This window comes from Salminus brasiliensis, chromosome 4 (genome assembly GCF_030463535.1).
Source record: "Salminus brasiliensis chromosome 4, fSalBra1.hap2, whole genome shotgun sequence".
NCBI lineage: Eukaryota > Metazoa > Chordata > Actinopteri > Characiformes > Bryconidae > Salminus > Salminus brasiliensis.
The window spans coordinates 1905878-1976856 of record NC_132881.1 but is presented as its reverse complement, the minus strand read 5'-3'; the positions used below and the strand labels follow the sequence as shown (position 1 = coordinate 1976856).

At 45.2% G+C, this 70979-nt stretch overlaps 3 protein-coding genes across 5 annotated transcripts; 2 read left to right on the top strand and 1 right to left on the bottom strand.

Moving 5' to 3' along the window:
• Positions 1-2102: 2102 nt before the first annotated feature.
• On the top strand, positions 2103-6773 carry cimip5 (ciliary microtubule inner protein 5). 2 transcript variants are annotated; one of them, XR_011979570.1, is made up of 4 exons: positions 2103-2530; positions 3280-3319; positions 4514-6334; positions 6612-6773. XR_011979570.1 is itself a non-coding variant. In XM_072676744.1 (3 exons), exons 1-3 carry the CDS (start codon positions 2298-2300, stop codon positions 4709-4711), a joined length of 471 nt encoding a protein of 156 aa, XP_072532845.1. In that variant the 5' UTR covers positions 2103-2297; the 3' UTR covers positions 4712-6773. The 2 variants fall into 2 exon arrangements, 1 of the variants encoding a protein (XP_072532845.1); XM_072676744.1 differs by having other exon boundaries at positions 4514-6773.
• A 7120-nt stretch (positions 6774-13893) lies between these two features.
• On the top strand, positions 13894-59987 carry rock2a (rho-associated, coiled-coil containing protein kinase 2a). Of its 2 annotated transcripts, none has more exons than XM_072677296.1 (32): positions 13894-14110; positions 31651-31732; positions 33290-33390; positions 34314-34451; positions 34764-35024; positions 37391-37535; positions 37623-37761; positions 37939-38030; positions 38731-38890; positions 39713-39761; positions 40515-40526; positions 41390-41518; positions 41985-42120; positions 42218-42309; positions 42466-42712; positions 43712-43818; positions 44254-44413; positions 44601-44761; positions 45289-45473; positions 45634-45703; positions 46121-46224; positions 46305-46491; positions 47591-47684; positions 47827-47921; positions 48371-48562; positions 49383-49551; positions 50530-50600; positions 50707-50795; positions 51462-51540; positions 52620-52881; positions 53154-53367; positions 57285-59987. In XM_072677296.1, the coding sequence occupies exons 1-32, from the start codon at positions 14012-14014 to the stop codon at positions 57286-57288; spliced, it is 4125 nt and encodes a 1374-aa protein (XP_072533397.1). In that variant the 5' UTR covers positions 13894-14011; the 3' UTR covers positions 57289-59987. The 2 variants fall into 2 exon arrangements, with proteins under 2 accessions (XP_072533397.1, XP_072533398.1); XM_072677297.1 differs by lacking the exon at positions 57285-59987 and adding an exon at positions 53626-57278.
• A 419-nt stretch (positions 59988-60406) lies between these two features.
• Positions 60407-69002, bottom strand: slc66a3 (solute carrier family 66 member 3). The gene is made up of 7 exons (XM_072677295.1): positions 68664-69002; positions 66890-66972; positions 66065-66134; positions 63993-64050; positions 63581-63701; positions 62930-62971; positions 60407-62649 (listed from the first exon to the last, which is right to left on the bottom strand). The coding sequence occupies exons 1-7, from the start codon at positions 68807-68809 to the stop codon at positions 62558-62560; spliced, it is 612 nt and encodes a 203-aa protein (XP_072533396.1). The 5' UTR covers positions 68810-69002; the 3' UTR covers positions 60407-62557.
• Between the last annotated feature and the right edge of the window lie 1977 nt (positions 69003-70979).

Below are 70979 nucleotides of genomic sequence, written 5' to 3'. Positions count from 1 at the left end.
GTTGGTGCTCTCTTCAGTAATGCTGCACTGCGGTCAGGAGAACCGAGACAGCCAGTGACCCAACTGGGCAGAAAATTTGGGCTGAATTATTTAGCGTGGTCACCAGTCAAATCTGACCGCGCAGTTTCAGCAAATGATTCAGCAGCAACACCTGAAACTGCAGAACCGGCTGAAGTGAAGAACTTTACCAAAGAACTTTACAGGAGAAAGGAGAGTTTTCATGCAGTCATCATGAGGCCTTCTCACAGTACACACCAATCTGCCCTAACATTAAAACCACCTACCTGACCCCAGAGCACTGCTGCCCCATCACCAACACTGTTCAACACCCCCCTCACACACACACACAAACACACACTCGCCCGTGTCGCCAAAACATCTCTAATCCGTCAAGGCATGGACTCCACAAGACCTCTGCAGGTGTCCTGTGGTATCTGGCCACCAGACTCACGTTAGCAGCAGATCTTTATGAAGCCCTGTAAGTTGTGAGGTGGTGTCTCCATAAGCATCAATGCAGTTTTAGAAAGTAGTGCTCACAGAACACCCCACAAGACCTGCCTGATGTTTTGGAGATGTTCTGCCCCTTCAAGAACGGACTGCCTAATATTTCTACCCCTCGACAGGTGCCACTGGAACCAGATCATCAATGTTCTTCACTCCAGCTTCACCAGCTGGTCGGGTTATCTAAGAGATGAGCCTCAACCACTGTTCTTTTTAAGAAATTCATTCGTTACCTTCTCCAACACTTTCAGCAGACACGGAAAACAAAGATCCTTTGTCTCTTTCCTTCACACACACACACACACACACACACACACACACACACACTTTCCCATCTGTGTAATCAGCGAAGCTCCCTTACAGTTGAACCTTCTGAAACGTGGACAACACCTCCACCCTGTGGGTAAAACAGAAAGTCATGTATGACTGAAGTACACTGGCAGTCAGGAAGGACTGTGGTGATCGCTGACCAACACCCCAAAAATCAAGTGAGTATCAGTGCTGTGGAGGTCCTCCTCAGGCCTTGAAGGCCACCTCACACCGCTTGGACACATTTTCAGGCCGACATACAGTTCACACACCTCTTACACGGGTTGGGTTCTCCAAACATCTCCCAACAATACAGTCTCTCACGCTGCCAGTGGACTTTGAAATCTGCTGATTGCATCCATAATACCAGCTGAGCGTCCCCACTGAGCGTCCCCACTGAGCGTCCCCACTGAAGGTCTGGACTTGATGTGCGGGGGGGGGGGGCATTGTCTTGCTAGCTGATCAAGTCACTGTTTAAGACCCCAGCTCAGCTTCAGTACTGGTATAAAACGCTCTGGAGATGCCGTCAAAGGGGGTATTCAGCCCCCCTAGAGTCATGTTAAAGAGTCATGTTAAACTAATCATCAGCACTCCTGCTCTCGAGTCTGGATGCAATCAAATCCCCACAGCAATGTAAACTCTACTCTAAGGTGTCTACAAACTTTTATAGTTACATCAAAACAAATCCAAGTCGTCTTCCTGCAGTGCATTATTTCAGTGGGTAATCCATTACTTCATAAATTACATGAAGTGCGCACTACATAGGGAGTAAGTGTGCAGCCGTTCAGCCTTCACCCACGATTCACTTACAGCAGCTCTTACAGCCGGTGAGTGACAGTGATTGCTCCTGATTTGTTAGTTGTAGCTGGCTAATCTTTCCCTCAGTGAAAGGCCCGCTGTCTAACCCGCTCCCACCCACCCCCATCACCCCATTTAACCCGTAAAGTGACCCTTTGTTCCTCCCGGATGTCTCGTTTTCTCGTAAATTAACAAAAGCCAGTGTTTCTGAAACGGCCCGACCGAGTAAACAAGAGAAGGGAGCAGGTCTCCACGGCAACCGCGTGCCGACGCTCGCTCGGTATTTTTTTTCCCGCCCGTATCCGGGACAAACCCTCACTCTGATTGGTTAGCAGCATCCTCAGTCCTGCGCTTGGATTGTTTAGCCAATCATAACGCAAAAAGCGGCACACTTCTAGCCAATCCCAGTGCAAGGTAGGCGGGACGTGCCGGAATACAGGTGGAAATGAAACAAACACGCCAACAACAAAAAAAAAGAAGCTCGGTCGCGTGTAGTGATTGCTGTGATAGCAACCGCGCGTGAGAGCAAGCTAGCTACCTAGCTAGCTAACATGCGAATACTGAGGCTGTGACAGTTTAAGAGATTTTACTCATTAAAACAGAGAGAAAAGTGATTTTATGTGTATTTAATATTTTATTATATTACTAAAATATAATTGTAGTTATTCACTGAAGGCTGTGAGTTGAAGATGGACAGGAAAGTGAACGTCAGGCGAGCCACTTCGGCAGGTTATCGTTTGCCGGAGCGACCGAGCGTCGCCCTCGCCTCCCAGTCCTCCGTGTCCGTGGTGAGACCCTCGCAGGGCAGGACCAGAAGCACCGGCGAGCCGCCGGAGCGAGACATCGACACCCGAGACCCGGTCAAGCAGGACCAGGTTTGGCGCGAGTTCGTGCTGACCGAGCGAACCGGAGTGAAGGAATGGTAACCAGCGTTAAACCATAACTTGGCGCCAGGCTTCATGTTGATGAAACCGGTCAAAGACACCGTTTTAGCCGCCGACTTTCTCCCGTGTCAGACTGATAATCATTTAAAGTGAGCTTTTGTTTCGCCGTTATCTGATACGGAAAGATTTGCGGTTGACCGGGTGCCCTCTCCGCGGTGTGCTTTACATTAGCGACCAAGAGTTCGGTTCATTTGAACAGATTCTTTTCAACGAATCGATGGAACCGATTTATTGAAGTAAAGTTATCGAGTGACTCTTTTCGAAGAACATTACGTCTAAGAATAGTCAGGTTTGTTTTCTGTGTGTTTAATCGTCGTTAAGGCTAAAAATTCATGGTTTATTTTGATGTTCGATTCATTGAACCGACACTTATAAAGAGTCGATTCATGAATCAAATGAATCAAACTTTCCGTCGCTAACTTGGAGGACAAAGTCCGGATTATTTACGTATGGGTTACTGTACACCAGAACACGCTCAGATCTAAGGCAGCACTGCTCAGGCTTATTAGTAGAGTTGGGTAATGATGATGATGATAATAATAATAATAATAATAATAATGGTAGTTATTGGTAACAGTTTAAGTTATGTTCTAACTGGTGAAACATCATTATATTTGTATGTAATTTATTGAATATTAATATATACAGTATTTATTGCTATATTGCCCTCCTGTATTTGGCTGTCAGTTGTCATTCTCATTCTTAATACCTTAATGTTTCTTTGCAGGGAGAAGAACTGGAGCTTTCTGAAAGACTTCGACCAGCTGGTAAGAAACGTCACACCTTGCAAAACTATTCGACTATGCTTTGAAACGAGCTTATTACTATCGTCATCACTCCTGTCTACTAAGCACAGAAGGCAGGTTTAAGTGTTTAACACTTTCATTTAGATAATCGTCTGCCTCAAGCTATGGATGGGCGAACTAGAGGTGGGCAGTGTGACTGCTTTATCATATTTGTGATCATCAATACGTTTCCTGAACGTATTTTAAACAGCAGCCGTGCTTAAACAACTCTCACCAACTACTGGTTTCAATCCAAAGAGTGCTTAGTAATTAGTCATGTTTAATTGATTGGAGTGCCTGGGTAATTGTGGGACAGTGGGACAGATTGAATAGTTTTAAGGACTATGTCTTATCTTATTTATACCTTGAGGGACATAAATGTACCTGTACAGTAGGGTAGATTCAGCCCATTTGGGGAACATCAGTAAGCTCCCATTTATTTACAGTATAGCTAACACTTTCAAAATGATAATACCTCCCATTGAAGGCCTTAAATCTGTAGTAGGGGTGTAGCAGTATCCAAAAGTCACGGTCCTGTTCGGTTCGCACCGCCGTTTGGACCTTATGGTTCGGTATGAGTACAGTCCAAAAGAAAATTCTTAAAGAATGTGTGCTTGTGAAATTACCGTATTTACCCTAATAGCACATACTGCTGTTTCTCTATGCATCTGCATTCACAGAACCTTGAACCCCCCCCGATATCCCTGTGATGGTTCAGTACAAATGTATGTACTAGGGGATGTATTGTTACATCCCCTAGTGCCTAGTTTAAAATAACAGACTGTTAAATTCTACTTGAGCACAACCAACCTTATTATCTGACAGTGTGTCATAAATTAAGAAAGCCCAACTGTCTGCATATTAAAATATAAAACCTAAAAAAAAGAAAAGCAGCTTTCAAAAATTCACTGATTATGGTATATTCGTTATAGTGACAGTGGGTGTTCCCGCTAGAGGTGTGCCAAACGGTGAAAATATTAAATCAGGATATTTAAAAAGCACCTGTGGTTTAAGATAAAAATATAAAAGCTGAAGGTACAGAAGAGGCACCCTCGAGGCCTCCTCCCCAGTGAGGGTGTGGTGCTGTTTTTCCGGAGTGTACTCTGGAGGTGTAGGAGAGAGAAACTGAAAACTAAGGAAACTCAACCCCACTCACTCTTAATCTGTCTTTTTCAGGGTCGTCCCAGGACAGAGCCCCCTCTCCCCACCTACGTGCCTCTGTACTCCGACACGCTCCCCAACACCACCAACCAGACGTTTGGCAGCCGGATGTGTACGGAACTGGGTAAAGAGCTGATGCGGATGGACAAGCTGCTGATGCTAACGGCGCCGCACCGGAAAAACAAGCAGAGTCCCGACATGCAGCCCTGCTGACGGTCTGCCACTCTGACAGAGGGAGCAGACGAGGCCAGGTCTCGGCTGTTCTCTGTATGTTCAACTAGAGAACAGCTAAAACAGCTCCCAACAGAAGTGCGTTCACACTGATAACATTGCTGCGCTGAACTGACTCACTGCTTCAAATGTGTGCATCATTCATCTCCTCATGAATGAAATCAAAGGATTACATCAGCGCAGTTATTGCCAAAGGGAAGAGAGCTGAAATACCAAATTGTGGATGTAATTATTGATAGAATAATAGATGAATAGATGAATATCTGAGTAGAATAAATTCAGCGCAGAGCTCGGACTTCAGTGTGGACGCAGAAAGGTTTCTGTGGTAGCAGAAATGCTGTAGTTATGAAATTAAGCTTTTTAGGTCCGTAAATGAGTCTGTATTTTTCTATATTTGATATTTACAGGGTTTTTCTGGTGTCTTTCCCAGCGCACGTGCCTTAAAGCAGCAGTATGTTTTGTTCCAGGGCTCCCCCTACAGTCGGGGAGTGTAATTCACTTTTACACCACTGCCGTAAATTCAAACCATGCTTTGACTGCCCCCTAATGATGTACACATGCAAATGTTGACAAGCTGAGAGACACAGGAATTTACATAAATACCTCAAATTACATATCTTAGATAGCTTTGGCAAGTGAATGTGCATATACACCAACCAATCAGCCATGACATTAACACGACTCAGAATCAGGGACTGATCCAAACAGATTAAATTGGCTGGGTTTCAGCTTTTAAGGCCCAAAACGCTTGACCCTTGGTTTTGCTGTAGCAGAGCACCCTCTGGCTTCATTTGAACTGGTCAGTGCGGAGATGTTACCAGCAGCCAAAACAAGGCTGAAGTGTCCTCTTACTCAAACTTTTCATTCCACCTTAAATGTACACATCAACTGCTGCACTAGTTAAGGTGGAATGGAGAGTTTGCATTAGAAGCCTTGTCTTGGCTGCTAACTGGTAAGGGTGCCGCACACATCGGTTCAAATAAGGCTCTTTATGAAGCTCACAAATGAACCATGTTTAGGTTTTTAAAAAATGACAGGAGGCGAGGTGGAGCTCGAAGACCTGTGTAGGCAGTGGTCAGTACCTTCCAAAAGTGCTCCTCGGATGTACAGCCTTGGGTCATGGGCACCTAAGGCGCAATGATGTGATCCATGGAAGTCCCACCTCACACCTGGATCTGCTGCTGAAGTTAACCTTGGTGTTCCAGATACCACAGGACACCTTCAGACATCTTGTGGAGTCCATGCCTTGACTGGCCAGATCTGTTGTGGCGGCACAAGGGGGACCTACTCAATATCAGATCAGGCAGGCGGTGTTATTGTTATGGCTGACTGGTGTATTTAAATACTGTTTATTAGACACAGATCTACGAGTCTGTCGTAAATCTTCAGTTGTCTTTTAATGTGAGCCGTACAATCAGTGCACACCTGTGCCAAATGCTTTAAAGTCAGCCTGAAATCTAAACTGACCTTTATGAGCTTTTTTGTTCCTGTAAGTTCTAAGTACAGTTTATTATATCAGATAATTTAAAATATCAATCAAATATGAATCTGGACATTTCAGAAGATTTTGCCACCTCAAAAACATCTTCAGATTCTTTGGCAATGGCACCATGCACCGGTGGGCGGGGCAAAATAATGATAACCACTAATATCATGTTCCATCTCCCCTTCCACCAATCACTCAAAGCTCAGAGACCCTCCCTGATGCCTTGGTTTACCTGCAAGTACTACGAAAGGAACATGTGGTACAATTTTCCCTTCACTCAGACCTGCCGTTCAGTCCTAACGTTACGAATGACTTGATTTATTCTAAAACTCTTAACAGTGCAATGTTCTAGTGTCTACACTATGGTCTAGAACCTCCATGGTTTATTATTTATAGGTTTATTTGCATGGGGTTAAGGTAACACTGAACATCTAGAACCATCACAATATTTCGGAGCAAGCCTGTTCCACTAAAAGCTATTCTGTTAACAACCCTGAGGCATTTCGGTATACTGCACTCTGTGTTTATATATGCTGACAATAAACTCGAGTTTAATCAGATGAATGTATTCTCATGTATACAACCCTGTGTGTTGCTGACACATAGCGTTGAGTTCTCCTCAGAAGATACTTTTACTATAGGTTTACTGTGTATACGGTACTTTACAACTGTGAAACACTCTGCAGAACCCAGCACTGGTGTTGAGTTGGTACTCTAGTAGTTCAGAGTTCAGATATGGGCTTTATTACAAGGTTTTGTCCAGGGGTTTTGACAAACAGTAATTAGTGAAATCTGACTTATTATTCAGTATCTACTATTAAAAATGTAATCAGTGGTATTAATTAGCAATGTTCAGTACAATGACTTATTCAGTGTCCACTATGAATTACTTAGTATTAAGGATATTAGTAATTAGTACTTAAGTATTCAGTATCGACTACAAAGTGTTCAGTACCTATTATGAATTATTCAGTAAATTTTATTAATTATTTAGTAAAAACTTTACATTTTCCAATTATGTACTATGAACTGTTCAGTATCCGCTATGTATTATTTAGTGTTAATTTATAATTACTATACATAATTCAGTACCTACTATGAAATATTTAGTATGAATTATTCAGAAATTACTTTAAATGATCAGTAACAATTATATATTTTTCAATATTATTCATGAATTACTTTTAATTACTCAGTATCTACTATGAATAATTCAGCATCCACTTTTAATTACTCATGAATTACTTTTAATTACTCAGTATCTACTATAAATCATTCAGTATCTGCTATTAATTATTCAGTACCTTTCAATTATTCAGTATCTACTATGAATCATTCCGTGACTAATATGAATGATTCAGTATCTACTATGAATGATTAGGTATTATTTTATGATGAACTACTATGCATTACTAAGTATCTACAATTTATTATTCAGTATCTAATTGAAATGTTCTGTCTGAATTTTTCAGTAACTGCTTTGAAATCAGTACTAATTATTCAGTGATTACTTATAAATATTTAGTATTGCCTATTAATTATTTCATATTAATTATGTAGTAATTACTTTAAATGATTCAGTTACTGTAAATTACACTGTGTTTTATTCAGTAAATACTATGAATTCTTTAGTATGCACTGTGAATAATTCAGTATCTCCTGTGAATCTAGTGTATAAAATGCCAAAGCTCCAGAGCTTTGGTTGGAGGGGACATGCCTTCAGACAGTTTGTGCTCCTCGTTTTTATAGAACAAATAACAGGTGGAGGGCTTTTTTTTTGTTTGTTTGCGGCTCCTCCAGGGCCTGCTGCCATCCTCCGAACACTCTGATGTGTGTAGGAGTTTGCTTTGGCAGTGTGTTGAGGTGGGCGGAGGGTTTGTGGTCACGTTGAGCTTCATGTTGGCATTAGAGCGGGTCTGGCATATTAATGGTACAAATGCTCCAATAACATCAGGAAAAGCATTCTGATGACTCATTTCTGTTTCAGCTTTATTGATTCATCAGCTGCTGAGTCACACTTTAGCGACAAAACAGGTGCAGTTGGGCTTTAAGCAGTTCCTTATTAATTCCTGTGTTCGATTCTCCATCAAACTGATTCTCAAAATAATCTGTTTTTAGCTTCTTACAATAGAGAAGAGGGTCGTGTTTAACTGAAGTCTCAGTAAATGACCCTGTTTGTCCTTAATATGTTGATTAGTGTTATTGTTTGCCTCTTACAGGCACAGGCTCACCTCCCCTATTATTAATATTTCCTAACAGGGCTGAACTCAGGAGCAGCAAAAGAGAGGAGGACAGGAAAGGGACCTGGAGAGTCCGTCATGGAGAGAGAGAGAGAGAGAGAGAGAGAGATATAGAAAAGGTATATAGAAGACACAAATTACCTTACACTATACAGAGTAGTTAGGGACGCCTGCTATGAAATCATTATAGGGTATTAAAAGAGTTAATTCTGCTTTTGTTGAAGTAACTGTCTCAGAGAAGAAGACTTTCTACCAGATTTTGCAGAGGAACATTGCGGTGAGGATTTGATTGAATGCATTCAGCGACAAGAGCTTGTTAATGAGGTCAGGATTTTGGATGGATGATCAACACCCCATCTCACCTCATCATCCCCAACTCCACATACTCATCCCAAAGGTACTGGATGAAGCTCCACCACCATCATTCCAGAGAACACAGTTCTTCCACTGCTCCACAGCTCCTCAATGCTGGGGGGCTTTATACCCCTCTACTATCCCACACCTGGCATTAGGCAGCATGGTGCCAATAGGTTCATCAGTGTTTATCTGCTTCAGAGGCATCCTATTCTATTGGCAGTACTTCTCTACAGTGACTAGACAAGATACGCGTGTGTGCATTTGCACATCTGTGTCAGCAACGTAAAAAAGTAGCTAATTGCATTTAATCTGACCTCCAATCTGTGGGAATTCACAGACCTGAGAGTCATTTATCTCTTCAGTGAAGCTACTCTGGTAATGTCTCTCCTGCCCACCAGGTGGCGACATTGCTCTAATCTATGACCCTTATGGTGTGTTGGGGTGTTGTGGGAATGCTATGATTACATACAAAAACAAACATGATTAGACTGGCTTAAACAATACTCAAGTCTGAGTGATGTTGCTTCAGTCAAGCAATGACCTAATTAGTACAGTCCAGCACTATCACACTGTCCAAAAGTATCTAGACACCCCTTCTAATGAGTAAGTTGAGTAAGTAACTACTTTGTGCACCCATTGCTTGTATAATCTCCATAAAAAACATTGCCAAGAGGTCAGCCTAAGGTTACTGTGCCCAAAACCAAGCAGAGAAGAGAGCTGTGGGGTTCTCTGGAGTAATGGAGTGTTGTCCAATCCCTTTGGGATTAGTTGGAGGGGTAAGACAACTCATCCAACATCAGCACCTGACCTCACAGATGATCTTGTTAGGCTGAATGCAACCAAATCCTGAGCTGGGACTGTTACTGTAGCAAAGGGGAACAAACTCCCTGTTTATTTACATTACATATATTTTTTATTGATGAGATTTAAAACAGGTCAGTTGTCTAAGAACCAACCAAGTAGAGGTAAGTCGAGGCCTAGCAGGGTCAGTCAAGACCTAGCAGGGTCAGACAAGGCCTAGAAAGGTTAGTCAAAGCCTAGCAGGGTCAGTCAAGACCTAGCAGGGTCAGTCAAGACCTAGAAAGGTCAGTCAAGGCCTAGCAGGGTCAGACAAGGCCTAGAAAGGTTAGTCAAGGCCTAGCAGGGTCAGTCAAGACCTAGCAGGGTCAGACAAGGCCTAGAAAGGTTAGTCAAAGCCTAGCAGGGTCAGTCAAGACCTAGCAGGGTCAGTCAAGACCTAGCAGGGTCAGACAAGGCCTAGAAAGGTTAGTCAAGGCCTAGCAGGGTCAGTCAAGACCTAGCAGGGTCAGTCAAGGCCTAGAAATGTTAGTCAAGACCTAGCAGGGTCAGACAAGGCCTAGAAAGGTCAGTCAAGGCCTAGCAGGGTCAGACAAGGCCTAGAAAGGTTAATCAAGGCCTAGCAGGGTCAGTCAAGGCCTAGCAGGGTCAGTCAAGGCCTAGCAGGGTCAGACAAGGCCTAGAAAGGTTAGTCAAGGCCTAGCAGGGTCAGTCAAGACCTAGCAGGGTCAGTCAAGACCTAGCAGGGTCAGACAAGGCCTAGAAAGGTTAGTCAAAGCCTAGCAGGGTCAGTCAAGACCTAGCAGGGTCAGTCAAGACCTAGAAAGGTCAGTCAAGGCCTAGCAGGGTCAGACAAGGCCTAGAAAGGTTAGTCAAGGCCTAGCAGGGTCAGTCAAGACCTAGCAGGGTCAGTCAAGGCCTAGAAATGTTAGTCAAGACCTAGCAGGGTCAGTCAAGACCTAGAAAGGTCAGTCAAGTCTTAGCTATCACCTTCACGGCCTAGCAGGGTCAGTCAAGGCATAGCAGGGTCAGTCAAGTCTTAGCAGGGTCAGTCAAGGCATAGCAGGGTCAGTCAAGTCTTAGCTATCACCTTCACGGCCTAGCAGGCTTCGCCAAGGCCTACAAAGCTCCTTCAAGGCCCAGCAGTCTCAGTGGAGGCCTGCTTCAAGCTCTTCATTCAGAGTTTTGGTCCTCAGAGATTTATTTGTGTCTGCAGTTGGGAAATGGTTAAGTGTGGAGGGAGGGAGGACTAGGCCATAAAAAGTGCAACGCTTACGTTTTTTTGCAAGGAGTGAACAGAGAACACTGGTTGCAAAACCAAGTCCATTCATGTCATTAATGATCAAACAGTGAAAACTGAATCCAACATGCTCTGCCATGCTCAGCAGAAATCACCAGCACCAGATATGAAGCTGGTATTTTATTGGTGTGAGGCTAAATAAGACAGTTTAGAACTAAAAATACGTAATTTGCTTAACCGTCAACTGTAATAATATTTGGATAGAAGATGGGGAGAGAGGTTTCAGCAGCGTTCAGGACGAGGAGAATAAAAAAAAAATATTTAAGCTCAGAGACACAGAGGCTTTGGTAATGGCTTTGATAGTTTGGGTGCCAGTAAAACATCTGCCCTCTGTGGAGACCAGTCCAGGGTCAGAAGACCTCGGTGTACAGGAGTTCAGATAAGTAGGGGTAGGGGCTGCGAGGCTATGCAGAGGTTTGAGCTTTAACTGAATGCGTAGTGGGACGGGTAGCCAGGCTATGGCAGTATGGGGGGGTTATGGGGCAGATTTCTTAGAATGCAGAATTCTGAATGCCCTGGATCAGTGACCCTGGAATATCAGTCTGGACATCAGACTGATCCGTCTGTAGTCTGGCGTCTGGAGTATTTCCGGTGAAATCCTTCTCCAGACACTGACTGGACGTATGGTTTATATGTGTGATATTTAATGAAGCCCCTGCTTCCAGATTGACCAATTAGACCACCATGACCAGCATGACCATGCTGGTGGCCTGATCAGTGTGACCACACTTCTCCACCAGCGGAAACAAGCTCAGTCTGAGTCACGCTGGTCCACCACTGGTTAACCATTATGATCAGAATAACCATGCTTGTCTACCAGCCTGACCAGGATGACCACGATGCTCAACCAAGCTAGCCAACCAGCACAACAAGCATGGCCAGGCTGACCTTATGCTGGCCCACCAGTATGACCAGCTAAACCATGAGCCTCAAATGTAAACATACGCTATGCTGGTCAGGAGCTAAACTGCTAAAACCCTATCCAGCTAGTTTACCAGTGTAGCACCATCTGAGACCAGGGGAGACCATCTGGAACCATCTACCAGCAGAGACGGGTCTTAAACTGGAGTCTTCAGCGGAATGATCGATAACCTAATATTCAGATTTCTTTATTAACTTTGTTTAACTTATAACTTTGAACTAATAAGCCGCAGACACGCAGTCGATCAGCTGTACTGAACAGCAGCGTGTTCCTGGTTCTTCTTCTTCTTCTTCTTCTAAACTGTAATTTGGTTGCTTGGTTACCTTCGCTGCCTCCCGCGCGCCTCCGTTCGTGGGCGCGAGCCGGGAAGTACAGAGGCTCATGGGTAAAGAATGCTGTCGTCGTCGGGGTTACGTCACAGGGAAGAGCTCGACTCTCTCGCTCCCCACCTGTTTTCCGGCAGCCTCCGCCCGCCACGCTGTGATTGGCTGGGTTTTCAAACTCAGCTGCCCGCTGATTGGACGGTGAGGCAGCGAAAACGGTCGAGGGCGAAGAAACGAAATAAATAAAAAATAATAACTTAAATATTATTAATGAAAGATTTCTGCGTCGTTTGCACGCTTTTATCTATTAATAAATTCTATAAATGCGTATTGTGTTCACACTGTTAATGTTTTAACTGTGATTTTGGGGCTTGTTCTGCCTTCAGGACCTGCTCGTAATTTCTGAGCCCATTATTCCGACGTTAATGTGTTAATACTAGCGTTTATATAATAATAATAATAATATTAATAACAATAACAACAGTGTTTTCTGCCGTCTTGATGGCAACATTACTAACATAAGATGTTAAAACTATTTGTTTTAACATCTTAAAGCCTTAATATGATCCCCTTAGCATTGTGCACTACCTAGTGCACTAGAATAAATAGTGCAAATACAATAAACATTTTTGCGTTTTCATATTTTATAATCTTATAGACTTTGCATCGTTCTCTTACTAGTGTTCACTACCTAGTGTACTATAATCAAGGGTGCTCATACACTAAAACCTGTGATTCTCAATTTGATCGTGACGTCATTGTCTCATTCACTTACTAGTGTGCACTAGATATTGCACTAGGGTTCAGCAGATGCTAGCTAAATGCTAAATGAAGTGGACTGTTCGTCTAGACTTAATGCATTAGTTTAGTTTTAGCATGATTTTAACCCTCTTCGGTCATGTTTTAATGCTGTACAGTGAGGAATTAGCGCTGTGCTCGAAGACTGTTTTGGAAACGGCTCAGGAAGCACAGCAGCTCCGCTGTGAGACAAGACCGACTCTTCTGCTGTCCAATCAGCGTGAGCGCCTGTGAGTGCGCGCTGACAGCCAATCACCGCGCAGGGAGGGCGGGACGTGGCCGAAAACGGGTGGGAAACGAAGGGGGCGAAAAAACTGTCGAGGAGGGAACTGGTGGAGGAGCGAGGAATAGTTATGGAGAAGGAGGCGGAGGGAAGCGGAGGAGCTCCAGAACTGAGAAACGCGCTCGGTTAATTAATCCACACGGCCGCGGTTCTCTTTTCGGAGGAGGAGGAGGAGGAGACTACAGCCTGCGAGCCAACCTAGGTGGGGTTTGGAGTTTACGGCGAGAGGAGCGGAGGAGCAGAGGAGCGGAGGAGCAGAGGAGCGCTCCGAGAGGGAGAAAAATAAACCGGAGTGAGGGGGGCGAACAGCAGGACGTTTTGAGGGGAGAGGGAGCCTGGGAGAGAGAAGCGAAGCGGAGGGGAGGGGAGAGGAGAAAACGCCCTGCTGAGGGATCCATCCAAACTTTGGAAGCCTTGGCCAACGAGCTGCTACCAAACATGGGGCCTGAAGTTGACCCTTCATAGTTCTTAGTCCTGCAACTAAGTTCTGCAGTGCTGGATTGCTCAGATTGCTCAGTTTTTGGTCGTTTTCAAGACCCTGGATCGTGCCAGAGACTTTGGGAGGGAGGGTGGTGAGGAGGAGGAGGAGGTGGAGGAGGTGGAGGAGGTGCAGGTGGAGGTGGTGGAGGAGGAGGTGGAGGTGGTGGAGGAGGAGGAGGAGGCTGCTGCTGCTGCTCCTCGGCACCTCTAGGCCCCAGCAGCCGAGAGTAAGCAAACACTCTACTATATATTATTTAATGCAAAGTGCTGGACGTTGGCCAGAGAGGATTGCAGGATGTCTCCTGGAGCAGAAAGGAGGATGGAAAACAGGCTGAAGAAGCTGCAGGCCATGATCAGGGACCCCAGGTCTGCCATCAACTTGGAAAGTTTGCTGGTGAGTGTTTATGGTCATTAATGTTTAATGCACGAGCCTGAGCAGTATGCAACTGTGCAACAGCAGCCGAGACGACAACAACAACAACAACAACAACAACAGCAACAACAGCCACCCAGTCAACCAGTTGCATGCAGCTCCGTGCACCATGAGTTGCACTGGTGTTTTGGAGAAGGGCTGGCCGTGCGTGGTGGTGCAGGAGGTTTATGTTTATGGTTGCTTTTCTTTCTTTTTCACCTTCCTGTGAGCCAAAACTGCCCACAGGTCCACTTTCTTCCCCGCTGATCTGCCCTCTTGCCATATTTGAATGGCTGCAACCTCCTCAACCTGTGACTTCATCCCCTGCTCACACCAAATATAGTCATATTGTTGGCCTGCAACATGACAAATTTCGTAATTTGCTGCTTCCTGCAGCCTGTGGCTTGTGCGGTGGTGGAGACCCAAAGCCGCCGCCGCCGCCGCTGCTGGTTTGGTATTTTTTGGCATGTTCCTGCAGGTTAGGGGAGGTTTCCTAAGGTGAAGCATATGGATACACATGAGCTAGCCCGTGTCTTTTGGGGGGCTTGGACAGAGCCACTGCATAATGTTTTGGAAAAGTTTGTGAAAATATGAGTTTGATGTGTGTGAGAGAGAGAGAGAGAGAGAGAGAGAGAGCGGCCGAGCAGAGGGAAAGGTTTCACTGGTGAATTTGACCCAGAAATGAAAAGAACTGAATGGTTAAACCCAGTGAAGCCTGCTGATACGAGGACGTCAAGGTTGAGGGTAGGCCTTGTTGGGTTATCGTGGCTCTAGCATGTCCAGTACTTCAGATATGCTCCAGAAAGAAAACAGCTGATAGTAGTTTGGTTTATTAACAGTAAATGAGCCTGTGTGTGTTTTCCTCCACTGTTGGGATCGTTAGCATGTTTACATTTATACACTGATCAGCCAGAAGATTAAGACCAGAGAATAACACTGATGATCTGGCTCCAGTGGCTGCTCAAGGGGCCTAAGTAGAGGCAGAGTATTTACTGCCGTTCCAGGGTGGAACCCCGGGTGGTCCAGTGCACTGAGGCACTATAATCAGGGTATTGCTGGTTCGAATCCCGGTCACACTGCTGGCCATCGGCAGCCTAGGCTACTACTTGGCCACCGCTGGCGTCTGCAGGCTGGTGCGTTGGAGCCGGGGACACAGCAGTTAAAAATGAGCGGCTTGACTGCTAGTCACGGGTGTCGGGGCATCGTGTGAGATTGTGTGTGTGTGTGTGGGGGGGGGGTACGTAAGGGTCTTTGATCAAATATATGATTAAATATTGTTGTATTGCCCTAAACCGATAGACTGTTTGCTAGCTTTTAGCCTTGTTAGCCTGGCTGCTATAACCTCCCGCAGTAGGTGTTGCGTTCAGCCTTGAAAGGCTTTCTGTAGTGGGCGGGGTTTATGTTAATGTTGTGATGTAAATATGAGGAGTCAAGACTGTGATGTCACAGTTTTGGGGTTTTGGAATTGGCCCGTTTTCCAGCTCTGTTTTGGTTCTGCTGGAAGTTCCTGTGAAGATGAACACAGTTCTGCACTCCGGAGCCCTTTAATGGCCGGATATGTGATCTGCAGCACATCATGTAGTGTGTCGGAGGTTGTCAGGGATTCTGAGGGATCTTAACACACAGAAGTATCGGCCCAAAGCGACGCGTTGGCGTTAGCGGTGGTTCTTTACAGTGACAGACAGCAGAGTTCAGAATTGGCCTCTTCAGGCTGCAGACTGACGGCGAGTCTCTGCAGATTGTTGATCAGGACTTTATTAATTAATGGCGACGGCTCTGATCCACAAGCCTCCTTCAAACACAGCTGCACTTCTTAGGAAGTGTTGATGTTCTGCCTAGGGGTGTGTGTGTGTGTGTGTGTGTTTGTGTGTTTGTGTGTGTGTGTGTGTGTGTGTGTGTGTGTGTGTGTGTGTTTGTGTTACTGTTACTGTGTTGGAGAGGTGATCTAACACGCGTGCGGTCCTCCACAGTTGAAGGATGTGTGTTTTGTTTCCCGAAGAGGAGGAGAGCGAGACTGTCGATGAAGAGATGAGCAGAGGAGACGAAATATGGGCAACAATGTGTGGGAGTGAAGCTCTCTCTCTCACTCGCTCGCTCTCACTCTCTCTCTCTCTCTCGCTCACTTTTGCTCTATATATATATATATATATATATGATTTTCTCATCTAATCTTTCTCCCTCTCTGTCTCTCTCTCTCTCTCTCTCTCTCTCTCTCTCTCTCTCTGTCTGTCTCTCTCTCTCTCTCTCTCTCTGTCTCTCTCTCTCTCTCTCTCTCTCTCTCTCTCTCTCTCCCTCTCTGTCTCTCTCTCTCTCTCTCTCTCTCTCTCTCTCTCTCTCTCTCTCTCTCTCTCTCTGAGCCATTTATAGCTGTAGTCTGTTTCTGCTTTAACTCAGGCCAGGAGATATCAGTGAGAGCTGTGTGTGTGTGTGTGTGTGTGTGTGTGTGTGTGTGTGTGTGTGTGTGTGTGTGTTTGTGAAAATTTGAAGATTTTCGTGTCATTTTCCTTTTCTTGGAATTGTGGCACGGATGTATGAAGCAATCTGACTAACTCACAGCTGTGTGTGTGTGTGTGTGTGTGTGTGCGCGCGTGTGTGTGCGCGTGCATATATGTGTTCAACACAGATTTATAATAATTCATTACTCCTGTTACAGATTTCGAGCCGTCACACACACACACACATACACACTCTCTTGTGCCTACACCACACACACACACACACACTCATTTACACTTCTTCAGCTGGTCGTTAACTCCAGCTGAAGCTACTGACAGTTAGCCACTATAATGCGCTTGTTTGCAGAACATTAGACTAACAGGTCTCACTCACTCTGAGAGCCCTGGGTGTCTGTCTGTCTGTCTGTCTGTCTGTCTGTCTGTCTGAGAGAGGGCCTGAGTGGGATGTTTGTATGTATCTCTTTGTTTATTTCTGTGGCAACAAACCAGAGCATGTGATCCTTTCAGCTGCAGCGAGTGATGTAGGTAGTTGAGTAGTTGGTTTGGTAAGTAGCTGGATACTTAAGGAGGTAGTTTGGTAGTTGGGTGGGTATATAGGACTGGAATATATATATATATATATATATATATATATATATATATATATATATATATATATATATATATATATATATATATAACTGGAAGCTGAGAAGGTATGTAGTTGAATGCTTGGGCAGGTTTGTAGTGAAGTAGTTAGGTACTTAGTTGGATACTTGGACAGGTATGTAGTGGAGTAGTGGAGTAGGTATGTAGTTAGGTACGTAGTTGGATACTTGCTTCACATATTGTATATAATAATATAATAATATATATAATAATATACAATTACAGAAGCCTCATTAATTACTAATAGCTACTTCCATCACCAGTGCAACTCCATGTCTGTGCACTCTAAGGCTGATAAAGTCTGTCAGCATTCTGTGAGCAGCTTTTACTGAACAGGCTGTTTAAAGTTTCTATTGATTTTCTGCTTTTCTCAGGAAACAAACGTAACTCTGCCGTCCGTCTGCGATTATTAGAGCATGCTACCCCTAATATCTTTGATCCAGTGAATAAACACTCAATTTTTTGTCTGAAAATGTACAGAAGTGTCTGTAGAGGACGTGACGTGTTTAAACTCGTAGAACAAATATTTGCATATGGCCTTATTTAATTCCTCAGAAACCTCCTAATGGAGGTGAAGGCTGGCACTGACCGTAGCCACTATGGCTTCACACGTTGAGCACACAGTTGTGGTGTTAGGAGTGTTTTACAGGTTAGTCCAGTGCTCACCTCTACAGGTGAATAGGTTGTTCACTGTGTGGACAGAAATATTCGGGACACCTGCTCATTCATCATTGTTTCTTCTGAAATCAAGAGTATTTGATCCTGCTTTAATTGGAATAACGGTCTCTACTGTCCAGGATTTGATTGCGTCAGGATGTTGGCTGATCACCACCCCACCTCATTCTTAACTGTGTTCCACTGCTCCACAGCTCAAAGCTGGGGGGCTTTATACCCCTCTAGCCCACACCTGGCATTATTAGGCAGCATGGGGTCGATAGGGTTATTATGTTTATCTGCTCCAGAGAGTCCTATTCTATTGGCAGTACTTCTTCCTTACAGGGACTAGACAACCTGTGTGCATGTATGCGTGTCAGACATGGGCGCAAGTTAAAGTAGCCGAATGCATTCAGTAGCAGGGGTGTCCACAAATATTTGGACATATATTGTGTGGTGTTAGTTGAGTAGTTGTCTGGGGATGTATTTGGGTAGTCAGGCAGGTGGGTAGTTAGGTGTTGGTTCGGTAGGCAGCTGGATATTTGGGCGTGTTTGTAGTGGAGTAGATAAGTAGGTAGCTGGTAGTGGAGTAGCTATTCACATGGGTAGGTGTGTAGTTGAGCCTGGTCCACGAGGTACTTCACCTCTAATAAATACAGAATTACAGAAGTAATAGCTACTCACACCAGTACTGTATTACTGCCCCTTCAATTCGGCTTCCTCTCAGTCTGCAGTGGGACCTCCCCGTCTTAAAAGTGGCGGCAAATCAAAGCACAGCTCAAATCCAGAGTAAGCACAGGAAGGAAGGAGGTGCACCTACCTACAGATGTGAGCTTCAAGTGCGTCCCTTTCAAAGCACTTGTTGTGTTACGGGGCTGTAAATCACTTTCCTAAGTGCCGTTTAAAGAGGATTGTTCAGTAAACGGTTTAAGGACTTGGACAAATGAGCCTTTAAAAGGTTTGGTGGATTATATTCAAAGTAGTACTTTGTAGAAACTAGACTACTACGCTAGTGGTGGGCTGATCCACGTCTCCTTCAGTTCGGATCCGATTCCGGTTCCGATGCAGAACCGCTGAAGCTGGCACAGATTCTGCTGCACAGATGCTCTATTACTTCAGTATTATCATTATTATCATTCCAGCTGTTGCTGGTATTGTGTTTAAAGTTACATGGCGAAGCCAGGGGAAGCTCCGGTGGAGGCCTGTAGCGGCCCAGACGTGCAAATCATAGCTAATGTAGCTAACTAGAAATGCAAGTAAAGGAAGCTTATGTACACGAATTAGCATTGTGCTAACTGCATGCCCGAATGGCCACACACTCTCCTCCGAGACCATGTTCAGTAATCTTTAGTACTCTTCATTATGTGTGTTTTCTGTACCACTGCATAACTCTTGTTATCTAGAACATGGCCTGCAGTGATGAGGCCCGACTTTTGTCCATGTTTGTAGATAACTGCATGCCACGCTGCGCTCTAAAGGGGAGGCGACCCAGGAAGACGGTAGGCGACCTCGAGGCCGGCTTGCCTTGGGGCAAAGGTTACGCTCAGGAGGGAGTTGATGAGTAACCAGCCTGTCTGTCATTTCTGGAGAGACTGTGCTGCAGATAATGCAGAGATGGGGTGTTCCCCAAACAACGGCCGAGACCAAACTGTGGCAAACCACTTCCCTCAACAGCTGTTAAGGCTAAGAAGGCTCAAAATAAGAAGCGCTCACCTCCAGAGCTCGGTGAAGTGGCCTTATAAGTCTATAGAAATCTGCAGGATGGATATATACACTGCATGGACAAAAGTATTGGGACACCTGCTCATTTCATGCTTGTTTTGAAATCAAGGGTGTTTGAGTAACTATCTCTACTGTCCAGGGAAGAAGGCTTTTAACAAGGTTTTGGAGGAGCATTGCTGTGAGGATTTGATTGCGTTCAGCAACAAGAGCATTCCTTTGATGTTGCATCATCCTCAGCTCCCCAACTCATCCCATCTGAAAGTACTGGATGGAGCTCCACCACCACCATCATTCAAGAGAACACAGTTCCTCCACTGCTCCACAGCTCCTCAATGCTGGAGGGCTTTATACCCCTCTAGCCCACGCCTGGCATTAATAGGCAGCATGGTGCCAATAGGTTCATGATGCTGATCTGCTCCAGAGAGTCCTATTCTTTTGGCAGTTCTTCTTCTCTACAGGGAGTAGATAAGCTCTGTGTGTGTGTGTCTGTGTGTCTGTGTGTGTGTGTGTGTGTGTGTGTGTGTGTGTGTGTGTGTGCGCATTTGCACATCTGTGTCAGCAATGAGTGCAGCTTAAAGTAGCTGAATGGTTTCATGGCCTGTGGTTCTAACAGGGTTCTTCCCGTGCTGAGGTGTTGTTGGTCTAGAAGCCTTAACTGGACTAGCTGAGATAACGGGCAGTCACGCTGCTGCTGGAATGTTGATGGCTTCTTATCTCTGTTCCCTTGCTCTGCTCCCATCTTCCCTTGAGGTGTGTGTGTGTGTGTGTGTGTGTGTGTGTGTGTGTTCTTCGTTCTGGGAATACTCATGGCTTTTGTGCTTGGAACGAAGAGGGTGGCCAAACACCCGTACAACATCTTACAGCTCCAATCTCCGGGAACTCCAGACCGGGGCCTCCAGGCCTCCGTCAGGACCCGTCAGCCCTGAAGACAGCTGGCTAAAGCTAAGGACGTCTGCACCCACACTAATGCTGTTGTTTGCGCTTTCTCCAGCCGTTCGTCCTCTCCGCTCAGAGGCTTATCTGATGTTATGATGCGATAGTGGAGTGAACCTCCCCCTTCACCCTAAACGTAGACACTAGGAGCGTAATGCCACTTTTACTGCAGTGCTGCAGCATGACAGAACATCATCGCCACACCAGTCAGCAAAATAATCCATATATCAAAATATTACAGTTAGAGCTGCTGTCTCTTGATTATCCATTAAAACGACAAATCAATGATTCAGATCTTCAGTAGTAGCTACCAGCTATTATATGTAGTTCATGTTGTTTTATGTGTTTGAGAACTAAGAACAAAGAAGTTTTTTGTAACATTTTCCTGATAATTTGATTAAATAATGTAAATATTTTTCGCCTGTCATTCGAAGCAGGAAAAATTAATTACAAAGCTAAATCAGTTTTTCCTTAAACAATATCCCATAATATATAAATAGATATAGATCGATACTTTATTGATCCCGAAGAAAATTTAGCAGCCAGTAGCCGCACTGCAATATAATACAGTAATAAGGGTGGTATAAAAGTATAAAAAAGAAGTATGAATTATATTAACGAGAGAAGATACCATCAACTATAGATACATATATCTCCCTTATTACAATAAGACATGAATTAACTATGATCTATTATTAAGTTATTAAATATAAGTTAAAATGATCGAATATTCACTACATACAGTGAGTCAGGAAACTTCTGGACCAGCAAAAAAAGGCTGCATTTGGCACTACATCTTTAAAAATGGCCTCCCTGGAGTGCATGCACGGTGCTAACAGATGAACTACGGCTTCTGTGAGTTAGCTAGCATTAGCTTGTACGTTAGCCTTGTAGTTGTCGCAGTTAAGGGCAGGTCTCACAAGAAACAAAGCAATGATTAGGACCCGTCCCAGGACCACCTAAAACAAAGACATTGGTGATCAGGACCAATCAGAGGCAGGGGGAGGTAAAGTTGATGGTTAAGAGTTCTGTTCAGCAGCCGGCTCGCACTTTTTGACTCCTTGTTTTGGCAAAAAGACGCCATAATAAAGCGATTTAAAAAAAAAAAACTACCACTAGATAAAACGCACTGTAAACACCACAACTCGGATGGCTAACCAGTAGCATGCAAGCTAATGCAATCGAGGGGGGATCAGCTCGACTGGCATGACAGCTTATCCAGTCAAGGGGGTGGACTAGCTCTGCTGCATGTTAGCTACATCGTCTGGCTAATGTTTTGGGTCCTAAGTGGTCCTTCTGTAAGGTGACGTCAGAGGGGATAGGATGTGTCCGGGGGGGACAGGATGGGTCACAACACCAGCTTCAGTCTGGGAGGGCGAGGGTTGAACAGGTTTCTTCAGTGACGGCTACTGCATCTTCTCCAAAGTGCTGACCAGTCTGCAGGCTGAACACTGCTTCACTTTGCGGATGAGCCGAAGTGTCCTGATGCCCAGTTCCTTCGTCCTGGGAGAGTCGCCAAGTGCTTGGACTCCTGGCCCTTTGGCACATCCGGGATTCGAGCCCAGCCGCAGTGCGCTCCGCTGCATTGTGAGCTGTGGCTTAATGGATCCATTTGGCCAAACCTCAGATGTAATCGATCGGTCGAGGCGTGTTTAACCTTTGCTTCTTCGGTTTTATACTGGAGCTGACGGGCGGTGGAGGCTAATACCCCACCGATTACCATAGTGCTAACTGCAGGCCTACATTTTCACACTGTTTTAGTTTGGCTTATGTGGTTTCTGTGTGCTAGCACGTGCTGCTGGGGCTTTTTATACATGACCATCTGCTCTTCTGAGGGTCAGGGGTGCGGTCAGGGGACATATAACTCAGTTAATGCAGTAGTGGCTAATAATGGTGTCTGCCTCCCTGGAAGGCCAGGGTTCCATTCCCTGGCTGTGCAAGCCCACCATACCACACCAGTCACTCAATCAGTCGATCAATCAGACTTTATTCATATAGCACTTTATCAAACGGCATTGAAATTCAGGGCTTTTTTTAACACAAGTCCGCCCCCAGGACCCAACACGTGGGTTGGGTGATTGGCGGTGAAAATAGATCTGATAATAAATAAAAAAAAAAGAAAGAAATAAAAACATTTAAAAATCGAATTTTTAATATCGATATCGTTGTGCCTCACTATTGTGTTGTTAATATATATATATATATAAAATAAAAATTAAGCCGTTTAGACACAGTAACACAGACTGCCGTTTAACCGAGTTCCCTCTGGAGGCCGTATTTGAACGGTTTGCCTGCTGTAGCCACTGTGGATTACTGTAATCCTCACAGAATCAATGTGTCTGTCTGTCTGCCTGTGTGTGTGTGTGTGTGTGTGTGTGTGTGTGTGTGTGTGTGTTTACTGGAGGATAATCCTAAGAACAGTTGCAGCATCATTAAATTAGATTAATTAAAGTCTCAGACTAATTAAACTGGGCTCTGTTCAGACTGGGTGGTGCTGTGGAGGTGAAGGCGGCGATTGTAGGGTCATTAATGATGGATGGCGGCAGGAACAGCACCTGTGCTCTCCAGCTGAAGGCCAGCAGATGCAGTATGGGAACGCGTGTAAAGCTAAGGATGGCGCGGGTGTGTTAAATGTCACCTTGTGTTTTCGGTTTGGTCTGCTGGGGTGTGTGCAGGTGTGTGTTCACAGGCTGCAGTGCCTGCTGGAGGATAGTTATCTCGATAGTTCTGGTCTCTGGTCAGAAAAGCCCAATTCATCATGTTCAAAATAAATAAATATATGAAAGTGGAGGTGGTTCTCCATCACTGTGTTCATCATTAGAACATCTCCAAAGTTCTCCTCTCTCATGGAGTCTAGTATTATTTAGAGTTCTCCTCCTATCAACACCTGGTTTGGTGGTAAATCAGGGCTTAATGATGGTAAATCAGGTGAGCTGCTGCTGCTGCTGATGGAGTTGATTGAACACATCCTCCACGCTGTGCTGGCTGGACTGGGGGGCATCCAGGAGAACCCTGGAGGAACCGAGCTCTGTTCTTCAGACTAGCTCACCGAGAAGATCTCACTACTTTCTTTCTTCAGATTGAGAAGCTCTTGTTTCTCTTTTTACTGGATTCATGTTCAGCTGCTTTATCTGTTCTGATCAGATCTGGAGCTTCTACAGTAAAACTCTCTCACTGCTGAGAGACGGGGGTTCATGGTAATGGGATTAGGGCCTAAAACCTCAGTAATGTGTATATACTAATGTAAACGGGAAGGATGGGCGGAGCTAAACTGCTGTAGGGTGAGTTTCAGGTTTATTGATCTAGGCCTGTTAAAACTGCGTCATCTTTTTGGAAGCTACTGAGTGCAGCCAATCAGTGTAAAGTGAGCTGAGCGGGGCGGGGCTTAGGCTCTGTACACCTCCACTCTGAAGTGACTGGGTTTTTACTCCTGATGAGTTGGTGGATGATGGGGGTTGTGGTGTTTGCTGATTATTTGGCTGAACGCTGGCAAAGTTGGAGGACTTCAGTTGAGCTGAGCTGAACGGATGTGTAATCTGCAGTTATTGAAAGTTCAGGAGGTTAATAATGGGATGAGGAACGGAATCAATCACTGTATTGACAGTGTTGCGCATGCATTATTTATATCGGCGCAATGCTTTTTGATTACGGTGATGTTTGCTTAAATGTCCAGGCCTGGATGCACCATCGACCGGTGAGCCCTGAGGACTCTTTCAGCTTTGACAGACGAGCCCTGAGCCCTGAACTCCGAACAAGCCAAAGTGCTCCAGTCGAGCCTGTGCGGGGATTTGGCAGCCTCGCTTTTTAATCCATTAAAGGACCTGCGCAGGATGGATGAATGGACAGATTGATGGTCAGATCGATGGATAAGTGATCGGTGCAGCGTCTCCATTACAAACCATTACATTACACATCCGATCACTCTGGAATGAAGCCAGGGTGGACGATATGGTACTGTGTTATTGTTATTGTGAGCAATGGCCGGTGTGTAATAGCTGGTTTATAGTGGGTAAATGTGCTGTGTGTGTGATTGAGGTTTCTATAGCATGTGTGTGTGTTAGCATTAGCGTTAGCCTTCACTCTGTTCTGAATGGGCTCTTTAGTGCTGGTTTAAGAACAGAGAAAGGCGAGTGAGCGGTTGTGCGGTTCTCCCGCTGGTAAAACGGTCAGAGCGTTTCAGTGAGAGTTTTATAAAGGGCCAGATATTATGGTCTGTTTTCAAGTTCCACTGTAAAATAGCTCCACACTGCAGAACCTAAACTCCTTTATTTACCTTCTGAGATTGTCAGAGCGCACCCGTCTTCTGTCTCTCAAAGGTTATACACTGTATAATTCACACTTTCGCTTTAGCGAAGCTGAGACTCGGGTGAACCCGATACAAGCACTGAAACAATTCGGCCACGTCAGTAAAGGGACGCTTTCACAGGAAATATGAAGAATTTCTCAGCTTTTCAGGTTTCGGGTCAGATTCCTCCTCTCACAGTGATCTGAGACTGTTCTGTACGCTAATACCTGACATTCATGTGCCTTTACGGGCGAATTTAAGAAGCTATGCAGCAGTCGAGAACATTCCCTTACAGGCTCCAGAGGGGTAAAGAAGGACGCGGGCTTGTGAAGGAGGAACAGCCAATCACGCAACAGTACTTTCCCGTTTTTTGGGTTAGCGGCATTAGCACTGAACGCTAACGCCAACACTACCACTCAGCTGGTCTTTTTGCCACTCGGTGGGCGTGGCCACTGCTTGTGCACGTTCTCTGTTGCAAGAGGTGGGACCTTTCCGTGTGACGTCACCACGCAGCCTGGTCAGGCTGTTCCGTTTGTGTGACCAATAGGCTTCCAATAAGGAGTTTTCATAGGACGGTCTTTGGAGTCTAGGCCTTTTATGGCTTTGCTAAGTTTATGGCTATATTGCTAAATCTGATTTTGTTTTTTGGGGCCAAATTTAGTCCCACCTAGCTTAAACCGAACTACTTATAAAAGACCAACATCATTTTTTTCCTCTCTCTGCCAGTTCAGAGTACGTTCATCACAACAAGTACAGATAGAGGAGAATCATGGAAGTGAGTAGACCGCGGCTGTAAAGCCTTCTTTCTTTTAGTGGCTGCGTCCATTTTTAACCAGCAGAGAGAGAGAGAGAGAGAGAGAGAGAGAATCCAAAGCCACTTAAATAATTCTAATAATTGCTTCCTCCTATTTTTCCAGTGCTTATTCCCACCCATCTCTCTCTCTCTCTCTCTCTCTCTCTCTCTCTCTCTCTCTCTCTCTGCGAGTAGAAACACTGCCTTATAAGGTGGTGTGATAGTGGCCTTGTCCATTTTTACACAGAAAGCAGCCGCTGCCTGCTGGCCCGTTCCTCTGCTTTCGCCCCCTCAGCCTCCTCCTCCTAGAAAAGCAGCACCAAACCTTCCCCAAACGTTCGCCCAACGGTGTGCTAACGTTGCTGTGGGTGACGTTCTCCCTGAGCTTCCAAAGAGGAAAAAAACGGCTCCTAGAAACGTTCCTGAAGCATTCCCGTAACGTTCAGGTCGGCTCCAGTGACGTGCTCTGGCCCTCAGGGAGAAACCACTGAACGAGAAACATTCTCCACATGCTCGCCTATTTTGTGTGTGTGTGTGTGTGTGTGTGTGTGTGTGTGTGTGTGTGTGTGTGTGTGTGTGTGTACAATGATGTGTAAATCGCTTAGTTGTGCGGTTTCTCCCGGCCTGCTGGAGGCATGAGCTGGTGACGTTTTTATGGAGTGGTAATCGTGGTGTAAAATACCCCTCTTTACGCTGTTGTCGCGCAAAAGCATGATCGAAATTTCCGCACCGCGCGTGGTTCAGGGCCTAGAAAGCCTGGAGTTGTACATGTGAAGTGAACAGAGTGGGTCAGGGTTGTGTAGGAGGCACTTTATATGCAGCCAGATACTCACAACTGGTGCTAGAGATAACATCATAGAGATCATCATCATCATCATCATCATCCTCATACTCGACCATCCCTACCCGTCCCGTTCCCATCCATTCCCAAATATACCCATCCCCACCATAACCGTCTATATCAACCGTATCCCAACCCCCCACCCATACCCAACTATATCCCAACCTAACCGTTTCCATCCATTACCACACCAAATCCATACCAGCCATATCTGCATCCTTAGCCAACCATACCCATACCCAGCCATATCCATACTCCTCCCCAAACATAACCAACCATTCACATCCCATTCTGTACCCAGACATGCCCATCCCCATCCCCATTCAGAGCCAACCATATTCATACACGGACATACCCATATTCATACCTGCCTGTTTATCCCCATATACATCCATACCCTATATCCGCCCTTACCTGTCAATATTTATCTATACCTATACCCCCCCTCATACCCAACATTATATCCATCCTATCTATACCCGTACTCCCCCATACCTATCCATATCAATACCTGCCCTTACCCATCAATATTTATCTAAACCCATACTCCCCCACACCCATCCATATCCAATACCCGCTCTTACCCGTTAATATTTATCTATACCCATACCCCTCCCAATACCCATCCATACTCAATACCCGCCCTTACCCGTCAATATTTATCTATACCCATACTCCCTCTCACACCATCCCTGCCCAATACTCGCCCTTACCTATCAATATTTATCTATACCCATACCCCTCCCAATACCCATCCATACTCAGTCCCCACCCTTACCCGTCAATATGTAATAATACCCATACCCCATACCCATCCATATAAGTACCCACCCTTACCTGTCAATATTACCTGTTAAGTACCCATACAACTCCCATACCCCTCCATATTCAATACCCGCCCTTACTCATCAATATTTATCTATACCCATACCCATTCATACCCAATACCATCCATGCCAGTCCATGCTCATACCATGCCTCTCTACACTTCCCCACACCAGTCTATACCTGAATCCTGCACGGTAAACATTGTGTGTTGTGGGTGGAGTCCGGTTCGAGTCGGGAGCATGAAGACTCCTAAGTGAAAACTGATGCTGTAGCTCTAAAATTCAGCTCTGCTCGGCCTTTATTAAGCCTCGTGCGTCCTGACCAATCAGTAACAAACTTCTTTACTGGACACCAGGCCAAAGATCTGCCAAACTGCTGCACTGTAAAACGGCAGGGTGTTAAATGGCGTGAAAGAGGATGATGACAGTAATGACACACATCCATGCTAATTACACCTCTGTCTGAGTGCTGAACAGTGTAGCGCATTGCACAGTGAATGACTCATGCAGTATGTAGAAGTGTGTTGTGCTGTGTGCAGGTGAGGAGTGTTCTGGCATTGTTCCCTCTCTTGTTTGTCTGTCCGTACCTCCATCCAGCCATTTTTCATATTTTATTGCACAACAAAATATCATAGCTTCCCGGCATTCCTGGCATTCCTTGTTTTATTTTTGTTCTTGGTCGATGTTTTACGACCAGATTTATATATACTGTTACTTACAACTAGGAGTGATTTTATTCAAATTAAAGATCAGACCAGTAACATATATATTATTAATAATAATAATAATAATAATAATAGACTTGTGCAGTTTATAAGCCTTTCAGAATAAAAGAGTCTGGCTGTGTCTGCAGCTAAAGCCTAAACATTAGGGTACTTGGATTGGTATTAGCATTAAGGTACTCTGCATTAAGGTACTCTGCATTAAGGTACTCTGCATTAAAGTACTCTGCATTAAAGTACTCTGCATTAAAGTACTCTGCATTAAAGTACTCTGCATTAAGGTACTCTGCATTAAAGTACTCTGCATTAAAGTACTCTGCATTAAGGTACTCTGCATTAAAGTACTCTGCATTAAGGTACTCTGCATTAAGGTACTCTGCATTAAGGTACTCTGCATTAAGGTACTCTGCATTAAGGTACTCTGCATTAAAGTACTCTGCATTAAGGTACTCTGCATTAAAGTACTCTGCATTAAGGTACTCTGCATTAAGGTACTCTGCATTAAGGTACTCTGCAATAAAGTACTCTGCATTAAGGTACTCTGCATTCAGGTACTCTGCATTCAGGTACTTTGCATTCAGGTACTCTGCATTCAGGTACTCTGCATTCAGGTACTCTCCATGAAGGTACTCTGATCGATAAAAGCCGAAACTCAGATCTACTTAAACTACTCAGATCAGATCGGTATCATCCAATACTTATTATTAAGGTGCTTATAATCGGGTCAGCATGGTCCTCGGATTGTTATCTGCTGATACTCTGCTGCTGTACTGTACACGGGGGGTTCAGCTGGAGGGGTTTTGGATCTTCTGGCAGTTTTCAGATGAACTCAGACGTGCTACAAACTCAGAAGAGCCTGTTTTAATATCAGTGTCTGTTTAGTTTAGTTTTTTTTTAATCCAGTCTAAAGTAGCGTCTCTGTGGGAGCTCTTTCTGGCAGCTCCATTAGATAACGACATGACGAGACTCCGATAAGGAATGTTGCCATGCCAACCAGCGGGGTTAAGGGGTTGCGCTGCTTGGAGGCGCTGCGCTTGTTTTAGCATCTACAGATGGGTTTCTCAGTAGGACCATCGCAGAGAAACCACAGTCGGAACGGCCAGAGCGCCGGCTCAGTGGGGGGTGTTTCAGACAGCAGGATTTGTTTGCTCAGGTAGTTTAAGCCTAAGATCACGTCTGTACAGTTGACGAAGAGCTTCAGAAATTCCCTGATGCCCATTGATTGAGTGATTGATTGATTGATTTAAACAGTATTGACCAATTTGCCGCATTAAGGTACTCTGATCAGATGGGTATTGTCCGATACTCTGCATTAAGGTACTCTGATCAGATGGGTATTGTCCGATACTCGGCAGTAAGGTACTCTGATCAGATGGGTATCGTCCGATACTCGGCATTAAGGTACTCTGATCAGATGGGTATCGTCCGATACTCGGCAGTAAGGTACTCTGATCAGATGGGTATTGTTCGATACTCAGCATTAAGGTACTCTGATCAGATGGGTATCGTCCGATACTCGGCAGTAAGGTACTCTGATCAGATGGGTATCGTCCGATACTCGGCATTAAGGTATTCTGATCAGATGGGTATTGTTCGATACTCAGCATTAAGGTACTCTGATCAGATGGGTATTGTCCGATACTCAGCATTAAGGTACTCTGATCAGATGGGTATCGTCCGATACTCTGCAGTAAGGTACTCTGATCAGATGGGTATCGTCCGATACTCGGCAGTAAGGTACTCTGATCAGATGGGTATCGTCCGATACTCGGCAGTAAGGTACTCTGATCAGATGGGTATCGTCCGATACTCTGCAGTAAGGTACTCTGATCAGATGGGTATCGTCCGATACTCGGCAGTAAGGTACTCTGATCAGATGGGTATCGTCCGATACTCGGCAGTAAGGTATTCTGATCAGATGGGTATCGTCCGATACTCGGCAGTAAGGTACTCTGATCAGATGGGTGCACTTCATATCAGCTGATACTCAGCATGAAGGTATGCCCATCAGATCAGTGTCGTCCCATACTCTACATTAGGGTACTCTGATCAGATTGGTATCAGTAGATACGCAGCATTACAGTACTCAGCATTAAGGTGCTCTGATCAGATAAGGGGGCATTAAATAGGGATCAGACTGTCCTCAGTGATATATTAGCTAAGTAGTTCTAAAGCGAAGTAAAAAAGCAGCCAACCAGAGCAAGGGACCTGGTTCATTTGGATTCTTCTGACCGATGTAGAACCAGCTGCCCACATTGACTCTGTGCCCTGACCGTTACAGTTCAGCTTTCTGTCCAATCCCCCTCCTCTCTTCAGACCCCGGTTTCTCGCTAACCGTTCCAGCAGCTATTTTTAAGAGTGGTAAAAGTGTTTAGTTTGGGTCCTGCCTTTTACAGCCGTAGTGGGGTGTTGTGTTGTGTGCCCGTAGCTGGAGCAGCGCTTTATTAGTGTGGGCTGTGTAGATTGCCAGTAAAGGCTCCAGGCAGCCAGGGGATGGTCAGATGATGGTACTTGTTGTACTTTCAGGAGTAGTTTTGCTGATGTTTTTTGACATTGTCTGACTCCCTGTTCTCTAGAAACATGGACTGAAGCCAGAGTCAGAGTGTGCCTCTATTCATTGTTCTAGATAATGGGACCTCCTATGATGCAGGTATGCAGGATTTTTTAAGAAACACTGGAGGAGCAGGTGTCCTCACTGTAAATGTTATTATAGCATGAAAGTGAAGTAACGCTTGTACTGTGTGTGTGTGTGTGTGTGTGTGTGTGTGTGTGTGTGCGCGCGCGAAGTGTGGTTTGAGAAAGGATAGCGAAAGAGGAAATGATGTCATCGCTAAGCTGCACCCCTTCACAACAGTGCTCCATCTCTGGAGTCTCGAGTGGAATGTGTCATTTCCTGTGTGTGTGTGTGTGTGTGTGTGTGTGTGTGTGTGTGTGTGTGTGTGTGTGCGTGTGTGTGTGTGTGTGTGCGCGCTTATAATAGTATGTTAAACATGCAGGATTTGGACAGAAATTACACTACATTTATTGAAGTCATAAGCAGTGTTCATCTCTCTCTCAAACGCACACACACGCACACACAGGCACACACACACACAGAAGGGAGAGAATTCATATTTCGTATGACTCCAAATGAAGGAGAGAGAGAGAGAGAGAGAGAGAGAGAGACAGGTTCTGTCTGGTATGTCAAACCACAGCAGGCCTGGTCTCTATTCTTTACCACTTTAACACCACAGCCCCTCTGTCACACTCCGACCACCCTGGTGGACCCACACACACACACACACACACGTGTACACTTCTGGAGATTTTTGGTTAATTGTTTTAAGTGCGTTTCCGTTCATTCTGTGGTTCGGTCTCTCGGGAGGAGCTGATTGGTCCTCCAGATTCTCGCAGCTGCTCTGTCTCAGGCCTAATGCCAGGCCTAGACTAGAGGGGAATAAAGCTCCCCAAGCAGGAGGAGTGGGGTGGTGATCTTGTCGCTGAATACAATCAAATCCTCACAGCAATGCTCCTTCAAAATCTAATAGAAAGTCTTCTCTGGACTGTAGAGTTTACATTCACTCCAACAAAAGCAGGATCAGCTCAGACCTTTTGATCTTTGAATTCTGAGCTAAATTGTGTTTTTCTTCTTTGCCTTTCAGGACGCCATGAATGCCCTGGTCCTGGATCTGGACTTTCCAGCCTTGCGCAAAAACAAGAACATAGAAAACTTCCTGAACAGATGTGAGTATTAAAATACTGTCCCTTGTGGTTGGGGCTGGTCGAGTTCACAGCCTTTGCTCAGCCGTTCATCAAGGAATGTGATACCAGATTTTTAAGGATCTGCCGATACCGAGTACCGATACCAACTCGCTGGTTCGAATCCCAGTCGTCTGCAGGCTGGTGCGTCCCTCCGGGTGCGTTGGGTGGTTGCCCAGTGGTGTTGCATCTTGAATGAATAAACCATATATATCTGACCATGTGGGAGAGACTTAAGGCATCAGGATTGACTTAATCATTCCTAGCAGATATAAATGAACCCAATTTCTATTTATTAAAATGTCTATATCTAAAATTAATAATTGAACTCAGGACTTTTATTTTGACTTTTGAAGTCTGTAAAACCTAAAAGGAGCAAGCAGCTCCTCCCTTCTTGGTTGTCCTTATATGGAAGACCAGCTGTGTGGCAGTGATGTCATTGCCCCCCTGCTCTCGGCTGTTCTCCGTTATAGGTGCAAGCCTCCAACCCAGCAGTCCAGCTCTGGTCAAAGCTGTGGCTTTTAAAAACAACGGCAGGGGATTTAAATCGGCAGTTTATTGATATTTTGGACACTTCTGGGACTCTAAACAGTGTTCGGTGTGTGTGTGTGTGTGTGTGTGTGTGTGTGTGTGTGTGAGAGAGACCCCCCGCCACTCCTTTCCTGCGATGCTCTTGAGTAAACGGAGCAGGCTGCTGAAGGCCGTGTGTGTATTTTGCGCCTTGTTGTTTGCTATGATCCGTGTATCACATCTGTAGGTTCCTTCCTCTGATCCGGAGTTGTAGTGCGGGAATCGGGTTTAGTGAATAGATCAGTTCCGTGAATCGGTCAGTATCGGGACCGATATTTGGTCCTAGTATCGGAACGGTGCATCCCTAATGCTAACTGTCCTCCTGCTGGCTGTGCTGAAGCCCGATGAAGGTATTTGAGGGAGTCTGGAAATCGGCGAGCGCTCTGTTAATCGGTGCAGGAGGAAGTTCGATGGCGCTGCCATTCAGAGCCGGACGCGACGCCGCAGCGACCGTGATGGAGGTCTGTTGACCGCATGTCGATGCTCTGCAGCTTTCTGAATGACTCTGTGCAGCTCGGCCTGCTGGCGATGTTGCTGATTCTGTCCGTCTCCGCCCGCCTCCCCTTTCCAGATTTGACAAATGATCTCCTTCCACTCTGCCGACGCATCCTAATTTTCCCCCCTCATTTCCATGGCAACCATAGTGCAGTCTGTTGTGCGTGACAGCGGGAGGATGAGTCAACGCCTGGGCGATGAGTCAAACTCGGCCGGCCGGGCGAGTGAGCGAGCCCTGTGTGAACACACTGATAAACGGTGCCCTGGAACCTGTCAGCTTTTTCCCAGCACTGTCCTGGAGACCGGCCAGTATTCCCAGTTCCCATCTCCCAACTCCTAGTGCATCTAATCAGTCCTACCTGCGCCCCTCTCCCTGCGCCCCTCTCCCTGCAAGGGAGAAGCGAAGGTGGTTGCTCCAGGTTCAGAAGCGAAGGTGGTTGGATTGGCTTGTCTGATTGCTTTTGTGTTTCTCCACAGATGAGAAGGTTATGGACCACATTAGAGAACTGCAGATGAAACCGGAGGATTTTGACAGAGTGAAGGTGATTGGACGAGGAGCGTTTGGAGAAGTGCAACTGGTGAGAGGAGTGTGTGAGTGTGTGAGTGTGTGAGTGTGTGAGTGTGTGAGTGTGTGAGTGTGTGAGTGTGTGAGTGTGTGGGATGATTCCTGCCAGCTTTATCTTCAGTTTTTGTTGCTTTACGTTTTCACTAGTAACATAAGATCTCTCCACCAATCACAGCTCTCTATCTGGTGTTGATATGCTAACAGCCACCTGTGACTACTAGGACTTTTAATGGGAGGATTAACTCCCTGTATATCCTCCTCACCTGTAGAGGGAGCTGTGCCTCCAACACCTGTTCAGAAACGGTTCAGACTTTGCTAATGTGTGTCCGAGCTGTGTGTCCGAGCTGTGTGTCCGAGCTGTGTGTCCGAGCTGTGTGTCCGAGCTGTGTGTCCGGGCTGCGTGTCCGGGCTGCGTGTCCGGGCTGCGTGTCCGGGCTGCGTGTCCGAGCTGCGTGTCCGAGCTGCGTGTCCGAGCTGCGTGTCCGAGCTGTGTCCGAGCTCTCCTAAAGTTCCATCTGTATAAAAGCTTCTGTGAAAGTGTCAGAGTTTATCGGAGACATGTAGAGAAAATATAGTTCATTTTTAACATTATTTTTATTATTTTATAATGTAAATGTGTTACATTTTCCTTTTTTACTCAGTCATAACTGAGCTTGCCTGACTGGGGAATCAAACCCTGTCGTCCTGTGTTTTGAGGTGGTGTTAATTATCTCATATCTATATAATATTATCTATCCATCTGTTTTTTTATTATTTAATTTCTTTATTATGATTATTATTATTATTATTATTATTTAACTCTTTTTGACCAATTTCCAGCCCCTCCCCCCACAATTTTAGTTCTGCCAATTAACCTACCTCTGGGTGAATGTGTGTTTATGGATCTGTATATGTGTGTGTGTGTGTGTGTGTGTGTGTGTGTGTGTGTGTGTGTAGGTGAGGCACAGGGCGTCTCAGAAGGTGTACGCAATGAAGCTTCTGAGTAAGTTTGAGATGATCAAGCGCTCGGACTCTGCTTTCTTCTGGGAGGAGCGAGACATCATGGCCTTCGCGGACAGCCCCTGGGTCGTACAGGTGAGTCACAAACACACGTATTTATACCCTGTTGTCCTGTGTTTTGAGGTGGGGTTATCCAGTATGTATGATTGTATGTTTTTTGAAGTTATTGATTGATCGATTACTTAATTTATGTATTAATTTATTGATTTATTTGTTATTTTAAACAATTATTTATAAAATGTATTATTACATTGTTATTTATTTATATATACCTTTGTTTCATTTAATTTATTTGGCGAATTTTCTCATATATTCATTTATCTCTCTCTCTCTCTCTCGCTTGCTCCCTCACGCTCCCTCTCCCTCCCCCTGCTGCTCCCCCTCCAGCTGTGCTGTGCCTTTCAGGATGACCGTTATCTCTATATGGTGATGGAGTACATGCCAGGCGGAGACCTGGTGAACCTGACCAGTACGTACGACGTCCCAGAGAAGTGGGCGAAGTTCTACACGGCCGAGGTGGTCATGGCCCTGGACGCCATCCACTCTATGGGCTTCATCCACCGCGATGTTAAACCGGACAACATGCTGCTGGACCGCAATGGCCACCTCAAACTCGCCGACTTCGGCACCTGCATGAAGATGAACTCGGTAATGGGTGCCACTTTCATAAGCAATTAAGCTTTTGACTGTTACTGTATTAATTAATCGACTTTGGGTAACATTATAGAGCATTATAGAGCACCCCCTATGCTTCCTGTAGTGTATTACAGTCTGTCAGAACAGGTGTGTGGATTATATAAACATTATAGAGCGCCCCCTACACTTCCTGTAGTGTATTACAGCCTGCAGCACGAGTGTGTGTATCAATTAAACATTATAGAGCACTTTTGAAATGAACCAGTAGGAGGTGTATCACCCCCTACGGTTCTAGTAGAGTATTACAATTTTTCAGAACACCCATATGGATTGTATGAACACTATTGACCGAAGTAAACAACATGACCTCTTCCCTATTATTGACAACCCGTTCGCTGATCATTTGAAGCCTAATAAGTAAAGGAGCTCTCTGACCCAAATGCAGTGCTGCAGCTGCTCCACAGGGGCTGTGTTCCAATTCAGAGTTGATCACAGTGGTCATGACTGGCACAGTGGTCAGGGAACAAACCCTTTTTAGCTCAGTTATATGGTGCAGCGGAAGAGTAAATAAGCTAGATGTAGGCTGGGGTATTTGTGGCCGTTTGTATAATTAATGCAGTCATAAAAAAGTCTGAGAGATCATGGTTTTGTCCTATTTTCAGAAAGCGAGTCTTCCACAAAGACCAAATGATCAGATTGTACTGAAAAACAGCCACATTTAAGTTTATTAGTAGAAGTAGGTCGTTTAATTAAGGTTTGAGTTTGAGAAAGTTACTGTTGTTCAGTTTTGGTTTCTGTCCGATCTCAGCATCAGAACAATATGAAAACCTGCAAACTCGAACCTTCCTCAAATGTCATTTCTGGTGTCGGTCTGGCACTCATTTACACTCTTGTCTTACTTTCCTTTGGGCTCTGACGAGCTCTTAATTAGACCTGGCCAAGACTTTGTCCAGCTCCTGTTGGACTTGTTGTCACTCTGATTCAGAAGCCCCTGTAAAGTTGCTGTTTTGGAATTATGAGGTTTACCTTCTCCTGTAAAGTTGCAATTTTGGAGATACAAGGTTTTTCTTCCCCTGTAAAATTACTGTTTTGGAGATACGAGGTTTACCTTCTTCTGTAAAGTTGCTGTTTTAAAGATCCAGTGCTTTCATGCCCCTGGAAAGTTACAATTTGGGAAATTAAAGGTTTTCCTTCTCTTGTAAAGTTGCAGTTTTGGAAATACAAGGTCTTTCTTCACCTGTAAAGTTACTGTTTTGGAGATACAAGTTTTTCCTACCCTGTAAAGTTACTGTAATGGAGATACAAGGTTTCCCTCCCCTGTACAGTAGCTGTTTGAAGGGGTTGTGTCTGACGGGTCAGTATGGAGATGAAGAGAAGCTCATGCTTCCCGCTGCTTGATCTGGACGCTCCCCCCGAGCTGGAAGATCATTCCCAGCTCTCCCACAGGCCGCATTCCTGAACATGCACCCTAAATAGCGCGCACGCATCACCCAGCGCTTCCGGATTATTCCTGCCTCTCTTGTTTTCTCTGTATCAGTGCTGAGCGAGTCAGGCGTGGGGTCAGTGAGTTTAGCCGTGATTGACCTTGAGTGACCTCATCGGCAAGAAGGCCGCAGGCGTTAATAGGCCACGGTGTCCGAGTCCAGATGTGTCGTGGAGCTGGAGCTTTGGGGACGGGCTGGATTAGATTAACTGGAGCCTGATTAACTAAGCCGGCTATAGGGCGTGTGGGGGCAACAGCCCATTCAGCGCGCACACTGTACGGTGCTGGTGAACGGACCATGCACCGGTCGTCATGACTACAACTTAGATACAGCCCATAATTTATCTCCTATCCAAACCCACCAGTGCAGCTAGACGAGTCTTCTGAGTTTTATATGGCATGATGATGATGATGATGATGATGATGAAGGTAAACAGCAGGTTCTAGAGCCGAACTCTTCTCAGAACTCTGGTAGAACAGCGTCTGAGGCATCAGGCAGCGTCTTCATCACCATTAGCTTTTATTAGAGGTTCTAGACGTCCGCTTCCCTTCACCTCCACTGTAGAACTCCAGCTCTGACTAATACCAAACTACTGTGATCTTGTTAATTATTTAATTCTGCAGACCCCCACACACACACCCACACACACACACACCCACATACACACTACTGTGGTTACTGATGACCTCTGATTTTCTCATAGGGAGTCAGTAGGGTGTGCACTGTCGCCACCTAGTGCTCCGCTATGGCATCACACCTTTCAAACCTAATTAAAACCTGTTGTTTTCCTCCAAACGAACGAGGCTAGCGTAGCTAACAAACACACTTCCCTCAAACTGCGCATCATGACTGAAGTGTAAAGTTGACTCTGTAAACCCAACTGTGTGATTGCAGACGGGGATGGTACACTGCGACACGGCTGTGGGAACGCCCGACTACATCTCGCCCGAGGTGCTGAAGTCGCAGGGAGGAGACGGCTACTACGGCCGAGAGTGCGACTGGTGGTCTGTAGGAGTGTTCATCTTCGAGATGCTAGTGGGTGAGTGGTGGTGATCTTCGGGAATTAGGGTTGGGTTTATTGAATATAGCTACATGTGCAAGACCCTCTTTTATATGTGTTCAACAGGCGATACCCCATTTTATGCTGACTCACTGGTGGGGACCTACAGTAAGATCATGGACCATAAGAACTCTCTGAACTTCCCTGATGATGTGGAGATCTCGAAAGAGGCCAAAAACATCATCTGCGCCTTCCTGACGGACAGGTCAGCTTTTCTCATTTCTCCAGCAGAGCAGAACAACAAGCGGGGGGGTGGGGGGCTGCCCCATGTGTCGCTGGTTAATGGTTGTTGTGGTGTTACTCTTTGCCCAGTAAGCAATCACACACAGTGCTGTTTAGTTTAGTTGTGTTGTGTGTGTGTGTGTGTGTGTTGTGTTTCTAGGGAGGTTCGTTTGGGTCGCAATGGAGTGGGAGAGATTAAGAGCCACCCTTTCTTCAAAAATGACCAGTGGACCTTTGACACGATCAGAGACAGTGAGTCCCACACACTACAGCAAGGAAGTGTTTCAAATGTCGTGTCCAAATATTTGTGGACACCCCTTCTAATGAATGCATTTAGCTGCTTTAAGTTGCACCCATGTGCAAATGCACACAAACACACCCACAGCGTGTCTCGTCCCTGTAGAGAAGTACTGCCAATAGAATAGGACTCTCTGGAGCAGATCAACATCATGAACCTATCACCATGCTGCCTAATAATGCCAGGCGTGGACTAGTAGGAGTGAGGAGCTGTGGAGCAGTGGAAGAGCTGTGCAAGAGCTGTGCTCTCTGGAATGATGGTGGTGGAGATCCATCCTGTACTTTTTGGCACAAGGTGGGGTGGTGATCATCCAGCATCCTGACCTTACTAATGCTCAGAATGCAATCAAATCCTCACAGCAATGCTCCAGCCTCCAAAATCTAGTAGAAAATCTTCTTCCCTGGACAGTAGAGACAGTTACTCTAATTAAAGCAGGAGAAACTCTTTTTAATACTTTTGATTTCAGAAGAAACAATGCAACAACAACAAGCAGGTGTCCCAATACTTTTGACCATTTATTTGATCTTATTTATTTTTATCATATTTTAAACATCTCTCTGTTTGGTCTTGTCCCTTGTTGTTGTTGTTGTTGAAGCATTTCCCTGGTAGCTGTGCTGTGTATGACTGACAGTTTGTCTCCCTGTCTTGCTGCAGCGGCGGCTCCGGTGGTGCCAGAGTTGAGCAGCGACATCGACACCAGTAATTTTGACGAGATCGAAGAGGATAAAGGCGACTCTGAGACGTTTCCCACGCCCAAAGCTTTCGTAGGGAACCAGCTCCCCTTCGTCGGCTTCACCTACTTTAAAGAAGACCAGTAAGAACACCAGCCGTGCGTTTACTGTCGACCCGGGTGACCAAACAAGCTGCATATCTACATTACCTTACAAATCAAGAATGAGGTGCCTTAGAAGAACCACCTTTGGGTCAATAAGGAACCATGTGTGTAACAGAGATACAGTTAAATTAAACATTTAGATCAAGTGAAAGTTCTTTAGGCCTTTATGAGGTTTGCATCACACTCACAGACATGGTTCTCTATTGGACCAAAAGTGGTTCTTCTAGTGGATCGCCTCCTAGAACCCTATTTAAGAGTCTAGACAGGGAGAAAGAACTGTCCCAGAACCGCGGGACAGTTAGCAGCTGTCTCTACAGTCCGCTCCAGTCAGGGTATCCACCTTCATCTTGAACCTATCCATGCAGTGAATATACACACACACACACACACACACACAGTGGAAAGTAAACACACATGACCGTGAGCGGTGGGCAGCCTTCGCCACAGCAATGTTCTTTCTCAAGGGCCCAACAGTGGCAGCTTAGCAAACCCAGGTATCAAGCAGGACCCCAGCCCCGATTTCAATAACCCAGTGCTCCACCACTGAGCCACCACGTCCCCCAGTGGTGACCCCCTTCCTCTACAGTTTCTGATCTTAGTGATGTTCACGAACGCAAAGACAGTGTAAGAAAACCAGCCCCAAACTTGGATGCCTCCACCTTTTGTGCTTTACACTACTCCTACTTCATCATGGTGGGGATTCCTCTGCACACAGAGAGAAGTTTAATGGTTAAAATGTCCAAATACTTTTTAAACTGCTGTAATTGAAGCGTCACTCATGGCAGTCTTGCTCTTTTCCAGGTTATTGAGCGCTTCCAACAGTTCAGCAGAGCATCCCACAAAGGGGGAGGTGAGACCTCACTTCTACACAGCCTGGGTCAGATGCACAGCAGGACAAATGTGGCTATACAGCTCTAAAAAAAAAAGAGACCTCTTACATTTTATTTTTTCTTAATTTTGCGTCTGATTGGCACTCCAGGTTATTCCACCAAACTGGTTTCTGAATGCTCTCAAAGTTCAGATATTAGGACTGTGTTTAAATTTCAATAATAACATTATAATTATTATAATAATTTATTTGCATTACTTGAGCAGCTGTTTTTGAGCAGTTCTCATTTCCGCAAATAAATAAATAAATAAATGCTCTAAATAGTAATATTTTTATTTGGAATTTAGGGAAATGTTGTCCATGGTTTATGAAATACAACGCTAATGTTCATTTCCCTAAACACACTGCCTGTAACTAGTAAAACCACTGATCATGTAGGGGGTCTCTTCATTTTTTCCAGAGCTCTATTAAACCCCTTGAACTCATAAACCATTCCTTAAGAAGCTATTAAACATACAGCTTTTATTTATTATAGCTCAGATATTTGATTATTGACACTTCAGTATTCTGTACTCTAACACTAGACCTAAAATATTTCCACTCATGTCAGATGGCTAATTCATCTGAAATCACAACCAACTTTGGTTGTCGCCACACCGCCGTGCCTTCATATGGCAAAACAAACGCAAACTGGGCATGTTGTGTCAGTGCCGTTAGTAATGCTGCAAGGTATTCTAACCATTTCCTTCTGTTTTCTGGCCTTTTGTCTTGCAGGACAGCGCTGCAGTGAGTATACGCTTTCCTCTTCCACGTCCTTCCTGCAGAACAGGGCAGCTCGAGCTGTTTTGGTTGTTGTTGATGATTGTCGATGATTGTCATCCTCACTGTTCTGCTCTGTTGAGTGCACACAGCTCAGTTTACAACAATCTTTAACCAAGTGTGATTTCAGAGAAGACGAGGAGAACGCCCTCTAGCTGTGGCGGAGAGTGGGTTTCACACTCCTGAGACTGAGGCAGGATTACAGTTGATCCTTTTGACATTTTTACATTTACATTTAAGGCATTTAGAAGACGCTCTTATCCAGAGCGGCTTACAAAAGAGCTTCACTATTTACCCAAGAAAAACCTCAGCTAGTTTGAATAGACTAATAATTTAAAGATACCTCTAAGTTACACAAGTCAGTAAGGTGACCACTCTACTATACGCCCAAGTATTCCCAGAAGAGGTGGATCTTCAGTCTGGGATTGAAGACCGCGAGCGCCTCTGCCGTTCGGACCACCAGGGGAAGTTTGTTCCACCACTTTGGTGCCAGGACAGAAAAAAGCCTGGACGCTCGTCTTCTGTGGATTTATAAGTCCTGTAGCATCAGGAGACACATAAGCTAGTCTATTAGTGTCTATTAGAGGTTCCTGAACACCTGCGTGTGACGATTTAGGCCTGCAGTTATTGCAGTTGCTTGCGTAAGCTTCCTTTGTTTATGAGCTACATTAGCATTGTAGCTCCAGAAGGGAACTTCAGACACTGAACATGTTGACTACATAATAAACCAAGTAAGTTGTGTCCAACGTGTTGGACAGGAGGTAATCCTGTGATCCTTATGCGCCGCTGGTCTTGTTCTAATGCTGTGCTAATGCTGTGATTTGCTGCAGATCCAGAAGAAGCTCCACTGCCTGGAGGAGCAGCTCAATAACGAGATGCAGGCCAAAGATGAACTGGAGCACAAGTACAGGACAGCCAGCGGACGACTGGACAAAATCACCAAAGAGCTCGAAGAAGAGGTGTGTGAATTCGGGGTTTCTTCAGCACCTCGCGACCTCCCGTCAGTCCTGCCTCCCTCTCCGAGGGAGAGGCGGCGAGCGCCTGATGTGAGGGATATCAGGGCTCATGGGGCAGTGGCTCAAGCTTCAGCTCACCAGGTTTAGCGTAAAGAGAGGGTGGAGCCTGACCTGACCTGGAGCGCCCATTCCACATGGAGAGGAGGGCAGTACTTTGTAGATTTACACTGGGGGCCCTGAGGAGCCCGATTAGCTTCATTGGATAGAAACACTCAGATTTAGGTTCTCAGGAGCTTGAAGAAGGTGTGACTTTGTTAAAATAAGAGAAACCGTGAAGCATGGTGGTGGATGCATCGTTATTTGCACAAGCCACATTAATATTAAATTTTTAAATTATATTTATTATATATATTTTGTAATAGTTTGTTCATCTTCTGACTGACTGGTGTGTGTTTGTCTTTGTGAGTAGATGAACAGTAGGAAGGCTCTGGAGTCTACTCTGCGGCAGCTGGAGCGAGAGAAGGCTCTGCTGCAGCACAAGAGTGTGGAGAGCCACAGAAAGGCAGAGAGTGAGGCAGATCGCAAACGCTGCCTCGAAAACGAAGGTAAAGGTCTCCCACACGCTTCATTTCATTTTTTTTATCACCTTTACACACACGTCACACTCACACATCGCACACACTGAGTGTTTTTGCTTTGCAGTGAACAGTTTGAGGGACCAGCTGGAAGAGATGAAGAAGAGAAACCAGAATTCTCACATTTCCAACGAGAAGAACATCCACCTGCAGAGACAGGTATGTGCACACCTGTCCGGGCCTGTAGGGACTCGCAGCAGCTGAACGGACTTTTTTGTAATCTTTTCTGCTGAAATCATGCTGATATATAAGTCCGAACATCTGACCCACCTACACTGCCTTTTCACTGAGCATGTCCCGTGCTGTCCTCTGCAGCTGGACGAAGCGAACGCTCTGTTACGGGCCGAATCGGACGCGGCGACGCGGCTGCGGAAGGCGCAGGGCGACTCCAGTAAGCAGCTGCAGCAGCTGGAGACGCACGTGAGGGAGCTGCAGGACAAGTGCTGTCTGCTGGAGAGCAGCAAACTGGCACTGGAGAAAGACTACATCAGTCTGCAGGCTGCACTGGACACAGAGACACGCGAGCACACGCAGCGCTCCGAGACTATCTCCGACCTGCAGGGTAAAACCACACCACGAACCTAGAGCCACGCCTCCTTACCTAATAGACATGGAACCGGGGAACTGGCGTGGGTGGGAACGGGTCCTCTGTTCAGGTGCAGTTCGCAGGGGCTTGTCATATTAGCTGTAGGTTGGGGTCGTGTGGTAAGAATCTGGAGAAGCTGGAAAAGTATACTTCAGGTCACTGTGAACAGCCGTCCAGTGACTTCTAAAAGCATGTGGCCGAATCTGAGCGGCCAGTATAGCCCTATGATTTGTTCGGTCAGCAGTTACATGATGAGTAAATGGAACCAGTTCCTTTTATCATTGACACTGCCTCCACCATGCTTGACGGATCAGGTTGTAGGCTCAAAGATCAGTGTAAAAAGTTGTTCTATCCGTCCGTCTGTCTGTGTATCTATATGTCTGTCCTTCTATCTGTACATTCCTTTGCCCATCCACCTGCCTGCCTTCCTGTCTTATCTATCCATCTATCTATCTATCTGTCTGTCTGTCCATCTATCTGTCCATTCTTTTGCACATCCATCCATCCACCCATCCTCTGTCTGTCTGTCTGTCTGTCTGTACATCCATCTGCCTATCCATTCATCCCTCTGTCTGCCTGCCTGCCTGTCTGTCTTTGTCTGTCTGTCTGCCTAGCCACCCATCCTCTGTCTATCTGTCTGTACATCCATCCGCCTATCCATTCATCCCTCTATCTATCTATACCTCCACCTGTCTGTCTGTCTGTCTATCTATCTATCTATCGGACGCTCTTATCTGTCTGTCTGTATGTCCGTCCATTTGTCTGCCTATCGACGTGTCTATCCCTTTGCCATCCATCTGTCTGTCCCTCTACCTGTCTGCCTGTCTGTCAATCCGCCTGTCCAGCCATCCATCTGCCTATCTGTCCCTCTACCTGTCTTGTCTGTCTGTCTGTCTCTGTCCGCCCACTCATCCATCTGTCTACCCTTCTGTCTGTCTATTAATCTATCTGTTCTTTTTTTTTTTCTGTCTCTAGTGCGTCTCTCCGGTCTGGAGGATGAGGTGAAGCAGGCAAGGCAGGCTCTGTCCAAAGCTGAGAGTGAGAAGAGGCAGCTACAGGAGAAACTCACCGACCTGGAGAAGGTTTCTGGCTTCGTTCTCTCTCACACCACACACACACACTTCACTCAGACCAGTTACTGGGAAAATACCAGTTAGAATAAACAGCTGATAGGGATAAGTGTGATTATTCAAATATGCTGAACTCTTGAGTCATTCTAGTGTTTGTTTACGTAATGAAGTGTGTTTGGATTTTCAGTGGAATGAGTCTGTTTAAATAAATGAAGGGATGTTTGTACCTGAGTGGGTGTGGATTGTGAATCTGGACACATCTAAGGTGCAGCTGTATATGGATACATTTGCCACCCAAAATGACGAATTCATGCTGTCTGCTTTAAAACCAGCAGAACTGTAAAGCCTGTTCTTAATATCTGACAAATCGCTGCATGTGTTCCATCTGCCTTCTTTCTGCCACCCGTCATTCTGACATCCCTCCCTCACGGTCTGTTTGTCCAATAGGAGAAGAGCAATAAGGAGATCGATATGACATATAAGCTGAAGGTGCTACAGCAGAGCCTGGAGCAGGAAGAGGGGGCCCATAAGGCTACGAAAGCCCGCCTGGCCGACAAGAGCAAAATCAGCGAGTCCATCGAGGGAGCAAAGTCAGAGGCCATGAAAGGTACTTGAAATTATTGTGTAAAGGGTGAGACCATGAGCGTAGTTTGCTGTGAAGGCTATGAGGAGTTTACATGCTAGGGTAGGTACCAGTGGCTAGTGTGGTAAAGTGGTAAAGTGGCAAAGTGATCTAACAAGGGTAGTGTGCTACAAAGGGTGCTATGGAGGTAACCGCAGTGTGCTGTTGTCAGAATTGGAGTGGAAGCTGCAGGAGGAGCATTCCTCCAAGTTGCGTGTGGAAAACCGGCTGCTGGAGCTGGAGAAGCAGAACTCCATGCTGGACTGCGACTACAAGCAGGCCCTGCAGAAGCTCGACGAGCTGCGCAGACACAAGGATAGGCTCACTGAAGAGGTGAGTGTGTGTGTGTGTGTGTGTGCTTTCATTTGCTGATATGTGTGTAATTTCTAGACGCCGAGGGTCTGGACCACAGGGGGGCGACTGATCTGGTGGGTAGGTTGGGCAGGAGAGGTCCAGGAGTGCTTTATAAAATGTGCAGTAGACACGCAGCTCTGCAGAAGATTTCCTGATAAGGTTGGATCTCAGGATTACGAAGTGTGTTCGAGGTTCCCAAGCAACAAACACTCACTTGTTTGTGGAACTCTTAAGAAGAACTCAGCAGTGTCAGTTAGTCAGTGTCAGAGAACATCCTCAGTGCATCTATCCGTCCATCCATCCTTCAGCTGATCAAGAAGCTCATACACAGAAAAGCAAGCAGAAAATCAAACTGCAGAATCCACCTGCAGACCTCACTCCTGTATTTAAAGGAGGGACCTTATAAACATCTCTTCAGTACCCCACTCACCAGCAGAGCGGTCTGCCTTCTCTCCACAGTGAGGTTTCTTCACTGTTCTTCCATGTTCTCTCCTCCTGTGTCCCAGGTGAAGAACCTGTCTCTGAGGATCGAGCAGGAGGTGCAGAAGCGCAGCCTGACCCAGAACGACCTGAAGGTCCAGAACCAGCAGCTGAGCACGCTGCGGACGTCAGAGAAGCAGCTCAAGCAGGAGATCAACCACCTCTTGGACATCAAGCGCAGCCTGGAGAAGCAGAACACAGAGCTGCGCAAGTAGGCGGTCCCACAGTGCACCAGGACATGGGTTTAACCGATGTTTCAGAGAGCATTTCTGATTCTTGTTCTTCCTCTGTTCGTCTTCATCTCAACCAACCCCCCCCCCCCCCCCCCGTCTCTCTCTCTCTCTCTCTCTCGCTCTCTCTGGCTCTTTCAGGGAACGCCATGATTCGGACGGTCAGATGAAGGAGCTGCAGGATCAGTTGGAGGCTGAGCAGTATTTCTCAGTATGATTTTTATTATATGATTTTTTTTCCATTTTTAATTATTAATATTTTTTTTAATTAACACGCCCCCACAGCCCCCCCCCCCACACACACACCTTTCAACTCCTCCTAGCACTATGCCCCAACACTAGGAGGGTAAGGACTTTACACATGTCTCCTCCATCACATGTAAAGCCAGCCACCACCTCTTCGGGTCCCCAGCTCCACTGCACCAGCTAACACCTGTTAACCTTTCAAACAGCGCCCTCTATTGACCGGAACCCTCTTGCCAAATACATGTTTATTACACTCTTCTGTACGTTCAGAATCAGCCTGCTGGGGACAGAAAACTGAACTTTAGAGTACATCATTTGTTGGCATCATGTTTAATTTGATTTGTGTGTGTGTGTGTGTGTGTGTGTGTGTGTGTGTGTGTAGACACTGTACAAGACCCAGGTGCGGGAGCTGAAGGAAGAGTGTGAGGAGAGAAATAAGCTATATAAAGACATGCAGCAGAATCTGCAGGAGCTACAAGAGGAGAGGTGAGCCCTGTGTGTGTGTGTGTATAATTGGACTTACGGTCCGGGACTTCTGTTTACTCGTGTGCATCTCCATCTCTCAGGGACTCTCTGGCCGCTCAGCTGGAGATCACCTTGACAAAGGCAGACTCTGAGCAGCTGGCGCGCTCCATCGCTGAGGAGCAGTACTCCGACCTGGAGAAGGAAAAGATCATGAAGGAGCTGGAGATCAAGGAGATGATGGCCAGACATAGGCAAGAACTGGCCGAGAAGGACACCACCATCAGCTCTGTGAGTCACACACACACACTTTCATCCCGTCTGCCAGCTCTGTTCTCGGTACATCAGCAGCTCTCTGTTTAGCTTCTCTGGGTGATCTACACTTTAAGATTGTTAACAGACTGTCTATGGAAACAGTTGTTGTTCCACAATAGGGTTAGGATTAAGATTGGGACCAGGTCTTTGGTTGAGGTTAAAGTTGGGGTTAGGGGAAATGAAAGTGAAAAAAGTTAAAGACAAGTTAAGTACATGTTCCTTTATCTTTTAAGGTAAAGGTAAAGGTTCCTTTATCTTTTAAGGTAAAGGTAAAGGTTCCTTTATCTTTTAAGGTAAAGGTGCACTGTACAGCGAAATGGGTCTTCCGCATTTAACCCATCTGTGGTAGTGAACACACTCACACACACACACACACACACACACACACACACTAGTGAGCTAGGGGCAGTGAGTACACACACACACCCAGAGCGGTGGGCAGCCAACTCCAGCGCCCGGGGGGCAGAGAGGGTAAAGGGCCTTGCTCAAGGGCCCAACAGTGGCAGCTTGCCAAGCCCGGGAATCGAACCCACAACCCTGTTATCGATAACCCGGCGCTCTAACCGCTGAGCCACCACTGCCCAACACTATTATTATTATTATTGTAGTTTTAAGCATATAATGCATTAATGATATATACATGTATTATAAGCTATTTATTTATTATCTTTAACTATGTATAGTTTTTTTTTTTTAATGTATCTGTATTTTTTAACCCATCTTGTGATTTTTCTTGTTTTTATGTGACGCACGTCGTTGTTCAAGAATGTTACTATTAGTTGTATGACTGTGTGTGTGTGATGAACCTCAGATTTGATTGGATTCAATTTGTGGTATCTATAAAGCATCTAATGTGTCTATTCCAAAAACTTTTCTTCATTGTGGATGTTATGGTTTAGCTTTTGTATATTTAAAAACTAGAAATATATAATATATTGTGGCTCATTCCAGACCTGATCATTTGACTTGTTTCCCCATTAAGAATAATCGAGTTATTATAGTGACAACACTGAAACCCCCGCAGAGACATGCTCAACACTGAATCCTCTGTATTGCTTTTTTTCTCCCCCTGCAGTTAGAGGAGGCTAACCGCACGCTGACAAGCGATGTAGCGAACCTGGCCAACGAGAAGGAAGAACTGAACAACAAGCTAAAGGAGGCACAGGATGGTGAGCAGTTTATTTGGGGATTTCCCTGTCGGTGGTTTCCACTGTAACGTCTCATAACCATGTTGAGGGCCTTATTAAGCTCCAGGCTTTTTCTTCAGGCCTTGTGTTGATGCTTGAATGTGATTTGTTTTTGTTTTTTTAGACCTGCAGAAGCTGAAGGATGATGAGCAGTCCATCACTCAGATGAAGCTGGCCTACGACAAGCAGCTGCAGTCAGAGCGGACCCTCAAAACACAGGTGGTCCACAGCAAGCGTAGACGAACTCTCCCAATGAGATAACGTGCAAGAGGTAGTGTAGTGTAGTGGACAACACTGCCCGTCCTGTGGAAGACTAGCATATAAAAAATATTACATTTACAAAACATTATGACCGCCTCGGATCCCACCAGGAAGACGTTGTGGGATGTTTACTATAGAGCTTAGCTGTTCCACAGTGGAACGTTGATTGCTCTGTACCACTCGCCGGAGTCATCATCAATGGCCTGTTATGCTGTCGGGAGTCTGTTCTCGGTACACCATCACTAAGACTGCTCTAGAACATCCCGAGAAGTCGGTTTCTGAGATGTTCCACCCTTGGCCCACTGTCACGGTCATATCAGAATGAACACCTCTATAACGAATATTCACCAACAACCTATTCATGTCCTGTTTGTGTGTCTGTTTTTATTTATTATTTTTTTAATCAGGCTGTGAACAAGCTGGCCGAGATCATGAACAGGAAGGAGGTGCGTGGTGGTGGCAGTCGCCGTGGAAACGACACAGACGTCAAGAGGAAGGAGAAAGAGAACAGGAAGCTGCAGCTGGAGTTGCGCTCCGAAAAGGAGAAACTCAACAGCTCCATCATCAAATACCAGCGGGAGATCAACGACATGCAGGCGGTACTGACCAGAGCCTCGCGCTGACCAGCACACACTCATCAGTATACGGGGGTTCTGTACAGTAAAACAGCGCCACGCTGACCCCCTACCACAACGTCCTCACGTCACATCCACCTGTACTTAGGGTCGACAGTGTAGCAGAACAAGTCCTCACGCTCAGGGAATGGGTTAAGTCAGGGATACCCAAAAACAGTTGTCTTTGATAGTGATATTAATATTAATAATAGTGTTCTGTATTCTACACAATTATTTAAATTCTATATTTTATGCATTTAATGGTATCATTCTTAGTGCTGTCAGTGCTGACACACACAATTAATCTGCAAACTTTAACCTTAACCTTTTTTGAATTAAATTAATCCTCTTACCAAGTTTGACTCAAAATTTCTCCGGTACTTTCCTCTCTATACAGAGATTTTATTTAGCGCTGTAAACACAGCGTCACCACTGTTGAGCTCAGAGATCTCAAAACTACACTATAGAGATGTACCAAAAATTCAAGGATAGGTTATATTATAATGTAATATTTGTAAAAAAAAAAAAAATTATATATATATATATTGTTTTTTTGTTTTTTTTTACTTTTTTGTTTTGTTTGTATTAACTCATTTAATAACTTTTGCTAACGGATCTCACTCTGCCACTGTAACGTTAACATTTGTATACTGAAACACTTTGAATATGTCGCAGTACAGAGTGTAAGGTATGTACGGTAATAGTAAAAACACCAGAGTAAAATCCACAAGGAGAAATTCACACTCATGTTTTCCTTGCTGTTGGTTTACAGTAACTTATTGGCTGCCTCTTTCTTTTTCTGCAGCAACTGGCGGATGAGTCAGTGATGCGGGTGGAGCTGCAGATGGCTCTGGACAGTAAGGACAGCGATATCGAGCAGCTCCGCGGCCTCTTAAACTCCCTTAACGTTCACTCCCTCGACTCGGCCAGCATGAGCAGCGGCCCCGATTTCGAGACGGATGAGTCACTGCCAGGTCTGCTTCAACACCCTCGCTCTGCCTTCTGTTACCGTTACATGAGCTGGCTTTGTTTTTGTTTGTTTGTTTATTTGTTTGTTTATTACATTTAAATTGATTTATTATATATCTTAGTTACGGTTACGTTTATAAAAAAAAAAAAAAAAAATCAAATTTTATATGCATTAATAATTTTATTAATGAATAATTAGTTGATTGACGTTTAAACTGGACTAATGACTAAACTAATTTGTTATATTAAATTTCACATTTTTAGCAACTTTCTTAAATAATTAAATTGTTAAATAATATACTTTAATAAGTTTCTGTTCAGTTACTAATTATATTCCTATACAATATTTTTTATGTAATGTAATTTTTAAATTTATTTAAAATTATTTATTTAACATTTATTTATGTAAATTTATTTATTTATTCACTTTTTTTTTTTAGACCAATTATGACATTTTCTATAGCTCTGCACAAATCACAAATTCATATTTTCATTCAACTACCTAAAAACTTAACTAAAAAGCAGTTTTATTTGAATAATAAAATATTATTAAAAACTAAATGTAAAACATTATGTAGTGTACGCTCAGATGGGTTTATGTGGCTTTATTTCTATTCAGTCTCCTCACTTTCTTTCACTGTCCTTTTTCTTATTAGCTGATTTTTCCTGGGTTCTGCTTTCTCCCTCTCTCCACCACAGATCAGTTCTTTCTGTCCTTCCCCTCCCTCCTGTTTCTGACCCTCCTCCTTTACCCGAAAAGCTGTCTTCCTCACCCCCTTCCTCACCTTACTTCAGCAAGCGTCCCACTGTTGACCTTTTCAGCACCCTTCACTGCTCTGCAGGTCCAGTGTGTGTTCCTCAGAGACTTGTTTGCTTCTGAATTAGCATGGCGTGAGGTGCTGCTCGTGGTGTTCTGTGTTTTGGAGAGCAGTTGAAGTTGTAGTAGCCTAACGTTCAATGATCGATCACGTTTCTCTGCACAGAGACCAGACTGGAGGGCTGGCTGTCTCTACCTGTGAGGAACAACACCAAACGCTTCGGCTGGGAGAGAAAGGTGCAGTGAACTGCAGTCTGATTATTTATTTATTTATTTTTGGAAAGCTGTGAGTGCAGGTATCATCAGGCTTGAACTGGATTTCACATCTTCCTCCTTCCTGCAGTACGTTGTGGTGAGCAGTAAGAAGATTCTCTTCTACAACAGCGAGCAGGATAAGGAACACTCCAATCCATACATGGTCCTGGATATTGAGTGAGTGTTGTCTACGGTAGAGCTCTACACTTTCTGAAGCAGTGGAGATGAAGGAGTTCCCCCTTAAAATAATAATGTCAGAAGTAATGAGCTTATTGAGTCTGAATGCTTTACCAAAAGATCAGCTAACAGGGCGGGGGTCACGAGGTAGAATCCTGAGCCATGCCGCTTTGCCATCAGCAGCCGGAGTCTGAGAGAGCACAATTGGTCGCGCTCTCTTTTGGTGGGTAGATTGTGGGCAGTGGTGGCTCAGTGGTTAGAGCTCCTGGCTATTTATGACAGGGTTGTGGGTTCGATACCCTTCTTGTGTCGGGAGCATTGCTAGTGCTAGGGGGAGCTAAGAACGGGTGGGATAAATGGTAGAACCAAATCGGGAGAAAAGGGGGGGGGATAATTAAAATATTTAACATTTCAGTATTAAAAAAATATATTACAAAAGATTATAAAATATGCAAAAAAAATACAATTTTTTATTTATTTAATTGCAATTGTTGAGGGTTTTTTTTGTTGTTTTTTTGTTTTTGACTATCTCTTCAAAGCCTCAAATCTCACTCTCTCATTACATCACTTATAGATTTTTTTGCTTTGTGAATTTTTATTTAACAACCAAAACAATTACAGATTGCAGTTTTCTGTCTCACAGGTCTGTTGTTTGTCTTTCCACAGTAAACTCTTCCACGTTCGCTCCGTCACACAGACAGATGTGTACCGTGCTGACGCTAAAGAGATTCCTAGAATATTTCAGGTATGATAACAGAAATCCAACCCCTCCTTTTCGAGCTGAACACCTCTCTCTTACTGCTGGAGTTTTTTTCCCCAACGGTTGCTTAAATAGCAGAGGGTACACACATGCATTCCTCACTGCTGTGACGTAGGAATAACTCAACCACTTTGCGTTGTTTTCTGTGTGATTACTGGATAATACTCTTATATATAAGATATAAAAACCTCGTTCAGAAGAAGGAGGTATTTTTAAGGTTTCTGTGGAGCAAATGTGGCGCATAGGATCTGAGGCATTCTGGGTATGATGATATTATGGTTTAATTGGTGATGTTTTAAAGCGGTATTAGTTGTGAGTATGTGAGAATTCTCTAAATCTCCCCCAAACGTGAAATGCAATATCTTCGTAACGGTGTTAAAAGTCAGTTATAAAGTTATAAATGATCATTGTCAGAAACCAAGACCACCAGGGACTGTTTAACACTCATCTGAAATTGATGTAGAACACATTGGTTGCTATGGACAGTCGTAACTGCTGTAAGAGCTTAGCATCCGTCTTCAGATTACATTGCGAGTGGCAATCATCGGGGTCCAAGCACTTTTATGCACCATTTTGGAGCCAGTAGAGCACAAATGATGATTAATGTTTTTAAACAGACCTTAAAAGGTCATAATGAGAGTTTTGGACATGACTCAATGTTTGTTGAAGTTGAACTCCGTGAACTAAGCAATTCTGCAGTTATTACCCCTGTATTTTACTCTCAGAAGCAGCAGAATGTTCACGCTAAATCGGGAATAGTGTCCGTGGCGCATGGTTTAAGGGTTTGCTTTCTGTTTCACAGCTCATCAGTCTTAACAAGTTGAGACACGTTGTAAACCTGGAGAGTAGTGCCATCCTTAATTCGTCAAATAGTTGTATATTATTGTAAACAGTGGTTCCAAACCCCGTCCCCCCACAGTCCAGTGCAGTCCCGTCCTTCAGGAACAGCATTAGCACTCTAAGAATCCTCCAGACCCTTTCTAATGCACTTCTGTTATCCGTTAAGGCTCTTCAGAGCTTCCTGTCTTGTTCCTCAAGCTCCAGCTGCCTTATCTTCTCCGCAGATCTTGTACGCCAATGAGGGGGAAAGTAAGAAAGAGCAGGAGCTGGAGCCTCTACCCATTGGAGAGAAGTCCAGCTACATCTGCCACAAAGGTCATGAGTTCATCCCCACCCTCTACCACTTCCCAACTAACTGCGAGGCCTGCACAAAGCCCCTGTGGAACATGTTCAAGCCCCCTCCGGCGCTGGAGTGCCGAAGATGCCACATCAAGTGCCACAAGGACCACATGGACAAGAAGGAAGAGGTCATTGCACCATGTAGAGGTAAGGGATGCGAACTCTTTGCTGCCTAGATTTGAGCTAGTTGGGATTAAACCACTGCTCTGAGCTAAAGCAGTCTCTGAGCTTTAGCAGGAATGGGATCATTTATGGTCCTTCATGGATGTTTGTAGGACCTAGTATACACCCCTGAGGAAGCCCTAGTGTTTGTGGGACAGTTCTAAGCTTCCTTTTTGAGCTCAGGTTCATTTCTGTTCTCCTCTCTCTCTCTCTCTCTCTCTGTCTCTCTCTCTGTCTCTCTCTGTCTCTCTCTCCAGTGAACTACGATGTGTCTACAGCGAAGAACCTGCTGCTGCTGGCTGCGTCTCAGGAAGAGCAGCAGAAATGGGTCAGCAGGCTCGTCAAGAAAATCCCCAAGAAGCCGCCCGTGCCAGAGGCAACCCACCGCTCCTCTCCTCGCGTCCCTGTTAAAGTACAGGCCAGCCAGTCTTTGAGGAGACCCAGCAGACAGATACCAGCCAGCAAACCCAGGTGAGAATGGGTCTCAGGTTCTGCTGGAAACGGGGATTTCATGCGTTTATTTGTTCCCTCAGCGTTTGTGATGTTAATGCTGTTTCCTCATTATCAAGGCTTTTTCCAGGAATTATTAAAGGGCCCATATAACATGGCTAGCGGAAGCTAAATGGGACCAGTTTAGCATAATGCTAGTTTAGGGTGCCTTAGGCGTTAGTCGGCACATTGAAAGCACAGGATAAACTTTGGAACTCAGCAACTCTGTATGACACACAGGGCTGTGCACAACTCTAAGGAGCCTTCAGCGCCCCCTCCAGGCAGTGAGAAATTCATCCACCACAAGGGTCATGAGTTTATGCCCACTCTCTACCACTTCCCCACCAACTGTGAAGCCTGCACTAAACCCCTATGGAACATGTTCAAGCCTCCTTTGGCTCTGGAGTGTCAACGGTGCCAAATCAAGTGCCACAAAGACCACATGGACAGGAAAGAGGAGGTTCTGAGACCTTGCACTCCGACCAAATTCAGCCCTGAGTTCACGACTGGGTGAAAATAGCTGGATGAGGAGTTGGCGTTTCTTTATAAGCGCTAACAAAACACACTGAAAATGAACTGGAGCTGAAGAGCCGTTAGCACATGAAGCCTTTTTAGTGTTTAGGAGGTTTTGCGGATCATGCAGTGCACTGTGGACAGCAGGGTAGCAGCTAGATGGCACAATACCACTACTTCTTTCCTGATCTTTAAAACGCGCTGTTTATAATTAAAGCTCTTCAGTGAAGAGGATCTAAAAGTAAGCAAACTTCTAAAAGTATGCTGTCATACTATTATATCTGATGCCCATGCCAGTATTTATCTACAGTGAGGATCTTCTATAATTGTCCATCATTGCTGCCTTGAGCTCCAGTTCATTTTCCATATCTGCCTACTGTGGAAATTAATGGTGCGCTGATTACCCGCCGTGAAATCAGCATCCATGGCATGTCCTGCTAACAAGGCCTAGACCTGCTTCGTGTCCCGTTCGGCACGGCTTGAAACATACTGATGCACTTTGGGGGTTGAAAGGTAGACGTAGATGCTGGAACTTCATTTGAAGGCTGCGGGACCAGATATGCACTAATGTTCTGTTTCATTAACCCATCCAACACACTCCAGAATTGTGATTAGACTCCTTTTGCAGTGACCTTACAGTGATGCAGCCTTCAAATTCCATTTATTTACAAAGTCGCCTCGAGATCCTAGCCTGAGCTTTGCCTACAGTGATGAGGTTGATCCCTCCAGCAGTTTAGCTCCCTCTTCTGGCAGTGTCCAGAAGCTCTGGAGTTCCCTTCTCTGTAGGCTAAATCTCAGCACTGTTCCTCCCTTACAGGACTCTAGATGTGGGCAGTGAGGACTGGCATTGGGCTTTGGATGAGGTTGATGATGCTGATGTTGAGAATGCGTTTAATTTCTGAGGAGCATGCTGGGCTCAATCATGGTAACCGCTGGCCGAACGACTGTGAATGCTCTCGCGCTTGTGGTGGGTTGTGGCTGCCACTGGAGCAGACTTTGAGTTTGTCTGCTCGGTTTGGTGGGTGGAAATGGTGTCCGCTGCCAAGTGGGAGATGGAGAACTTGGCAGGAGTCAGTAAACGCTGCTAGACCTTTCCAAACATCCTCTCTTTCGCACCCCCGGCCTTCGGAAGAATCTGTATTTTAAAGAAATAATTTGGCCAGACATCAAAGTTACAGTTTCTGTTTTCAGCCTTACCCCAAATGTAGTCAGTCAGCCACGAAAGACCTGTTTGCTTGTTTAGCAAGGATGCTAATGTAGTGACAACAGTAGTCGTAGACAATGTACCGATTCATCTGGCATACCAGTTGATTATGTCACAAATAAGCGCATATAAAAACATGAAAATGATCTTAAAAATGGTAAGGTTAGCCCATTAGCATAGCATGAGTACCAGCCCTCAGTTAGCTGCATCAGGTGCTAATGTGGTCTCTGGGCCTGAGCTGAGTCTCCATTTGTCAGGTGGTACTAAAACACATACGGCTAATATGTACCGGCCGTTCGGGTCATGTCTGACGGTCACAAATAAATAAGCAGAATTCGGTTCTGTTTTTATGACTTCTCACGTTACAGATCATTCCGATATCTGATTAATATGTTGTTTATCAAAGTTGTGGTGTGCAACGTTAGCTAACTTACCATACCATAAACAGTAAAAACATGCTGTGTACATTAAGTAAAGATTAATTTTATTCGGGCAAAGTGCTGCACACCCACTCCTAGCGAGAAAGAACAGCATTGCCCTGTGGGGGGATTTGTGTGGGGCTATGCTTAGCTGGGGAGCTTACTTGGCTAAATTAGCAGGCTAGCTAATGCACCTACTGAAACTGTGCAAACACAAAAGGACAGATAAAATAGTGCCACACACTAAATGTCAAAAGGAGAAGAGGTCTGCAAAAGTCAGATAGCTGGAGCCGTGCTCAAACCAGCGCATTAGTGTTATTAGCAACATGAATTAGCACTGAAGTTTAAGACTGTTTTAAGACCGTGTTTAGTCCGAAAACAATTATTCAGACCTGCAGGGTCCGTTAGTTGCTACATTTGCAACTGGCTACATTTGCTACATTAGCCTCATAGCTCCAGCGCTACGCTGAAGAAGCACCCCAACCATGTGCTGACTGACGGACTACATGTGGGCTGTAAGCTGTGATCCATGCACTCCATTTACATCTCATCTCCTCTGTCTGCTCTGTTAGCATTTCTGCGCTAACGAAGGAGAGAATGTTTAACAGAATCTGGGATGCTGGTCTTCTTCTTCTCGCCGCCTGATTTTTAACCTTTCGGCTTCTAACCTTCTCACCCCAGTTCCCCCAGGTCGCGATCTTCAGATATGAGACGAGAGAACTCCGACGGCCTTCAGAATAAATGAATCACTTCTGTTTGTTTGTTTGTTTGTTTATGTTAATTGTTTTTGTTTTTTTGGTTGGTTGGTTTGTTTATTTACCAAACTTTTATTGATCAAGCCTGTGTTTACTACTCCCAGCTGGACATTGAATATTTAAATAAATTAATACGCTGTTTGAGGAAAATAACTGAAAATATGATCATAGTATTCTGATGCATTTTAGTACTTGTGTTACCCTTTGCAATAAAAGTTTGTGAACTGGAGTGTGTGTGTGTGTGTGTGTGTGTGTGTGTGTGATGAGCAGTGCTGTTACAGGTATGATGACTGTGCATGCATGGTGTGTGGTGGTGTTGTGGTGGAGATTAACCCTTAGAAGCCTGGGAGTTATTGTATAATAATTAGTAATTAGGGATGTACGGATTTGCTAAAGCAGAAAGGGGTGTGATACAATACATGCTTTAATATTTTAATACGGTTTCTGAAAATCTGCCTTTTATTAATGGGTTAATGTTTCAGATTTTAGTTTATTACTGTATTCAACATGAGAAAACTACAGAATTTTGCTGCGATGCAACATTTAGATTGGAGCTCATATTCGATGAGTAGCTCATGCTAGCTTTTTATGACCTAATATGTTGTTTTGAGAAGCATACTTATTCTTCCTGGATTCAGTTCTGGTGTCTTGTGTACTTGCTGGCGTGCCGAGCTTGAGGAGCTTCGTAGCTTTTTTTAGCCGAAGTGGGAGTGTAGCAGGTGGGATTTGGAAATCAGAAAATTGATTTCGAGACTTAGGTGCTTATCTTTAATGTATCATTACACCCCTTAAATGCTAATTATTTCCAACTAAAAGCTCGATAGTGTCTCAATCTAGCTCTATAGCTGCGAGCTAATCAGGATCAGGGCTTTATCAGTTTATCAGCTTTTATCAGTGCTGCCAATAACTGTGACTTCTAAGGGTTAAACGAGTGGTTCCTGTTTTTTTGGTTATTAACGTAAAAGAATTGGGTAATAACTAACTCTCCCTCTTTCTCCTCCTCTTTAGCTAACCTCACTTTGGGAATGTGGTGTAACTGCGTGCTGATGTGGGGTCTCCTCCTTTCACAGCAACTAAAGACTTGCGGTCGTAATGTTTTACAGCCTAGAGGTTTTTTTCAAAGAATCGAAAATAGAGAGAGCGAGGGATGCACGAGTGCTGGTTTTCTTTTTCTTTTTTCATAGTTTTTTTTTTTCTCCTCTCCTGAACGTTACGGCTACGTCTGAACTTCTCAGTTTTCTCTCTGATCACGTCTGCATTGAGATCTTTGCAAAATAACAAGGCAAGAAGCTCAGATTCACCTGCACCTACAGACCCAAACCTCCTCCTCCTCCAGCCCACAACACAAAGCACTTAACCCGGACGGCACCGCTGTGGACCACCGAACGGACGAGAACGCAACGCCGTGGAGGAAAACGCAATCGTGACCTTCTTAAACGCTCCTGATGAGGCACTGTTCTTCCATCATGTCAGCTGGGCGGTCATTGTCCAGGCCAGTTTTTCTCGTATGTGTTTTTAAAGGCTTTGGATTAGAGAGGAGGCCCGAGACCAGAGTTAAAACTGGGCCTTATTCGAACATTATCTACCATAATGTCTCAGAGAATGTGGTTTCGGTACTGTACACTACACTGTCGGATAGAAATTGCCACTTAACATCATTTATATATATATAAATTTATATATTCTCACACACACACACACACTATATGTCCGTAAGTATCCAGACACCCTTTCCATTGCAGCAGCTTTAAGGTGCACCCATTGCTAGTGAACATGCAACTTGTATAATCTACATAGAACAGCATTGCTGATGGAACCGACAGCTCCAAATGCCAAATGTTGGCTAGATGGGTTTTAGCCAACCCCACCCTACCCTTACAAGGAGTGATGCCTCTTCACCCAAAACCTTTGGGCTGAGTGTGAGTTTGGCCTGACTTCACGGATGCTGTTGTGGGGTTGAATGCAGTCAAATCCTCACCTCAGTGTTCAGATGACATCTAATGTAAAGCCTTCCCAGATGAGTAGAAGGAGACAGAATGACTTGATATCCTTAATCTGAGGTGTCCACAAGCTTTTGGACGTATAGTGTGTAAATATATGAAGTCACAGTTCACGTTTGTGATCACCATGTGGTGTTTCTGTAGTTCACTGTGGATTCTAGCGCAGCCGCCTGGGTTCGCGCGGCTGGGACCATGCTCGTGTTTACTCCCCCAAACAACATGCCTTAAGTGCTCCACTGTCGCCAGGGTGGCGTTCCAAACCGCATCCGCCTGACCTGTTAGAATTGACTTGCGTGTTGAATGTAAAGCTGAGATGACCGACAGTATTGTTTGTAGAAGCAGGTTACATATCTACGAAGACGTCAAGACCGCTCTCGTGAACGATGACGATCGGCTCCCCAAACCTTCAACAAGTCAACCCAGCTCTGAGCTGAAGATCGCCCTCATTTCAACGGCAGTTGAGCCAGGAGCTGATCCGTCCTGGCTCCGCCCACAAGTGTGGTATCTTAGATACTGTGGATTGGTTGGACAAGCTTTACAGAACAGACCACTGGTAACAATCCCAATCAACCTCATTGAGATATCTAGCCCAGCTCCTCGTGAGCTGTGTCCGAAACCGCGGCCAATTCACCATCCCCTACCCGCTCAAATCCAGATCACTGTTTAGAGCACGGTCATAGGGAACGGTTTCGGACCCCTCATTAGGAGCATGAGCTCACTGCTACATGTCTGAACGCCGGCCTTCAAAGCTGTCCAAGGCTCACTGATGCTCCTGGAGGCCCCACCGTACAACTTGCAGGACTTGCAGGACTTGCAGGACCAAGATCTGGAGGTGTCCAGATACCACAGCATGGAGGCCTTCGGAGAGCCTTGACAGGTTAGAGCTGTGTTGGCGGCACATGGTGGAGCTCCACGATAATTGGCAGGATGTTCCTTGAGAGTCTTCAGCCGTACTGTGGTAGCTAATGGTGTAGATGACTGGGTTAGCTTAGCGAGGTAGCGTGTTTATTCCCAAACTTATAAAAATCCAAGATACGTAAGCAAAAACGGAAATCTGGAGGATGTTAATGTCCTCGTTGTGTGCATCTTGTCCAACTAGGCAACAGTTGCTATGAAAGAGTGCACTTGTGGGCGGAGCATGGACTCAAAATGTACACTTCACAGTTGATCTGAAAGGTGACGGAGGACTGTCCGAACATTCATTAGGTGTGCACCTGTACCCACCTCCCACTCTCCGAGACGACCTTGTGGTTTGAAGTGATCTGAGTATTTTTCTATAGAGTTCAGCCGAGTGTGTGTGTGTGTGTGTGTGTGTGTGTGTGTGTGTGTGTGTTGCGTGTGAGGCAGGGAGTGCACTTGTGCCGTGAATGTGTTCCTTTTACTGTACTTTTACAGAGCTCGTTTAAGGCACGATATATAGAGAATATACACCGTATATTTGACATGGCATCATAGAAGTCACTTGGTTTATTTATACTGGCCTGAGCACTTTTCATCTTAAAGCGCAATGTCCAGATCTGCATGTTTTATAATGCTGTATTGTTTTGACAGTAGAATTAAAAAAAAGAAAGAAAAACATATGTAGCCTTTGTGGTTTGGAAGACCCTGTATAACATTTGCTTATTTTTGTAAAACAATAAAAAGTAATCTGTTTAAATGAGTTATATAGCTGTGAATGTAGTTAAGGAAAAAAGTAAAGTTTTAATATAAACCCCGCCTCCTGTGTTTCTCACCGCCAGACGCTCTGGAGATGTAGCTGGTCAAGGACTGGGATATATCAGGCAGCGAGTGAACAGTCAGCTCTTGAAGGTGAAGTTTTAAAGCAGGGATAATGAGCAACCGTAAGAATCGTCAGAACCGTCAAAAATGACATCAGGCAGGTCTTGAGGGCCGCTCCCAGTATGCAGTGGCGGTCTGTACCTACCAAAAGTGCTCCAAGTAAGGACAACCTTGGGTCATGGGCACCTACGGCTCAGTGATGTGATCCACGGAGGCCCAGCTCTCACAGCTTACAGGACTGAATGGATCTGCTGGTAACATCTGAAGGTGTCCGAATTCCACAGGACAGCATCAGATGTTACCAGCAGATCCATTCGGCTTCAGATTCAGAGCTACACCAGAGTTTCTCAACTTTACACTTTATTGGTCCAAAAGCTTCACAGACAAACCCTGTCTCCAAACATCAGATACACAACCCAAATTCAGACGTGACGCACTTTTCCTTCACATGCTAAAGCCAGCTGGTGTCTGAAGGAGTCTCCTTTGGTAGTATATGATCACAGCTGCATGACTGCAGGCGTGAGTCAGCTACAGAACTCCTAAAGCTTCTTTGGGTTCTTGGTAAAAGTAGGTCTTGTTTCACCTGGATCAACACAGTCTATAACTGATAGGAACATACAGAAGAAATAAGTGTGCGTCTGTCTGGGTAAACTTCTGCTCCAGCTCAATATTTAATATGAACAAAAAATTAAACTGGTAATCAGACTAGTCAGAAAGCAAAACTATGTACAGTAGAAAACATCCTGCTACGCTCTACAAAATGAACCATCATGTAACATCTGAGAACGTTCCTCAGTGTCTTGGGTTCTGCATAAATACCTCATTGGAATGTACCTCACTGGAAGTGTGTGGCCAGCTGTGGCAAGCCCAACAATACTAACGCTTACCTCTGAGTTGAGTTAATTCTGCATAATTAACTGGTTAAGTTACAAACGGACTCCTTCAGACTGGGTTTGGTGGGTCTTATGTGAAATGTTTGGTTCTAGATAACCTTACCTAGTTAGAACTGTCCACAGTGGTGGTGAACGGACCAGAACCAGACCTCTAAAAGCTCCTTACAGACAGTTTATCCTCCTAATGGTGATGAAGACGCTGCCTGATGCTTGAGACACTGTTCTACCAGAGTCCTGAGAAGAGTTCGGCTCTAGAACCTGCTTTTAAAATCAGATCATTAAAATGGTGGAGGGATACATGCTGCAGGGTGTAGTCTAAAGAAAACTGTATTATTTGGGATTCTCCACTATTTTACCACCATCATAATTCCGTATAAAACGAGACAGTAAAGACAGGAGACATGTGTACATGGTGGGTTTGGATAGGAAATAAAATGTTGATATTTGTGTCGCCATGGTGACCGACGTCTGGTTTTATTCACCACCAATGTATAGAAACTAAGTCTCTCCAATCAACCATTTCACGCCAAACCCCTTACTCTGAATGACTGTGTTTACATCTCAACCAGTGAATTATACAGAAATATATATACTGGACAACCCGTGGAATTCCACTTTAACGCTAAGTAGCTGTGATAAGTAAGGGTTGTTGTATTGGATCCAGTGGAAAGGGAATGTTAGACGAGATTAAATAAAGAGGAACCCTGAGTCAACTAACCGTAAAAGCAAAAACGAAAGTCTACTATCCAGTTTTCCAGACCTGGATTAAACCTAAGACGAGACTAAATGCTGTAGATGATGTGAATGTGATACCATACTTTTGCAGGGCTGATTTAAGGCACAATATATAGATAAAGGCACATTGATGGACCGCATACCTGGGATTTGGGCCTGTGTGTAATAATTCTAATCGATATATGTGAAGATCTTGGCATTATAGTTAGGCCTACTAGGTTTAATCCACGTCCAAAAAAAAAACGGCCCTTAATCTTAGATCAGAACTACGTGAGCCGTCTTCATGTCATGAAAAAGAATTAGTACTGATTAGCACCTGACGCTGTTCTTCATTCACTAACAAATGGAAGCTGAAACTAATGATCTGCTCTGAACTGCCAGTTGTGCTCACCTTAACTCCATTGGCCATTTTATCAGAAACACCTACCATATAGCTTTAGACTGTAGCCCTTTTGTTACGACACTATTTATCACCTCCGCCACCACTGATTCACAGTCTGACTGTATCTCCAGGTGTGTTCATCAAGGTAGGTGTTTCTGATAAAAGGGCCAGAAATGCTCCTGTGGTCTACTTCCATGGTTTAGATGAGGAGGAGATCATCTAGAACCGCTACAAACAGAACCTATATTCTAGGTCGTTCTGGTAAACTGGCCAATGACTGTAGGTACAAGGTAGGTGGACCTCATGTATTTCCACCTTGGTGTATATCAGAGCTGAAGAGTTCCAGCACACCTGGCTCAGATTGGTCATTAGGGGGGAGTTGGGTCAGGTGTGCAGGAGCAATCTGGAGAACATTGGTCAGTACAAAGAAGAGAATGTCCAAGTGTGAAGATGAAGGAATGGAGCCAGGATATTCCCACAAACGGAGGCACCTCAGTCCTGTTTCTTGGCGCTGGGTTTGTAGTACATCACTGTAAACGTCACCCACAAGTTCAGGACCGTCATGGCAACGAACCGGACGAAAACTAAACACAGGAGAAGAGGAAAACAACTCTAAGGAGAAGACTAAATAGAAACTACATGACAAATGTTGGGGAGCAAATGGTCTACAAGCAACAAGAGAATCCAAATGAATGAGGTCATTTCCTGACGACGATGATGATGACGATGATGTTTACACGTCCCATGAAACACAGCAGCAATCTTTTGTCTGGTTAACTGGATAAACTACAAGGTAAGGGAGATGCTTCCCTGTGGTTTGCTATGCAGTGTAAATACTCAAGAGCTCTGTTTGGTCCAACTCACCCTGAGTGTCTCCAGTCGTCACCAGAGTAGTGAAGATTCTTGCTGCGGAAACCAAAGGTTTATACAGAGCTTTATATTATTAGATACAAACAGGAGTACATATACACCCACTGGCCACTTTATCAGAAACCATTACCTTGTGCCACCACTCACTGGCCACTTTATTGGAAACCTTTAGCTTCCACTGCCTCGCTCTTGCCACTCCATTAGAACCCCCTACCCTGTGCATTTACTCACTGGCCCCTTTAATGGAAACCTCTACCTTCTACTTTCCCTCACTGGCCACTTTATTAGAAACCCTTACCCTGTGCTTCTTTAGAACCCCTACTTTGTGCATCCACTCACTGGCCAATTTATTAGAACCCCCTATCCTGTGCATCCACTCACTGGCCACTTTGTTAGAAACACCTACCTTGTGGTTTTATTCACTGGCTACTTTATTAGAGCACCCTACTTGGTATGTCTACTGTGGCCACTTTATTAGAAACCATTACCTTGTACTTCCACTTACTGGTGACTTTATTAGAAACACCACTAACCCACTCAGGCACAAGTTTCTGGTAAACTGGTTACTGTCAACACGTGTATACAATAAATACATAATATAAGTGTGTGTGTGTGTGAGAGAGAGTGAGAGAGTGTGTGACTTACCCAGGCATGTGTATGAGGCCAACGCCCAGGTGAGAGTGCTGACCTGTCCTGAGTTCTTAGACCTCCACAAACACTGCAGTTGTGCCAGTTTACTGCCGGCACTGATAAACGTACACAGACTCTGGACACACGGACAGACAGAGAGGACAGAGAGGATCAAGTCAACCTCAACTCAACTCTCAGTTAAACTGATGAATATTTATAATTACAGACATTTATTGTGAATTATGCAGAAATAAAAATAAATAATAAATTACATAAGCAGACCTGAATGGTCATCCTTAACCTAACCACACCTACAATAATTTATTTGCTGTAAACCCCGCCCCTTTGTGCTGCCAGGTTAGTCCCTTTGCCAGCAGTCACGATAATAATGCCCTTTGGCTGGAGGACAGATAGCAGATGTTCTCACCATGGCCAGGTCAATGACCCACTTCTCGATGGTGAGGAGTTTCCAGCCACCTACAAATCTGGAGAGGCCGAGTTAAGTAGTGAACATGTAGGTCGAGGACTGCACACAGCCTACAAACCGCTAGCGTATGGAGCTGTATCTCTGGATGCAGGAGCAGACAGACAGACTGCCTTTTAATCAGTGTTTTGGGGAGGTCAGTAGTGAGGTCAGTACTTTGACTGAAATGTGACACTGTGACACCATATCAAAGCGTAGCTAGAAGATAGTGAGTAACAACACCACTTCCCCCATTGCAGACTAGGGATCGATTCTCCAGCCTTACCAACAAGCCACTCCCAACCCTACATGCTCCCACCTCTGTGGGAGTAACTAGGGGAGGCGGGGCTTATTCCAATTTTACAAACAATCAAGTACTCAATTGTACGCCCATTAGTCTATATGATACAGCCATCAATCAATCAGTCATTTCATGTAAAGTCCATTCATCCCTGATTTCATTAAAAATGATGGTCTTTAAGGGCTATGTTCACATTTTCAGGCTGAAGTAGCCCAAATGTCTACGTTTACACCTGGTCACTTTATGTGACGAGTACCTGGATTGTATCCCGTTAAGATTTTTGCTAGTTTTAAGAATGAAAAGAGGGAGGCAAGATTTTTCAGCCAGCTTTTGCTTATAGAGGGAAGTCAGCCCCCTTTCTAGTAAATGGAGCCAGGAATGAGAGATGACCGGGTTAAAAGGGAGGAGACTGGAAGGGAAAAGAAGGTAAAGATGGTACTTGTAGGGCGCTAGATTGGGAGGGGCCTCGGGCATGGTCCTACTCCCCACATTTTTGTTAGCCACATGTATCACTTAGACACAGGAGATTATTATTGGTGTTTTGGCTGTAGCGGGAGGGGTTTCAGCTGTACTGGGAGGGGTTTAGATTGTTAAATGTGTCTTGGAGAGATGGAGGCGAGTACACTGCTATACTGTGGCTCCAATGCTCCTCAGAGCTCCTCCTGAAGTGGTTTGAGTGCTGGGATTAGTATCTGGTGTTATTGAGCCTTGGCTGTGTTAGCTTGTGTTCCAGCTGCAAGAACCGCCTTCTTCCATTAGCTGGTGTGTTATGGTAGCGTGCTCAGCTGACCGTGGTCCTGTGGTTAATGTGGATTTTCAGGCTGGGGCAGTGACGTGGTTGATGTGGGCAGTGCTTTGCTGTCGTGGATGCATCGAGGCGCTCTAGCATTCATACTACGAGAGTAATGTGGTCATGTGCCTGTCCGACTCCTCCGAATGTGGTTCGAGTGATCGGATTGCAGTGCGGCCTCGAGATCCTTTGTATCCCGTTCACACCTGCACTTTGTGCTGGTTACTTATCGGATCGGATCGCCCAGGACTCTCGTTAATGTGGCAGGGGTGATCGGGGCCTTAGATTAGATACCTATCCAATTCCAGGCTATGCGATCTTAATGAGAACAGTCAGATCAGATTCTGCCCTTCAGTCTTGTTAGTCTACCTCTGAGATCTCTCTGAGATTCCTCTGAATATCTGAGATCTGTTCGGATCAGATCAACTCTGGCGGCTTTTCCTGCTGCTTCTCAAATCTCAAACTGCTCCCTACTTAGTGCACTACATAGCTCATAACTATGGGACTTCGGTAGCCAGTGTATGATGAGCTACCGTGTGGACATGTATTTCACTATAAGGGTGTAGAGTTCACAGTTTCTGACGCTCACTGGGGAGCAGGGAGCCGCTGTGGCTTGTAATGTGAATGCAGCCAAACTAGGTCACTAGATTTCATGCACAATCCACAGGGTGTAACAATACTGCATGCCCTGCTATAGTCACACTGATCTCGGTCTCACACACACAGCTGCTTAATGCGCAGAATCCGTTGTGCATTTTGTGGTCACCCAGTGAAACGCTGAGGGTGGAACAAGCTGATCACCAGCAGCCAAAACCACACACTCGCAAAGTAAAAGCGAGTCTAACTCCACTGAGCAGATTCTTCCTTCACACTTCCTGCAAACCACTCAGATCACTCACTCAGAGTCATAGAAAAGCGTGAGGGTCGGTGTGAGTGAAAGGATACACTGCTGCGTAGAGCAGGCTTTGCTTCAGGTTTCCATTGTAGTGCAGAACCAGGAGCAGCAGGATGACGTCTGTTGACACAGAAAAGAAACTACAGTGAGGCACGAGCAGAACAGCGCCACTTTTCTCCATGATCTGGATCTGACCGTGGTTCTTTTACACTGTATCAGAATGTCATGATGAATGGACCAATAGAAATGCTCCAAAATGACTTATGACTTATATATATATATATGATGCAAAAACCCTGCATGAATACATTCAGCTACTTTAAGTTGGACCACTGCTGACACAGATGTGAGCACCATGCCTCTGGAGCAGATCAGCATGACCCTATTAGGCATGCTGCCTAATGCCAGGCATGGGCTAGAGGGGTATAAAGCCCCCCAGCATTGAGAGGAACTGTGTTGCTGAATGCAGTCAAATCCTCACAGCAATGCTGCTCCCAAATCTAGTAGAAAGCCTTGTTATCTGGATTTTTTATAGCTTTAATTTCAGAAGAAACAATGATAAATGAGCAGGTGTCCCAATACTTTTGTCCATATAGTGTATGTATATGTATGTGTGTATATAGAGACACGGTTTAGCCTCCTTTTGCATGTTGGATGTAGTTTTTGTCTTTTGAATATCTTGACCCAATCATGCCTGCTTCATTTTTTAACAAGGGCATAACCAAGTTTTTAAAAATTCTAACCCCGAGAGGCTGCATATAATTTTTTCTTAACTGCTCTCTTTAATAGGACTGATAAGCTTGAAAATGAACCTTTTAACTGAGGCATTTTCTGCTAAATTCAGCTCCTCGATAGTTGGACAGCTCTTCTCTCACCTTGTGCGATGAGGATGGGATATTCCAGGTATGTAGGAGGAGGGTAGTCGTAGTACATCTGGTAGGAGACAAACACTATGAACCTGCGGAGAGATGTGCATTAGCAAACCAGACAGCAAGCCAGCAGCTTTTACCTACAGGGACCAGCTATATGTAGCTATAACCCCCCTACAGTGTCCTGCACTCCTCACAGAAGCATCAATTAAGACCCCAAAGCCCACCGTCAAGCTACACAGGATGTGTGCTCTAGTAAAAAGGAAGCTTAACTCTTTTAACCCCTGAAATAATGACTGAGTTAATCACAGAAACTACTGCACAGCTCTTTAGTGCCCCAGGTTCTGTGGCGTGCCCCAGGGTTCTATTTTAGGGCCTATGAAAGAGATGTCAATTGTAACGGTAATGAAGTGTGGGCTTACACGCAGGGGCTTAAATGGTTTAAGGGGGTAAATTAAAAGGGCAGTTGAATTAAAAGGGGTGTCCAGATACTTTTAGACAGGTAAGTTTAGCATACAGCGCGTGCACTGGCCCTGCAACCTAACCTGCTGCAAGAAAACGCGTACACACTCACGCTCGCGTGCGCAGGGTGCGTAGCAGGCTGATAAGAGAGCCCCCAACCACCCATAGCCACCCCACCAGCACCACCCATACTCCCCCCACCATCACCACCCATACTCCCCCCACTATCACCACCCATACTCACCCCACTATCACCACCCATACACACCCCACCAGCACCACCCATACACACCCCACCAGCACCACCCATACTCACCCCACTATCACAACCCTACTCACCCCATTACCACCCATACTCCCCCCACTATCACCACCCATACTCCCCCCACTATCACCACCCATACTCCCCCCACTATCACCACCCATACTCCCCCCACCATCACCACCCATACTCCCCCCACTATCACCACCCATACTCACCCCACTATCACCACCCATACACACCCCACCAGCACCACCCATACTCACCCCACTATCACAACCCTACTCACCCCATTACCACCCATACTCCCCCCACTATCACCACCCATACTCCCCCCACCAGCACCACCCATACTCCCCCCACCAGCACCACCCATACTCCCCCCACCAGCACCACCCATACTCCCCCCACCATCACCACCCATACACACCCCACCAGCACCACCCATACTCCCCCCACCATCACCACCCATACTCCCCCCACTATCACCACCCATACTCACCCCACCATCACCACCCATACTCACCCCACCATCACCACCCATAGCCATCCCACCATCACCACCCATACTCACCCCACCATCACCACCCATACACACCCCACCAGCACCACCCATACACACCCCACCAGCACCACCCATACTCCCCCCACCAGCACCACCCATACTCACCCCACCAGCACCACCCATACTCCCCCCACCAGCACCACCCATACTCCCCCCACCATCACCACCCATACACACCCCACCAGCACCACCCATACTCCCCCCACCAGCACCACCCATACTCCCCCCACCATCACCACCCATACACACCCCACCAGCACCACCCATACTCCCCCCCCACTATCACCACCTATACTCACCCCACCATCACCACCCATACTCACCCCACCAGCACCACCCATACTCCCCCCACCAGCACCACCCATACTCACCCCACTATCACCACCCATACTCACCCCACTATCACCACCCATACTCCCCCCACCAGCACCACCCATACTCACCCCACCATCACCACCCATACTCCCCCCACCAGCACCACCCATACTCACCCCACCAGCTCCAGCAGCAGGCTGTTCAGACTGACCCCCGCCGCGGACTTGGCGCGGAAGAGAACCCACATCTGCGGGAACTTTAGCACCGAGCACACGAACAGCGTGCTAAAGTTAGCGACGTGCAGCAGGAAGCTGTACTCCATCTTTCTCACACACACACACACTGTATAAACACACACACTGTAAAAACTGTACACACACACTGTACACACACACACTGTACACACACACACACTGTAAACACTGTACACACACACACTGAGGGGAGATTAACTCTCTGCAGCTCGAGGATGAAACTCTTTCGCACGGCGATTCTTTTCCCACCTGTATTCCGACAGGCCCCGCCCTCCCCGAGCAAAGATTGGCCAGTGGTTTCAAATTCACAGACGTTCTAGAAGGCAAAGCCCCGCCCCTCGTTCGCTACCATTGGCTGGTTCTCTTCGTATTTAAATGTGTAATTTATTTTAAGTAACTATTGTCCACAAATATACCATTAAACGTCAAACCTCTTATTTATTAAATATTAATATTTTCTTGTAATTTAAAAACCGGATCAACTCTTTTAATATCTTTTTTAATATTTACATACAATATTACTGAATCTATATTTTGCTATTTAAGTTTGTGTGAGAGATCTTAAAGAGATAAAAGATTAATTTTATATAATATTTAATACGTGCTTCTATCATCAGTTCTTAGTAACAGGTCACCGTAATGCGTCGTCGAGGGTCTCCCGTTCTGCGCTCTGATTGGCTACTCTATCGTGCTCATCAACAGTCCCAAGCGCAGCGCTCGGGAAAGGCGGGATGCTTTTGAGCCAATCCCCGCGACGGAAGCTAAGCACACCAGCCAATCCGGGCGCACGAGGGCGGAGCTTTCCACAAAACGGGTGTTTTTCACACCGGCGGTTGCGGCTCTCTCACTTCCGCACACATCACGGCTTCTCGGCTTCCGTAGCCCCGGAGACCGGAGCCGGTTAGAAAGCTTTATAAATAATAACCAATATATAATTAAATATTATTACATATATTAAATATACTGAAGCTCATCTTTCTACTTTGGGTCACATTTATTCAGAAAAAACACAAAACACTATTTATGATAAAGCATTTAAAAAGATATTGTATCATTGATATATTTATTTATTTATTTTTAAATAATATACAGATTATTGTCCGTTTTCATAGATTAGATGTGCAATATATAGATTATATAGATTGTCCACAAATATACTGTGATTAGAACTGTGTAATATATTTACTAATATATTTTAATATATGCACATTTTACAGTGTATTACTCACTAACCCTATAAACCACGGTGAATTTACAATGCGCTGGTGAATATTGCATTATATCAGTACATCACACTATATTTAATTTAATAGCATTAAGACATAAACTTTAATTTGGCGATTGTGCAACCTCGCCTTTGTCCACTAGAGGGCAGAACATCAGCGCCAGCTGATCTTATGGGACTAGTTGGCCTTACAACACCCTGCATGTATCCCTCCACCATACTCTTGGGATTTTTGGTAGATTTTTTCCCCCCTTTTTCTCCCAATTTTGGTTCTGTTATTTAACCTATCTGTTCGTAGCTCCTCCTAGCCCTAGCAATGCTCCCGACACTAGGAGGGTAAGGACTAACACACGTGTCCGGGCAGCCGACACACTCGGAGGAAAGCATCGGGTCACCAGCTCCACCGCACCAGCTAACAGACGCTTACAGAGTAATGTTGGCTGGCACAGGTGTCTGTGGTGGTATATATATATATATATATACCAATATGTATATAAATACATATATTTATTTATATTTAATTATATATATATACACACACACAGATATATGTAGTCAATGACATGCAAAATAAATTGCCATTGACTCTTTGACCATGTGAATCTGGCCGTTGTTCTTTAAATTATTTCAACATTTTTTGATGAATGGACCAATAGAAATGCTCCAAAATGACCTGGCTTCCAATTTATTTATTATTTTTTTTATACAAAAGATTAAAAAAGATTGGCCCAAAAAACAGCCCCCCTCCTCTCACCCTGACTCTGCTGTTATGTGTAGATCTACAGCTAGGGCATCTACTCAACACACTTATGTAGATTCTGGAGGCGGGGCCTATTCAGCATCAGCAGTTCATGTACTGGAAGACTTGACAGCCATGGTTAATCCTGCACCTTAATTCCCAACCAGAGTGTGTTTAACTGCTCAGACACAGAGCCATACTGATCTGCACTTACACTGAAGATTGTGCAACCTCGCCTTTGTCCACTAGAGGGCAGAACATCAGCTGCAGCCGA

Excerpts from the sequence above, each read along its gene's own strand:
- rock2a (XM_072677297.1), top strand. The coding sequence starts at position 14,012 with ATGTCTCCTGGAGCAGAAAGGAGGATGGAAAACAGGCTGAAGAAGCTG. Across the intron at positions 38,031-38,730 it reads CTTTGACACGATCAGAGACA|CGGCGGCTCCGGTGGTGCCA; the intron begins GTGAGTCCCACA and ends GTCTTGCTGCAG. Across the intron at positions 38,891-39,712 it reads ACCTACTTTAAAGAAGACCA|GTTATTGAGCGCTTCCAACA; the intron begins GTAAGAACACCA and ends GCTCTTTTCCAG.
- slc66a3 (XM_072677295.1), bottom strand. The coding sequence starts at position 68,809 with ATGGAGTACAGCTTCCTGCTGCACGTCGCTAACTTTAGCACGCTGTTC. Across the intron at positions 66,973-68,663 it reads CTGCTGCTGGAGCTGGTGGG|GTTCATAGTGTTTGTCTCCT; the intron begins GTGAGTATGGGT and ends ATCTCTCCGCAG. Across the intron at positions 62,650-62,929 it reads GACGACTGGAGACACTCAGG|TTTTCGTCCGGTTCGTTGCC; the intron begins GTGAGTTGGACC and ends TCCTGTGTTTAG.
- cimip5 (XM_072676744.1), top strand. The coding sequence starts at position 2,298 with ATGGACAGGAAAGTGAACGTCAGGCGAGCCACTTCGGCAGGTTATCGT. Across the intron at positions 2,531-3,279 it reads CGAACCGGAGTGAAGGAATG|GGAGAAGAACTGGAGCTTTC; the intron begins GTAACCAGCGTT and ends GTTTCTTTGCAG. Across the intron at positions 3,320-4,513 it reads TGAAAGACTTCGACCAGCTG|GGTCGTCCCAGGACAGAGCC; the intron begins GTAAGAAACGTC and ends TGTCTTTTTCAG.